This window comes from Crocuta crocuta, unplaced genomic scaffold (genome assembly GCF_008692635.1).
Source record: "Crocuta crocuta isolate KB4526 unplaced genomic scaffold, BGI_CrCroc_1.0 scaffold25, whole genome shotgun sequence".
NCBI lineage: Eukaryota > Metazoa > Chordata > Mammalia > Carnivora > Hyaenidae > Crocuta > Crocuta crocuta.
This window is the reverse complement of record NW_027532015.1, coordinates 11,412,568-11,484,656: the sequence shown is the minus strand read 5'-3', so window position 1 is coordinate 11,484,656 and position 72,089 is coordinate 11,412,568.

Here is a 72,089-nt window from a genome sequence, read left to right as displayed (position 1 = left end):
AAAAGTGAAATGGATATATCTATAAAACAAGTTGCCAAAAACATGAGAATAAGTAGGCAATTAGAGTAGTTTGCTAGAGGACAAATACTGATCTGGGACATCAAAATGTTATAAATACATAGAAAATTTCCCTCATTCATCTTATTTAAAAAAAAGAATAACATCTCCTAAAGCTTCAAAAACACCTCCTCAGAAGGAAATATGAAGAAGAGAGTAAGAAAAATATAGCATTAACACTGTTTAACCAGTACTACAATGAAACTATTGCCCATTCAATTGCCCAGACAAGACATAAGAATTTTATGTACAACGCAGTTAATTTATATTCTGGCTTACTTTCAAGCAGCACAGGAATCTTGCCATAGCTCAGTCCCTGGCTAGACACCGATTCTTAAACCCTTCTATATTTTCACATGGCAAACCGGATTGAGTAGCAGCAGGATTGTTTAGGTAAAGATGAGGTATGGCGAAGTAATAGCAGGACAGAGACATGGTAATGGATATGCTATTCAAGTGGCCTAAGTAAAACAAGTCTTTAACTCAACAAATATCTATTAGTTTCTTTTAGATATACAACAGTGTGCTAAGCCTGGTGATTTACAAAAGTGAATCAGAGGCAGGCCCTGCCCTTAAGGCTCTTAGACTGCCGTGGAGGAAATAATTCACAGGCATAAATAGTTAAGAGGAAAGAAATTTCTGTCCGAGAAATGATCTCTTTGGTAGAACAGATTCATTCTTTATGTTAAAGACATTCAAATCTATATTTCTTATCCTGTGTTCTCAACTGACCATGAGTTTGGTCCTATACTGCCAAATGTGATCTTAGCACTTTCAACTTTATGTACGAAAATGACCCTTTTATCTTTCCCCCCATTCCCACATATTTAGCTTTAGATAAATATTTAGAATTTTTGTTTAATGTCCTTGTCCTCACCAAAAGTGATCATGCTCCCTTTTCAGATCTCCGTAATTAAAAGATTCTATGCATCCATTTTTCTTCACCTGTCCTCTTTATCAATTTCTCTGCTTAGGCTTATATCTATCTTTGCCCAGATATCTTTATGGTCCTTTAAACGTTCTTTCTATTTTAAGTCTTTTCAATTTCCAGTCTATGAAACCAACAAAGGAATATTAACTGACATTTTCAGCACACCTTATCAAACTCAAAAACACTTTGTAGTTCTTTTATTCTTATTGGGCAAATTCTAGAAAGTCCTCTGGATTTAGAGGCTACATCATCCGGCCCCCTCTCCTTTTACCTTTCACTTTCCCTAATCTTTCTCTCTAGTGTATTCGAGCCATTCCCACTTTCTGCTGAGAAAAATATTATTCTATATTATTCCCATGTTCCTGTTGACCCTGGTATCAGTCATGGTCCTGGCAAGCAGTTGCATATTCTACTGGGTATATTGGAGTCAGCCTAGTTATTGGATTAAATACTAAAGTGAGTGTAAGGAATCCAACAATCCAACCCTCCGACTGTCACGGCTCTGAACATGCCTATATCTGAAAGAGTAAGGGAGAGGAACAGTTACTGGAACCTGGAATGATAGCTTCTTCGGGGAGCCTGCTTAATAAGAACTGTGGGACCTTATAGATTTATGGTACTTTCTGCTTCTAGCCCTATTCCAGAGCATTATAATTTTTGTAGAGTGTGTTGCTCTGTATTTTCACTCAAACTTCACCAGAATCATAGCGAGGTTATTGAATTAGGGTAATGCTGACTCAATAACCTTTCTTTCCTTAGTACTTTAAGAAGTACTTTTTTTTTTTTTTTGCATTTAACTTCTCTGAACCCTCACCAATTTCTCTTGGGTTTTCCTGAATATATTAAGATGTTTAAAACAAGATATCCTTCTCCATTCTTCTACTTATTTCCTACTGGTAACTTTAAATGGCCAAGCCCAGCCAGAAATCAGAGATAAACAGGGAATCCAAGCAGTTTATACACGTTAGCTATTGGGACACAGTTCAAGGTGGAGCATGAATCTGAAGGAGAATATAGAAGATAATCTGACACCGTTCCATCTTGTTCAATGACCTCTCTCCTATTTAGCAAAGCCTTATCACATGTGATTTTGGCATAGAGAACCTGTATCCACAAGTATCCAAATGCCAGGGTAATCATTTTTTATATATCTACATATTTTATTTTTTCACTAATTCTTATTTGGATTTGTATTATTGATCAGGGGCACAATTAGAGAACCGTAGAATCTGCAACTGAGGCACTGGAAACCTGGAGGTCTTCATTGGAAAGGTAAGGGAATTGTTGAATATGATTAAGCAGTGGAGAGTCTATGTATCTTCACCTTTTTCCTACATTTGGAGAGAAGATCACTTATGTTTATAATTACTACTAAAGAATTAGCCAGTGAAGTATATTACAGAAGGGACTACTATTCAGCAACGACTTTAGTTAGTTTCCATACATGTTAAGCAGGGTGGGAGGCAGCCTCTTGAATAAACACATTTGGTAATGGGCTCTAAATGGGAGGAATGAGAATAATTGGCTCACCAGTTTTGTGATCTTTGAACTTTACAAAAAATGATTTTTCTATTAATTACTTGAAGGCAAGGAAAAGATCGGTAGAAAGGTAGAGATGTACAACACAAGCATCATGGACATTTTCCGGTGGGTAGCTAGTGTACATTCTCTCTTTCCTTTTGATAAACGTTTATCTCTATTTTTGTGGGGATTTGTCCTCCCTAACACAGTCCATATATTTCAGGGGAAGTTGAACTCCTCTTTAGCCATAGAACTAAAGCTTCATTGGCTTAAGGCAATCATCACATGTCTTCCTCTGGCCAGAGTGATTGATGTAGGGCCTTTGTTCCAAATGCACCCAAGGAATTGAAGGGTGACCTTTCCTAAGATTTCTGGAAAAGATGCTTTTTAAAATTCTTATAGAACTTTGTTATTCTTCTCTATATGACATTAAGGTGGAAGAGGAAAGACCTGAGAGCTACCAGGAGCCAATTCTAGGCCATGATGATGGGATGTTGCTGCGAATGGAGCCCGCACTGAGGAGGCAGAACTAAGGAGAGAGAGGACTCTGGTCATAGCATCTGACTGCCAAAGCAAGTTTCTTTAAAAGGAGAAAAGGAACGTTGTGGTCACATGAACCAACACATTTCCTTTAGAGTGTGACCTATTTTGACTTGAGTTTTTTGTTTTGTTTGTTCATTTTTTTTTGTTTTGTATTTTTGTTTTTAAGGCAACTAAAAGATTATATGCACATATAAAAGAGTACAACAATAATAAGGACTTAATTTTTTAGTGACTTCCTCCCTCCATTTGGTCTGCTGTTTATTTAATGTGACTTTTTAAAGTTCCTGTGAACTAATTAATCATGCTCTGCCTTTTAAAATAATGATAATAGGTAGCAGGTTTTAAATATAAGAACCATTTTGATTTTGCCCAAATCTTATATTAATATTTCACATATCCACAAACATTTGTAAATACCAATGATCTCTATTACACATTAACTGGAACAGACTGTGCCTGTGCAGAGTACATGAAGTTAGCACTGGTTATGATATATATGTATATATATATATCTATATATACATATATAGATAGATATATAGATAGATATAACATATAGATATAGATATATATCATATATATAGTGAAAACAGTGAAAGGTAGAGACAAGCACTAAGAAAGTTAGTCGAAGTTAATACAAATTGTGTTAGCTAAGTAGAACATTTATAAGCCTTTCATAACAAACACTTGGTACTGTTGTCCATGTATTAATACCTTTACATTTTAAGAATCACTCATATTTCTTCAGCTAAAGGATGATACCTTCTTTAAAAAGGAGATACATGAGAGAGAGCATTTACTAATGTCTGTTGCTATGTGGAATCCATCAGTTTTCACTGGGTTCTCTATTCCTTTGAAAGCTGGACAACTCAAAAAATAAAAACTCTCAGTAAAAACAAAACCAATAGGATTTACAGAAAAAAGCCCAACTCATTCGTGTACACTAATTAAGCTTTTTTACATATTACCGTAAGCCACAATCAAGATGTATTCGATTCATAATTTGAGAAGTGAATATTGTTAGGATGAATAATAATCAGCAAATCTCATTTGCTGACATAAAACACTGAAAAAAATTCATTTCTTCCAAATAGCTGAACAGTTTTATATCCGCCATGACAAATTTAATAACAGAAATCTTTTAACAAATTCATGTAAGTTTATTAACTTAAAAATGTATAATAAAAATTTTAGTTCACAACAAAGATCACTTTAATTTATTCAACTTAATTGGGATTGCTAAATATAATAATATATATTGCTCCAACAACCAACAATTAGGGAAAACTATTTCTGAATGTTTGGTCAATTACTTGCTAATCTGCAAAGTTCAGTAATACAGTTTCCTGCCACAGTAAATTGAGGTTTCAATGTAAAATAGATGATGCATTCTTTTGGAAATTCCTTTTACAACACAATTAACCTCTTCACCTTTTAGAAAACACATTGTTAGCATATTGGGATGCTGTTTAATTTGACGTGCTTTATATGGTTGTGATCAGTGCCAAATCACACTTTGTATTTCTCTAAAATTTATTTCACATTTTTTGTTAGTTAAGCTTTCAGCTACTAATTACACTATATTTCAGTTTTTATACAATCCTTTGATCCATTATATAATATTAATGTGATAGCATTAACTGCAGAGTGTTTTGGTGTGGAATCAACATTATCAGATGTTAGAGGGCTGTTTAAAGAAAAAACAAAACAAAATAAAAAGTCACTTGGAATAACTATAAGACTTATCTTGGATGAAATTCCCATTACCAAAGATACACCAGGCTATTTCTCTTGTAGAAAATGTTTCACTCAAAAAGTAATAAAAATGTTTCACAAGTACATATGAATAATGAATAAAGAAAATCATAAGTAGGCAGAAAAACATTAATACAATAGTAAGCTAATGCTTTGAGAAGGGGTTTATTTTACAGCTTTAACGGTAAACTGTATTATTTTAGAGCTTATATTAAAATTGGAAGTGCTCTTACAAGTGATTCACTGCCAGCCTCTACCCACACATCAGTTTCTATTATAACAATGCTGTTGAGTGGAAGGCCGGCTTGTGCTTGAACACCTCCAGGGAGAGGAAATTCATTACCTTGCAGGGCAGCTCATTACCTTAGCTTTGGCGTATTCTTTTACAATCTAGTTAGCTGCATACATATATGTCATCTTTCTTTGATTGTAAGCTAAAGATAGAGACTAAATCTTATTCAGATTGTTATCCTATTATAATATCGAGCATGGGGCTATCCATATGAAAGGTGCACAATTAGTATGTGTGATGTAATGATGAGCTAAGGATGGATGTCTAGACCATGTAGCTTTACAAAAAAGTCCTAGTTTTGATTTCTTTTAAAGAATCTCAAAAACTATTGTTCGCGATGATCAGGCATACATATGATTTAAAAAAATAGATAACTAACATGTGTTTTTATTTTTCGCTACTGCCCATGTGATTTTATTTCATGGATTCTCCTCATGTTGATTATCCTTTTGCTGATGCTTATATTAAACGCATCTGAAATAGATGGATTGTATCACACAAACTTTATTTTATCATGCTTAGGAGAAAAACACTAACTGAGATGCTGGTCATAAAAATTCATTGTTTCAGCAGCTGTTTGGTTGTAAAATTATTGTATAAAAGCTTATAAATATGTACCGTGCAATCATTTAGGGAAGAAATGACACTTTATAGCTTTTATCATTTTTAAACCTGATTTTCAATAAAAACAAAATAATTTTTGATAAACCCCTCTTATAAGTTTGCTTCAGAATCACGCTGAATCATCATAGTAAAGTAAGGGAAAAGGAATAAAATATGGCCCAGTCTAAGGACTGGGTTTTGAACACTAATCTAGTTCATTTTGATATATGACCTTGGAAGATCATTTAGCTCTGCAAAGATTCAGTTTTCATATGTATAAAATAATGAAAAAGTACATGTCCTGATATTTCAAAAGTGAGTAGTAGTATCAAATAACATATTATGCTGAAAGTACTTTATAAAATGGAAAATCCTATGTAAGTATGAGGTGTGGTAATCACAGGGCTTTACAACCCCATCCCCTACCACCACATTTGAGGGCTATAAGAAGATTGACAGACAGGTTCTGGGTATTATACTTTTGGATACTGCCCTGGCACTGCCAGATTTTGTTGACTAATGCTCAAGTGATAAATTTGCCAGCAGAAATAAATAAGGAAGGCACAGTAAATCTAAAACAGGTAATAAATCAAATATGGGATCTTTCTGGAGTAGAACTAACTAAGTTTTGCAAGGGCCATACATACATCAAAATCCACATTATTATTTTTTTAAAAAATCAAGGATAACAAATCACAGTAAAATAATTCTTTTATTTTGCCAAAAAAATTTTTTCAGGGGCTCAAATATTCATGAAGTATACGTATTTTAAAAGGCTACAAAATCCCTACCTCACACAACTTACAGAACTTCACTCAAAATGAATTAATAGCCTAAATGTAAGAGCTAAACTCATAAAACTCTTAACAGAAAACATAAGGGTAAGTCATCATGACCTTGGTTTAGGCAATGCCTTCTATATATGAGAATAAAAGCACAAGCACAAAAGAAAAACAAATAGGTAAATTGTACTTCATTAAAATTCAAATCTTTGGGGCATCAAAGAACAGTATTGAGAAAGTGAAAAGAAAACCCTCAAAACAAAAAGGACAGAATATTAAGTATCTGATATTCAGAATATATAAAAACTCTTAGAACTCAACAACAAAAAGACAAAAGTTCAATTAGGATGGGGACAAAGAACTTGAATAGTCATTTCTCTAAAGATATACCGATGACAAACAATTCTTAAAATCATTAAGGCAACAGAATTTAAAACTACAATGTCTGAAATTAATATTGTTGTATGTCAATGATACCTCAAAAAAAAATAAAACCAACACTAAAGCACCTGTGATATATCACTTCATACCCACTATAGCTATAATAATAAAAATAGTATTTTATATTATCAATATATTTTACTAATAATATATAATATAGGATAGTTATAATGAATAATAATAACCAATGAATGACAAGTATTGGCATGGAAGTGGAAACACTGAAACCCTCATATATTACATTGCTGGTAGGTATGTGAAAGAGAGTAGTCATTGTGGAAAACAATTGGATATTTCCTTTAAGGAAATAAGTAAAAGGTAGAATTACCGTATGATCCAGCAATTCCACTCTTAGACGCATACTCCTAATAACTGAAAAGAGGTGTTCAAGCAACCATTGCATATGAATGTTCATAGCATCGATGTCCATAATAGCTCAAAAGTAGAAACATCTCAAATGTCCATCAACAGAGATATAAAACGTAGCATATACAGATGATGGGATATTATTTAGCCATACAAACGGCTACATGCTACAACATGGAGGAACCTTGAAAACTTTATGCCAGACATAAAAGAAGCCAGACATAGGAGGTCACATAGTATATGAATTCATTTATGTGAAATATCCAAAGGAGTTAAACTGGTAGAAACAAGAAGCAGATTAGTGCTTGCTAGGGGGGTAAAGTAAGGAATAATGTAAAATGGCTGATTAATGGATGTTTGTTTTGGTTTTGGGATTTTGTGGGGAGAATGATGCAATGGTTTTGAAAGTTTATTTAGTAGTTGTACATCATCACTGCACTAAATCTCACTCTGTTGTAAGCTTTAAAAAGGTTAATTTTACGTTGTGTGGATTTCACTTCAATAAAAAGAAAATCATTTTACTTTTAATTTTCAATCTGGTAAAATGAAAAGTACAAAAATGCATCATTTCCTAGGCAACTCATTTTCTATGGTTACTAAATCTAGCTTTCAATTTTGGTTTGAATAAAAAAAAATTGTGTTCAACACACATGTACGAACCTCAATAAAAATTAAAGGACCCTTTTATACATGTTATGATATGCTGATAAAAATTCTTACTGAGTTTCTGGGGTGTTTAGACTGTCATGGGGATATAGCTTTGAACCCTAGAGATGACCTGCTGTTCAGAGCTCATTTCCCATTACTTTTCAATTCTTTCTTCCTGTTTTTTCCAGGGGGAGATGACTTTCAGGAATTTGAGGAAGTTGTAAGAAATGCAACTTAACCATGACATACTTCATATTCAGAGATAGAAGAGGGCAGAGGCCAGGATATTGAAGGAAAGAAAGGAGTTATTAAAAAAAAAAAAAGCTAAAGCAACATTTTTAAAGTAAATGCCTGTATTTGGCATAGCTTGTTAATATGAAAGAAAGAAACCCAATAAATATATCACAAATATTTTATAATTTTATCTTCATAAAAAGCTAACATTTTATGTACAAACTACAAACATTCCTTTAAAATTATTCTGTATCAGGGTGCTTGGGTGGCTCCGTTGGTCAAGCCTCCAGCTTTGGCTCAGGTCATGATCTCATGGTTGGTGGGTTTCAACCTCTCACTGGGCTCTCTGCTGTCAGCGCAGAGCCTGCTTTAGATCCTCTGTCTCCATCTCTCTCTGCCCTCTTCCCCTACATGGGTGCGCGCGCACACACACACACACACACACACACACACATCCTCTCTCTCTCTCTCTGTCGCTCAAAAAATAAGTAAACATTTAAAAAAAGATTCTGTATCTAGTTTTTTATAGGTTGACAGATGTTAACAATATTCTTGAATTAAAATACCATATCATTGGAGTGATAGTAAAATGAAGTCAAAACATGCCTTATATGATAGTAGAGTACTTTGCTTTTGCAATTCTTTTAGAAAAGAAACTTATCCCGTCATGTGATAAATGATACTCTAAATCAAATTCTTCATTTTATTTCTACCAACATTTATGTCAGGAGTGTAGTAAGAATTCTGAAATATACTGGGGTGCCTGGGTGACTCAGGTGACTCAGTTAAGCTTCCGATTTCGGCTCAGGTCATGTTCACACGGTTCATGGGTTCGAGCCCAGCATCGGTCTCCGTGCTGACAGCTAGCTCAGAGTCTGGAGCCTGCTTCAGATTTTGTATCTCTCTCTCTCTCTGACCCTCCCTTGCTCACACTGATTCTCTCTCTCAGAAATAAACAAAATATTTTAAAAAAGAAAAAAAACAATTCTGAAATATACTGTTTTAAACCAGGTACCCAATAAAAGTGCATTTCAGATTTTTACTGTAGTAATATACTTATCAGTAAAATATTTAGGAAAATGGTGATCTCAAATTTTAAATAACATAATTTATAAATGAATCTATAATTAATTGAACAACATATTAAGTTAATTAAGTAAATACATAGTGCCACTAATCAAGCTGACCTATTTGATTGGACCAAATGGTGTTACAATTTTGTAAGTCAAAAACAAATGCCAGTAATTACATATATTTATTTTAATATTATTTAGTCTCTGAAATTGCTTATAAATAAGGATCACAGGCCTACATCTTTTCTGTTTTGGTTACTCATATGAAAATATCAAATAATAAATGAATCTACAATGTTTTTAATATCTATATGTATACTGGGTTATATTTATCAGAACCGAGGATAAAGGTGGCACAGACTGGGGACGCCTGGGTGGCTTAGTCGGTTAAGGGTCCGACTTTCGCTTAGGTCATGATCTCGCGGTTCGTGGGTTCGAGCCCCGTGTCGGGCTCTGTGCTGACTGCCAGCTAAGAGCCTGGAGCCTATTTCAGTCTGTGACTCCCTCTCTCTCTGACCCTCCCCTGCTCACACTGTGTCTCTCTCTCTCTCTCTCTCCTAGAAATAAATAAAACATTAAAAAAATTAAAAAAAAAAAAAGGTGGCACAGACTGAGCCCACACTAATCTAAACCAAATATAAAGAAACAAAGGGATTCTTCGACTCAAATGCTATTAGCCTGTTGATTTAATTCTCAGGCCAGCTCTCTACATCTGACCAGCAGCTACAAATCTGTAAACAAAAGGTCAATTAATATAAGAACAAGTAAAAATAAGATATTTTTTTCTAATTTCATTAATTAATCTCAGAATTAATTAATGAAATTATTAACTAACTAGTAATTAATTCATTGCCTGGTGTGGGTCACATTTCTTATGCCTAAATCAGGGGAAGGAAGCCTTTTTATTGGCCCTCCTAGAGCAGGTACTGATCACTGCAGATAGGCAGCAAGGCCCTGTCTGGCCCTGTCAGGGAGGAGGGAAAATCCCCCCACCCCCCCAATATAGCTTGCTATTGTTGGAAGAGGTGAGAATAAAGGCAGGAAGATATGAGCAAGAGAGGTCCAGCTATCACACTTAGATTAACATCGTTTCAAGATTTCATCTTTAGGATAAAGGATGGCAAGCAAAGCATAAAAGAGTGTTATAACTTTGAAGGAGCTCCTTTAGTATACTCATAGCCTGTGCAGAAAGTGACTTTCTAATAACATTTTTATAATAATTTTAATTTTGGAAGAATTATAGATTCACAAGGAATTGGAAAGAGTCCAGAGAAGTCCCATGTATCCTTAACCCAGTTTTCCCCAGTGGTTACAATTTATTACATACTTATCAGACAATACAAAAATTAAGAATTTGTTGGGGCGCCTGGGTGGCTTAGTCGGTTAAGCGTCCGACTTTCGCTTAGGTCATGATCTCGCGGTTCGTGGGTTCGAGCCCCGCGTCGGGCCCTGTGCTGTGCTGACTGCCAGCCCGGAGCCTGGAGCCTGTTTCAGTCTGTGACTCCCTCTCTCTCTGACCCTCCCCTGCTCACGCTGTCTCTCTCTCTCTCTCTCCTAGAAATAAATAAAAATATTTAAAAAAAAAATTAAGAATTTGACATGAACACAATGTGTGTATATAGTTCTGAGTCACTTTGTTATATGTGTGGCTTTGTGTAACAGCTACCTTAATGAGACACAGAACTGATTTCCTTCTACAGAAATCTCTCCCAGGCTACCCCTTTATAGTCATACCTGTTACTGCCCACCAAATCCTCAACCCCAGGCAATAACTAATCTGTGCTCCAGCTCTACAATTTTGTCAATTTGAGAGTGTTATAGAGCTGGAAACATATAGTGTGTGACCTTGTAAAATTGTTTGTTCTCACCGAGCATAATGCCCTAAGAGCTAAGCATGCTGTGTGTATCCTTAGTTTATTCTTTTTTATTGCTGGTTAGCAATATTCCAGGTGTGGATATACCATAGTCTGTTTAAACATTCAGCTACTGAAGAATATTTTCGTTATTTCCAGTTTGGGACTATTACCAATAAAGCTTCTATGAGCACCTATGTTCTGGTTTTTCAGGTGACACAAGTTTTCATCCCTTTGAGATGAATGTAGATGAATGTCATTTTTGGATTGCATGGTATGGGTATTTTTTCTTTCGCAGGGAACTACCACATTATTTTCCAGAACGGCTCTATTAGTTTACAGTCCCATCAGCCATGAATAAGAGATCAATTTCTCTACCTCCGCGCTGGCACTTTATGCTACAACTTCAAAAATTTTAGCCATTCTGATAGGTGTGTTGTGATATTTCATTTGTCCTTTTAATTTGACTCTTCTTTTTCTTTAAATTTTTATTTATTTCTAGGAGAGAGAGAGAGAAAGAGAGAGAGAGAGAGAGCACGAGCAGGGGAGGGGCAGAGAGAGAGGGAGTGACAGACTCTGAAACAGGCTCCAGGCTCTGAGCTGGCAGTCAGTACAGGGCCCGACGCGGGGCTCGAACCCACGAACCGCGAGATCATGACCTAAGTGAAAGTCGGACGCTTAACCGACTAAGCCACCCAAGCGCCCCTTAATTTGAATTTTCTTAACGGCTAGTGATATTGATCATTTATTAAAAGTTTATTTGTTGTCTGTATATCTTTTCGGGTGAACTATCTATTTTCTTTTTGCCCGTTTCTAACTGGATTATTGTTTTAATGTGGAATTTTGAGAGTTCCTCATATATTATAGTTATGGGTGATTCATCACATATATGGTTTGCAAACATTTTCTCTCAGTCTATATAGCTTGGTCTTCTAATCTTCTTAATAAGGTCTTTTGGAGGGCAAACATTTTTAATTTTGACGAAGTCCCACTTATTGATTATTTCTTTTTATAGACTATGCTTTTGGTGTCATGTCGCAGATCTGTTTGCCAGGCTCTAAACCGCAAACTAAACCCCAAACCTGACATAAAAAATCAGCTCAAAATGGTCATAGATTTCAATGTAAAGTGTAAAATTTTCATTTTAGAAGATAACACGTAAGATTTGTTCTTTTATGTAAAATTGCTATGTTTCCTTTTTAATTTTGGGTCACTTTGAAAAATGCAAGTATGCCAGGAAATATTTAGAATTTCTCTGTGTAAACTAAAAGGGAGAAATTATTAATGGTAAAATATTTTAGATTCCTATCAAAGTAAGTCATAATCCTTGTTTATCCTATTCCCTTCCTGACATTTATTAGGACATTTCAGCAATAGCTGGTGAGTTATTCCCTGATTCTTTTTTTTTTTTTTTTTTTAGTTATTCCCTGATTCTAAAAGGCATTGACACAGACCCTGAAGTGGTCACAGGCACATCCATTATAATGATATAAAAATCATGTTAAACAGAATGTGCCACACGCAGTGATTGTTACCTCTGAACTAAAGATTCTGACTGAGATTGAAAGTTACTGACATAGGAAACTCCTTTCGGGTTGCAGGGTGTTCCTTGGAGTTCCTGGTGGGAAGCTACATTTGTGTTCTGTTTGGAGGCAGCACTGAGGGTTTTACAATAGGAGCACTTTCTATATTGAGGCTGCACCGTATTTGTCATAATACTGTCAGGCCAAATTGAGAGTGGCTGAAAGGAAATGGTCTTTCCTTCCTCCTCAAGCTGTATTTATAATTTCCTATTCATTTTTAGTTTGGCTACCTTAGTGTGGAAATTTTCTTCTGCCTGGACAATAAAATAAGTAAAATCTACTTCTCACCAGCAGCTAGATAAAGCAGAGAGCACCCGTTAAAATAACAGAAAGCACTGGGATCTGAATAAGGCAACGTCTTTTGCAAGCACACAAATATGAAGGTGTTGGATGAGCATTGATCTGGAAATTGATTCTATGATTCTCTTTTAACAGAGTATGTGTAATCCATAAAAGCTATACATTATTATAAACTAAATATCCCCTTACCTTTTGGCAGTTTTGCGGGGGTGGGGGGGGAAGTACACGTTGATGGTGTTCCAAAGTTTAGTTTTAAATAACATGATGTGATTAAATGTAGAAGAATTTGGTAACTGACAGGAGACTGGAGTTAACTGTACTCACTAGGGACTGGCCTTAAGTTCTCCAGACTACCATATTGACAGAAAATCTCAATGAATCATTCAGAAAACCCAGGAAGGGCTGGAGTGTGTGTGAATTGTTGCCAGGCTATCCTGGGAGGCCATTTTTGTTGTAAAATGGGATAGTGGCTTTAGATTGTAGTGTTGAGGAGGGATGAAGAGAGGAGTTACCATCTATTACTGCTGCCAGCTTCCTAGAGATGCCTGGGAGACCTGTTTTGGGTTACTGTGGGTACCTTCTGGGACAATAGTGACAACTATCACCACCCAATTTATTAAATCCCAATAGGAATGTTTCCATCATCTCTTTGCTAAGGATTGTTTAGATGTAACATTTTCCAGAAGTACTGGAAAATTTACTTATGTGCCAAAAATAAGAGTGAAATTGACTAGAAGCAGAAAGTCCCTGTCCAAGCTGAGGAAATGCAAAAAGTAAACAAACGGTATAAATAGAGAAAGAATGTAAGTCTGTGGTTAGCAGTGACGTCTGGATGTCCAGTTTAAAGTTTTGTGCTTTATTCCCAACCTTTACTTACACACTGAAAAAGATTACAGCTATATAAATATCCAACAGTCTTTTGTTAGATGAGCATTTCATAAATATGTCATTCTGAAATGTTTTTAGATTTGACTCTTGAAAATGAGGGTCTATCAAAAGCAACTCATTTTAATTTTCCCTTCTAAATTCATGTTGGAGATAATAACATATACTCATTAACCTAAACACGCCTTTTACTGTATGTTATAGATTTCTCCAGCCCTAAAGCATGTTGGTTGATAGTCTTAGTTACCATTTGAAAGTCTGATGCTTACTGATTTTTGTGATTGTTGTTTAATTTATTTGAATTTTGTTTTTGGCCTTAAATCTTTAGGATACTTGTTTTTAAATGCAAATATTCAGAATCTAACAAACAAGAAATATTTTCAGGTTCCTCCTTGCCTGTTTTTTGAGTTGAGATTGTCCCAGGTACTGGTTATCTTGACCTTTAATGTATTTATGAAGATTAAAAAGTAAAAATTATAGTCAATGCCCTATAATTTATACATTGATCGTGCACTATTTTGAAAGTACAACAATTAACTATGGAAATACACAAAGATATGGGTATTTTCTTTCTAATACTTTAAAGCAATAGGTTAGTACTACTGCAGACTTAGATTCATGTTTTCATAATAAGGATATCACTTGAGATGTAAATGAGTTCATTCCCTTCACATTCTGTATTTGAAATTTTATGATACTGACTCCATTTTAAAATACAGCTTATATAAGGTTGTAGTACATATATTCCACAGAAAATCCTTATGATTTTATAACATCTAATGGAAATTATTAGACAATCATGGTTTCTATGCAGTGATTTAAGGCCTAAGAATGAGATAGGTATTAAATCTCCTGCACAGTTTTGACCATCATCTGCTATTTTGAGATATGTTTCCTACAAAGAAAAAAACTCCTGAAAGTCATTGTTACTCAAAAATTTGTTTTTTCTTGCCTTACTATACATTATAAAATCATACTAGCCTTTTCTCTCTTCCTTTCTCTATTGCTGCTACTTGTTAACTATTTTACAATTTTTTTTAAGTAAGCACTATGCCCAACATGGGGCTTGAACTCATGACCCTGAGATCAAGGATCTCATGCTCTACTGACTGGGTCAGCTAAGCTCCCCTAAAACTAATTATTTTAATAAAATCTTATATTGTTATTGACCAGAACGGATCTTAGATACTATTTTGACCAGTCTCTATGTCTTACATATGAGGAAACTGAAATCTGAAAGTATTATTCTGTAGGGGAAGGAAAATATCTTTATCCACCTATCCTTCAGGTTTTCAGTTGGAGTCTGTGTGCCAAAAGACAAATTAAGAAAAGTATGCACATTTATTTAATGCAAATTTTACCTGACATGGGAGATCTGTAAGGAAATGAAGGTGGAAAGATAGAGTTAATCTGAGTGTCTTTATACCAGGTTTGATGAATGTAGTAGAAAAATGTGGCAGAACAAAAAGGGATATGAGCTAAGTGTAGTAAACTGAGGGAAAGTTAGCAAAGCCTGTTCATTCAAATTTCTCTTTTCTTTTGAGATAAGGATGATCCTTTCTTCTGGGAGTAGAGAGCGCCCTTCTCACATGAAGATCTTAAGAACTGCTTCAAAAAAAATCCTTCCTGTACCTGATAATTCTCAAATTTCTTCAGATTAAAGTAATCAATATGCCCAGACACCATATTTGGGGGTAGTATGTCCTGGACCCCATTAGTGCCCCTTATGTCTTTCCCACAGAAGGTGGTGACAAAGGAAAGGTCATCTGCTGAAACAGGGATACTTTTTATTACTAACCATGCCATTTATTTAAAAAATCTTCTTGGTCTTCCTCGTTTTTTAAATTTCTTTCTGACAATTTCCAGGAATTTCATGGCAGAAAAAATTTTAAATGACATACATGGTTCTGTTCTAATTATGTAAAATACAATGTATTGAGTCTTCAGTAATGAGTATTTATAAATTAAATTGAGAAATTTCCATTTTAGGACTTTTTTTTTCAAGTAATTTTTACCACCACCCCCACCCCCTCTGTGGGGCTAGAACTCAGGACTCTTAGATCAAGAGTATTATGCTTTAATGACTGAGCCAGTCAGATGCCCCACATTTCAGTTTTCTTAAAAATTATTTTATCAGGCTAGTGACTTGATTTGTGCTTATTGGTGATGTATGCTTTCTATGACAAAACTAACATAATCTTCAAAACATAATTTTGACAAAATTTATCACTGAGTACTGTTGTTTTATTCTTCAGAATGTCTTGGATTCTCTATCTTTTAATCTTCTATAACCTTAATCTCTGTCATGTCATCAAGAGCATGGCTTATTGGGAAAAGATTATAATTCTTGAAGTTGAAAAATAAAAACCCAGAGTCTATCTTTCTAGATGTATGACCTTTGAAATTTACTTACATCTTCTGGTCACTAGATTTTTTATTTCTAAAATGAGGACTATCCTATATAGGCTAGTCCTATACTCCTCTGTCAAGTCAGACCATCACAGAGGTCCAAAGAGGAACAATATTATTTTGGCTAGTTGTAGGATAGCTTTCATTGAACCTCACCTTGGTCTAATGTCAGTGCCTCAATTTGAAATGCTGATTACACCAGTGCCCTCCGGGATGGACTCATTTACTTGAGGGATGCCAAGATCATTGCCCTTTCTACCAATTGGTACTTTCCTCATGGGGACTAAAGGAAAAAATTGTCTCTGTTCTTAGGAACAGCAATGTTTACGATTGTCTTCCACTGCTGTCCTTGGTTATATGATCCCATCTTACCAACTCTGTAACTTACGAAACATAACTTTTCTTTATTCTCTTTTTTGATTATTACCATCATCATTATTATATGCATTAGCTTTAGGAAAAGCAAGTTTACAGTCCAAATTCTTACAAATTATTTTATAGAATTCATTAGTATGTTAAACTTTCCTCTGACTTCACCTCATTCTTTCCTTTCTTATTTCCATCACTTACTTTTTTATCTCATCAGAATCCATGCAGTTTTATAAAGAGCCCTAATTAATTTTTAGAATAGACATTTGAATAAATGGTATTTATTTTTCAAAATGTATGTCACTGAGAAAGTGATTTGATATACATTTTTGGTCTACATAGAGCTACTCTCATAGATAAAATCAAATCTTGTAAAGTTTTCAAGGAACTAAAGAATCTTTAGAAAACAGAGGTAAAAGGGGGTGTCAGTAAATGTGTAAAAGTGATGATGATACTAATGATAATAGACTAAGAAGAGGAAGACAATGAAGGAAAATGAAGAAAAGGGTAGAAAAGGAAAAGAAAGCAGAACTTAGCATGTACTGAGTGCTGTGCAAAAAACCAAAGTTTCCATCTACTTGAATTTGACTCAGGGCAAAAACTACTTCTAGAGAAATTAAGTAACTTTCTTCATATTAGACAACTTTTAAGTTATAAAAATTAAACTTTTCAACTTTGCTACCAAAACTTTTGTTATTGTTGTTGTTAAACTTTTCTGTATTTATTTTGAGAGAGAGAACGTATGAGCAGGTGAGGGGCAGAGAGAGAGGGAGAGAGAGAATCCCAAGCAGGCTCCACACTGTTAGCACAGGGCCAGATGTGGGGCTTGAACTCATGAACCATGAGATTATGACCTGAGCTGAAAAAGACACTTAACCAACTGAGCCACCCAGGTGTCCCCAAAACTTTTTTTTAAATCAAAGGCAACATGAATTCGAATTTTATTTTCTGCTTTCCCTTCATTCTACTTCACTAATCTCACAAATAACTTTGGATTCAACTGAGATCTCTTGTATAATCCGTGCTACTATATCCTGAGAGAAGTTAATTCTGTCCTAAAATGACATCTGAAGCCAATATTTAAACCCAATCCTATGTCATTGCCAAGTTTCCTGTGCTAATGATCTTGAGCTTCAATAACAGCTGGCATATAGATGAATTGCAAGGTAATTTGGAAGCTATATGAACATATCACACAGCTTATATCACATATATATTTTTTCTATCAACCCTGGATTGAAATGTCACCTATTTTAAGAATTCCCAGCAAAGCATAACGAAAAACGTGAATACATATACCATGGCCAAAGGAAAATTCAGAGTAAAAATTAAGGTTGACAGAATGTCGTTATCACATAAATTAGACTGGACATGGAAATTAATCTTTGGAATTTAGAAAACTATAATTATCATTTCTTTGTATTTTCATTCATTTCCTTTTAAAAAGGAAATATAGGAAGAAAACTAGTTATCAGCATTTTATGGTTAATTAATTAAGAGATTCAATGGTGTGAAATTATTTCATACAATTCTGAAATAACTAATTTAATTCTAACCTTGACTATGGCATACTAAATAAATAATTTTTATTATAATACTGATTTCTTTCCAAAATATACAATAGCCTCCATGTATTTATGTTATTTAAAATTTAAAAAGAAAACATCAAATTTGACACATTCTGGTGTGGTTTATTTTTCTGTTTTGTTTTGAGATTTTTTTTGAGAGTGAGAAAGAGAGAGCATGAGTGGTGGGATTCATGCTCAATGGGGAGCCCTAGGTGGGGTTCAATCTCACAACTGTGAGATCATGACCTGAGCCAAAATATGCTTGTTTTTTGGTTGTGTTTTCCTTTACATCCTCTTCATAACTACTTTTTAACATCTGAGCCTTCATAAAACCCTGGGTATTACTCAACCATTATGTTTACCTCACTGCCTACAATTGTGGCTTTAATCACTTAGTGATTTTCCATCACTTAGTTGAAAATAGTTTGAAGGCACTTACCAGAACTTTATTTAGCTTCATTTGTCTGGCAACTTAATCTGGTACATAGTAGCTACTTAATACATGATAGTGGATGGATGGATGGATAGGTAAATAGATTAATGAGAGCAAAAATCTTCTTCCACAGGTGGGAGTCAGGGTAAAGTGTACAAGAATAAAGTCTAGGGGTGCCTGGGTGGTTCGGTCAGTAAAGTGTCCGGCTTTGGTTCAGGTCATGTATAATCTTGCAGTTCTTGAGTTTGAACCACATGTTAGGCTCTGTGCTGATAGTCCAGAGCCTGGAGCCTGGTCCAGGTTCTGTCTCCCTTTCTGTCTGCTCCATCCCCACTTGTGCTCTCTCTCTCTCTCTCTCTCAATCAAAAATAAATAAACATTAAAATTTTTTTAAAAAAGGATAGAGTCTAGACAAGTGAATTCTAGAGCAGTACACATACAAGTTTTTTTTAGTAAGTCAATTTGTATAGAATCAGAGACACCAGAGAACACTCTTCCTAAACGGAAGAAAACAAGTGCTCTGAGGTCAAGTGGTTGCTAACCTCCAAATATCCACCAGAAGCTCAAAGCAGGAGGTCCTGATTCTGAGATCACCTTTCCTCATTCAGCTGTGTGTGTGTGTGTGTACATGTGTGTGCATTTGTGTTTGTGTCCGTGTATTTTATAACCACTTCTGAAGCAAACATGAACAAAATGAGGCTTCAGTGTAGCCACTGGCCACACCTAGAAGATACAGAAAAGCCCACAGTGATTAGTTTCAGTGCAATTGAATCTTGTTCTTTCTTTTATTTAGAGGACAAGAGTCTTGGAAGGTAGGGTATAATTTGCTTCCCATTTGAGAAACTGCTTAAAACCTAGATGTATAATCTCAAAACAAATTAAGTTATAAATTTATCAGACATAGTCTTGGTTCAGTGTTCTCAAGAACAGAGAAGAATGAGGTGGGTCAGAGGGTTAAGTTCTTCTCACACAGGCTGTGAGTGATATCACAGCTTGTGTCCTCTTTATTTGTAATGGAAATTAGACCCAGTAAGGGGCATCTTACCTTTTAAGCCATGACATTTTTGAAATTATACATTCTAGGCAGGCTGGATAATATTTTAAACAAAACACCATTGAAAATCCAGTTCATCAGAGTCACTGCACATACTCAATTGCTGATTTTTATATTGCAGTATTTTTGGCTCTAAAATCATGATGAAATAACACCAAAAGCAAATGGGCCATATTATGCACAAATTGTTTCCTAAATCTAAATTGCTAAATTGAAGCTTTTTTCCAGCTGTGTCAGAACAAAAATATATTCAGCTACAAATATATAGAATTGGGATATTTTGAAGGTGCAAAATATGCGTGGGGTGCCATTATAAAACTGATTGAAAAAAGATATCCTTTCTTTAAATTCTGTGTTTTAAATAGAGAAAATTTATATTTCTGAACAAATCCTTTCCACATTAACATTTCCTAGGACATGTGTCCCATTTGGTCCATAAAATCTGAAAATGAGATTATGAAATAATAAATCTGCTCATCTCATAAGGAGGGTTGGAAGGCTTGATTGTAACATTAAAACTGGATGTCTGTAACAGAGAACACCTTACGTTCTACAGGACGCACAATGACTCAAAAATGTAAAATTATAACCTAGATCCTTAAGGTTCATGGAAAGGTTATTCTTGCAAATTTACTTTAGAATTCTGGTACTGTAAAAGCTAAAAAGAAGTTACAAATTTTAATTCTGTGCTTCAAATTTAAATGCCTAGAAAATAAATAATGCAGTTTCCTTCAGAGAGGGTCCACCACTGTTTTGTTCCAGTCAATTTGTAATGTGTAAGAACAGGGAGCCCGTTGCCATATATATTAAATATATATATTTAAAATTTTTTAATTAACTTATTTATTTTGAGACAGAGGGCAAAAGCTTGAGCAGGGAAGGGGTAGAGTGATGGGGAGAGAAAGAATCCCAAACAGGCTCTGCCATTGTTTATGCAGAACCCGGTATGGCGCTTGAACTCACAAAAACCATGAGATCATGACCTGAGCTGAAATCAAGAGTCAGCCACTCAACCCACTGAGCCACTCAGCCACCCCAATAGATTTTATTTTTAAGAAAAGTTCAAAATCCAGATTTTAAATGAATTTTTCCCATTTTTAAATAGCTGTGTGCACCAAACAGCTGTCATCAATGAGTTACATGTGACTTTTGAGTCACCCATTTGCCATTTATGCTTCAAAAATGACTTTTTTCAGGTGGTAACATAACTAAACCACCCCATGAAGAGCATTACCTTTTGCTTCTGAACTTCTGCCCCTTTCCTCGAGGCTCACTCTAACTCCCCTTAGCCACCTCCACCCTAACTTATTTGAAAGTTAGAAGAAGTTTTGATTCTCCTAGTAAACATCTCGCCTTCTGAAGCTTATTGTATTATCTCCGTCTGCATTCCTTCAGAACATTTTTTATCTCATCTATTTGGTAGGAATTATATAGCACTGTGTGACATCTATTTGAGGATCATTTTGTGCTGCCCATCAATATGTACTTTTTTTAACTTGAGATAAAATTCATGGTGGTTTTTTAAACATTCATTTATTTATTTTTTAATTTTTATTTATTTCTAGGGGAGAGAGAGAGAGAGAGAGACAGCGTGAGTAGGGGAGGGTCAGAGAGAGAGGGAGTCACAGACTGAAACAGGCTCCAGGCTCTGAGCTGGCAGTCAGCACAGAGCCCGATGCAGGGCTCGAACCGACGAACCGCAAGATCATCACCTAAGAGAAAGTCGGACGCTTAACCGACTAAGCCACCCAGGCGCCCCAACATTCATTTATTTTTGAGAGACAGAGAGAGACAGAGTAGGAGCCCGGAAAGGGAAGGGCAGAGAGAGAAGGAGACCCACAATCGGAAGCAGGTTCCAGGCTCCAAGCTGTCAGCACAGAGCACAATGTGGGGCTTGAACCCACAAACTGTGGAGATCATGACTTGAGCCAAAGTCGGACATTCAACCGACTGAGCCACTCAGGTGCCCCTCATGGTGGCTTTTAGTACATTTACAATATTGTAACACATCATCACGATCTAATTCCAGAATATTGATATTGCCCCAAAGGAAAATCTTTACCTCTCAAGCAGTAGCTATTCATTTTCCCCTCTCTCCAGCCCCTAACAACCATTAAATAGGTCCTCCTTGATCCTTGCTATCTTACTCCTTGGCAACCATGAGATGACTGTCTCTCTGGATTTGTCTACTTATGAATATATCATATAAATGGAATTAAGCAAAATGTAACCTTTGTGTCTGCCTTATTTCACATAACATATGACTTCGATATCCATCTATGTTGTGGCATATATCGTTGTTTTATTCCTTTTTATGATTAAGATTCTATTGTATGGATATACCACATTTGTTTATCCATCCATCAGCTGACGGACATCTGAATTATTACCATTGTTGGACATATTTTGAATGGTGCTACTTTGAACATTTGTGCACAAGTTTTTGCTAGAACATCGATTTTTAATTCTTTTGGATATACATCTGGGAGAGGAATTGCTGTATTTTATGGGAACACTGTTGTTAACTTTTGAAGAACAGTCCAGAGGCACCTGGGTAGCTCAGTCAGTTGTGCGTCCGACTTCAGCTCAGGTCATGATCTCACAGTCCCTGGATTCAAGCCCTGCATCAGGCTCTGTGCTGACAGCTCAGAGCCTGGAGCCTGCTCCAGATCCTGTGTGTGTCTCTCTCTCTGACCCTCCCCTGCTCATGCTGCCTCTCTCTCTCTCTCCCCCTCTCTCTCTCTCTCAGAAAGAAATAAAAAACATTTAAAAAAATATGAAGAACAGTCCAATCTTTTCCACAGTGGCAGCACTTTTTTCTATTCTTTATTTTTCTATTCTATTCTTACCAGCAATATGCGAGAGTTCGTTGCTCCACATGTTAGCCAACACTTGTTATATTGTTTCTTTTTTTAAAATTTTTGTATTTTTATTATAGCCGTTTAGTTACTGTGAAGTGATATCTTGTTGTGGTTTTAATTTGCACTTCTCTAATGATTGATGCTATTTTACACATTTTCAAGTGCTTATTGGACATTTAAGTATATCTTTTTTGAGGAAATGCCTGTTCAAGTCTTTTGCCAATTTTTAAATTGGACTGTTTGCCTTTTTGTTGTTGTTGACCTTTAAGCGTGACTTATATATTCTGGAGAGACCCTTAAGGATGTTGGATTTTGTCAGGCAATTTTGAGCATCAAGTGTCATATCATGCAGTTTTTTTTCATTCTGTTAGTGTAATATATTATTAATTGATTTTACATGTTGAATAACCCTTGAAATTCTTGGATAAATCTCACTTTTTCTGATTAACTCTACCAAACATTTAAAAAACTTAACACAAATTTTTCCCAAACTCTTACAAAATAATAGGAGAGAATCACTTTCTAACTTGTTTTATGAAGCTAACTTTAGCATGACGCCAAAACCAGACAAAGGCATCACAAGAAAAGGAAAACATAAAGCATTATCTTTGTAAGAATAGACACAAAAGTTTCAACAAAATACTATCAAACTGAACCAAGCAGCATCTGAAGGGATTATACACTGTGGCCAAATGAGATTTGTCCAAGAATTTCAAGGGTGATTTAACATATAAAATCAATTGATAATACACTACACTAATTTATGGGCATACAAGTGCTTATAAAGTTCTTTTATAATCTTTTTATCTAAGACCAGAAATAATATTCTCATTTTAGTTTTTTTTTGATTTCCATTTTCATTTCTAATTTAAGTAGTTTGAATAATCTGTCTTTTTCTTGGTCTACAAGAATTTTGCAAGGGACCAACTTTTGGTTTCGCTTATTCTATTTTTTTTTATTTATTTTTTAAATCTTCATTCTTATCTTTCTCATTTCTTTCCTTCTTCTAGCTTTGGACTTAGTTTGCCCTTCTTTTCTAGTTCCTTTATGTGTAAAATTAGGCTAGTGACTTTAGATGGTTCTTTTTTAAATGTCTGATTTATAGGTACAAATTCTCTCTGAGAACTGCTGTATCTGCATCTTATCAGTTTCATTATTTTGGGATTTCGTTTCCACTTGTCTCAAAGTACTATCAAAATTTTCTTGTAATTTCTTCATTGAACTACTAGTTATTTAAACCATGTTGTCCAATTTCCATAATATTTTTCATGTTTGCTTCTATTATTGGTTTGTAGTTTCATTCCATTGCAGTTGGAGAAAATATATCTTTTATTTAACTATTTAAAAATTTATGGAGACTTGTTCAATGGGCTAGAATATAGTTTATCTTGGGGAATCTTCCATGTTCTCTTCAGATAAATATGTATTCTGTAGTACATGTGTCTATTAGGTCTAATTGCATCAAGGTGTTATTCAAATACTCAAATACTTTTATTTTCTGTCTAGTTGTTCTATTTATTATTAAAAGTGAGATATTAAAGTCTAAAACTATTGTTGTAGAATTATTTCTCTCTTTACTTCTGTCAGTTTTTGCTTTAAAGATTTTGGGGCCCTGTTGTTTGTTGTGTAATGCTTTGTAGTCAGCCAGAGATTTGACTGAGATTCTCTTAAGTACTAAAACCAAAAAACAAAGGAGAAAAAGATAAAGGAGGGGAAAAAAAACCACACAACCACCTCTCCTTGACTTTTCAGATGGACTCTGTGTTGGGGTTTTGGGGCACTCCAAGGCTTGCCAGGTAGTTTTGTTTTTGTTTGTTTGTTTGTTTGTTTGTTTTTGAGAGAGGAGAAGAGCATGAGCAAAGGAGGGACAGAGAACAGAGAGGGAGAGAAAGAGAATACCAAGCCGACTTTGTGCTGTCAGCACAGAGCCTCATGTGGTGCTCAAGCTCACAAATTGGGCTCTAACTCACAAACCGTGAGATCATGACCTGAGCCAAAATCAATAGTTGGATGCTTAACCGACTGAGCTACCCAGGTGCCCCACTTGCCAAGGAATTTATAACACTGCTGTAGCCTTCACTTCCTGACTTCCTGCCACACAGAGCCTGAAGTTCAGCCAGAGGTGAAAACTTAGGTTTCTCTCAGATGTTTTCTGAGCCTGCATTCAGACTTAGGCATTTTCATGGCCTTCTATATACTTGAGACTATGTGGGAGGTTTTCAAAGCCTTTCCTCCTTATGTTTCTCCTTCCCCAGCCTCGTTATTCCCAATCTTCTTGGGTTCTTGTTTATCTCAAATATTCTAATTTAGTCCAAGTGGCCATGGCTGATATATTTACCTTTATAGGCTTTCAACAAACACTGCTGGGGATGCTGTCACAATCCTGGGGAAACTCTGAGGCAGATGAAACACAGCAAGCCCTTGAGATGATCCTTCCGAGATCCACTCGACAGGCCGAAACACACAGCCACAGTTCTTGAAGAACATGGCGTATATTGATCCCTCGGGTACCAGCAACCTGCACCCGTAATACAGGTTTTGCCATCTCAAGGCTGCTACACTGAGTTGTGCAGATGGCAGACACATAAGTGAAAATGCCCCAGAGCTCTCTTACCAAAATCCAACAGTTTTTCTCTTCATTACATATTCCCCTGCCTGTTGTGTTTTATTTGATCCCCAAACTCCAAAAACAGTTAATTCTGATAGTTTTTGCCAGCTTATATCTTGCTTTTGCAATGGGACAAAGTTTTGAAATTTCTACTTTCTTTTTCTGATGTCACTCTAGCTTGCTTTTTAATACTGATTTTAAGTTATAGACAGAAGGGACACTTCTTGTGGCCTAGACTTTTATTTTATACTATTTTTCATGATATTTGACTCTAAAGCCTAAAATGTTACATATAGTAAATGTTGAAAAATAACACTGAAGTTATTAATGCATGCATGCATTAATAAATCAATCAGTATACCCCCAAAAAGATTTTTATTACCTACTTTGGCAACTTATTCTGTAGTGTAAAAATCCCAAATAGAGGATAAGTTTTCTTATACTTTAAAATAAATTTGTTATGGTAGCATTAATTTTCCTTTGCTCAACTGTTAGTGAAGATAGAGAAAATATGCTCATTATATTTTTCATATTATCTTTCTTAGTGTACACTGAGTAGTTCTTTAATTTAATTTTCCCATAATCTTATCAACTCTAAAATAAACAATCTTTCAGCCCTTCCTCATTGGTTTTATTTTCTGCCTAAATTATCCAGATAAGGACTGGAAAATAGAGACCTATCTCATTTGGCCAAGTTAACAGTCTTCAATTCACTTGGGAGTTGAGCAATCATGTTGCAATGAACTTTACTTTAGAATTTTTTAATTGAGTGTGATAATATAAAATAGTAACAGGAATATTACCCTTGGGAATAATGTTTCTTCCATAGTACTAGTGGCTGGCCATAGATGTTTAATGGTTGATGCATTTGGGTTAGGGTTATCCCTAGCACCGGTGAAATCAAATCCAGAGTTGAGAATGATAAACTTAAAATGATACACTCTGAAAGACAATTTCTCCATTTTTATATCCAACAAGCAAATATCTGTAGAGATAGTGTATTTAAAATACTAAAAGTGGTGTTATTGAATGTCCTCCATTTATTTTTATGGAAATATTTCAAATGTACTTTTTATGTACTAGGTAAATTCCTAGATGCTTTCTAGCAATAGGTTACTAGCAAACAAATGCTAACACCTTAAGTTAGACCTAGTGTTTGCATTTTAGTTAAGGAAATTAAGAATCAGAACTTCTAAGGGACTTTTGCAGAGTGAGGTGGTCATAGGCATGCACTATTCTAATCACCCTGTAAGAGACATCCTGCCTCAAGTGATCATCTCTGATTGCAGCAAGCTGAGGATATGGTCTCCTCAGAGAGCTTCAATCAACGTCCAAGTATAGTTGGGCAAGATATTGTTGTTTCTGTTGAAAGCAGTCTTTAAACCCCTTTGGGCTTCAGACTTTCTTATATCTACACCATAACCTGAGTCTCTTCCTTCCCATTTGTTCCCCCTTTCTTCCACAGGGGTCAAAACCAACACCACAGTCGGAGGGCTTTTTCTGCTCACTTCTGCTTTCTCTTCTGTTAGCTTTCACACACATTACCTAAAATAAATCTTTTGTGCTGCAAATTTTGTTTTGGCATTTTCTTTCCAAAGAATCCAAACTGGAACAAGAGAAAAATGATTTATTGGAAGAGAACAAGAGTTACTTATTGACTTGGAGCGGTTGCTTTGGTAGAGGTTATTATAGTATACCTGGATTTTTCATTCTATTTCTCTTACTTAGCAATTTTGTATTTTTGTGTAACAATACTGCTTTTGTAAAATGAGGGCAATCATATTTGTCTTGAAGAATTGTTGTACAACTTTTTAAAATTGTTTTCTTTTATTTGAGTAGAGTTAACACACAAAGCTACATTACTTTTAGGTGTACACCTTAGTAACTTGACAAGTTTATACATTATGCTATGTTCACCACAAGTGTAGCTATCATATGTCCTATTATATTGCTATTACAATATAATTGACTGTATTCCTTACGCTATGCCTTTTAATCCCATAACTTGTTCATTCCCTTACTGGAAGCCAGTATCTTCCACTCTCCTTCACCCAATTTGCCCAACCTACCACCCCCTGCCCTTTGCCTGTCGGTTTTTTCACTGTATTTATAAGTCTGATTCTGCTTTTTTGTTTATTTATTATTATTTTAGATTCCACTTATGGGACCTGTTGTAAATCTCTTGAATGATGTAGTAAAACTTGGCTCTAAGTAGGCTCTGAAAAATGGTAGCTATTGGTCTTAGTGTTGTTAATAAGCAAAATTATTGTATCATATCATATATATTAAGAAATAGGTGTAGATAATAATATATCTCATATGAAGTATTGGTTCTGGTATGAAAAGTCAAACATACTCCCCCGAACTGTGACCTTTCCATGCTCCATGCCTCTTCTTGGCATCATTGTAATTGATGATACAGGTTTTCGATTTCTTAATATTCAGTAGCTTTTTTCAAATAAGACATTGAGTTGATGTTGTCAATAAATATTTGAATTGATGATATACTGTCATGGCATACAGTTATCTGCATAGTAATTGATAGTACCTGCCTCAATCAGTGTATGGCTCTACATGTCTGTAAACAGCACCCATATGCATTCTCTACTCAGTTACTTTCTAAAGGGATTAGTCAGAGGTCACGTGACTTAAGAGCAAATTATTTAGACCTAAAGTGAGAAAATCTGGTGTCAACTTTGAGTCGTCTCACCAACTATGACTGGGGACAATCATTAACAAACATAATTTTAGTTTCCTTATTTAAACAATGAAGGAATTAGGGCAATTTATTTCTAAAGCGTCATTAAGTTATGAAATCTAAAAACTCACCATAATCAGTTCTTTAGAATTTACACTTCAAGTTTACAAGTTATACCTTAATATTCCTAGATTTTCATTATTATATGGTTGGTTTTAAAATGTACATTGAGGATGGATTTTTTAGAAAAAAGGAAAGCAGTCAAATGGATGGCCATTTATTAATAGTTTCATAAATTAAGGGAGAAGATTAATCATTAAATTTTGTAATTTGACCTTATTTATAAAAGATTACTATAACAGTAATAAAGGTTAGAATTTTAATAACCTTCACCAGAAAATATGAATGTTAAAATACCTTTTCCATCGCCCCTTTCCTGAAAGAAAAAAAAAAGGGGAGAACATGCACAAATTTACCATGCTAAAGATGTTGAGACAATGAGAGATACAACAGTAAGGATGACATTTCCATTGTTCCTCTAAGATGGAAACTATGCTAGAGTTTCTAGACTATGAAGTTTTCATTATCATAAAGAGCATGTTTAAGGTTCATGTGTGATAATGTCATCCAAAACAATATAGGTTCAGGCTCTTATCCAAACTGAAGGAATCACATTTGGCTTCTAGATCAATGTTATGTTTGACATTAAAAGACCAGAGTTAACATCGATAGATAAGAGTAGGTCACTGGTAATTAAGGATGGAAATGCCACCATCTACAACAATTGAAACCTCACTTCAAATTATCTGAATTCAATTAGAAAAGCCAGAGGGGGTAGGTATAAAAACACTTGCCTAAAGACAATTTTAAGTGGTGTGGTGCAATTCAATACAGTGGTTAGTCATTCAGTGTCCATTGTGAACCAGCAGCACTATGCCAGGCTCTGCAGACCCAAACATGAATAAAATATGGCCCCTCCCATTAAGGAAGAATGATTTATTAGAAGACATGAAGCTTAGTACAGGAATACTGAAGGGCAAGTGATGTAAGTTGCTGTTTCTTCTGGCATAAATAAGACAAAGTAAGAGTGCTCAATTTGAGCAAAAGCAATAAATGCCCAGAGAGAAAGGTAGAGAGACAGAAATAATAACATATCAATAATATCAGACAAACGCAACTGTATCTGCTCATCTAAGGGCTTATTCTGTGTGACGGTGATGGTTTTGCATCTTGCTTGGCACTTAAAAATTTCACAGCACCAACACTGAATCATCTTAGGATGAAAGAAGCAATAATATAATAACATAGATTCCATCCCCACTCCCGTAATGTTTCTTTCTGTTTTTCAGTCTCTTCTCCATCTCTCTCCCTCAATCATACACACACACACACACACACACACACTCACTCACTTACACTCACACTGCCTAAGTGGCACTGATACCTGATGACTTATCACTGTGGTGGTAAAAATCAATGGAGAGCTATATTTGGAGGATCACTATTTCCAATGAGAACGCTGGTTAAATAGAATGCTATTCTTGCCAACATTTTTAGCATATCTGGGGTAATGAGGAAGCCCTTGCACTGAAATAAAATGAGAATAAAGACTAGCCAACACTATTTGATGCTCAAATTGTAAATTTGACTTACACATCACGGGATATATTTGGATAATAAGATAATAAACCTCTCTATCCTTCATAAATCCTACTGGTTTAAAGACAATTAATAGAGTGACAGAAATATGACGTTGTCGAATATCCTTTAAATACTACTTTCCCTTGCCGCCTGGAAAGACATGTAAAAAAAAGTCTTTAGGTAGATGCCAAGGGTGCCGAGATCCGGTGTGTCACATTTTCATGCGTGTGAGTTAATAGCAGCTGTTCCTTCCAGGTGGTGTCGTTGGTTTCCTGGGAAGGGAAGGATATGGCTTGGTAATAAGTGATCACTGATAGTCACTGAGTGCTCACTATATGCCAGGCCCTGGGTTGGGTGCTTCGCTTTGCCTTATCCCATTTTGTTCTCATAACAGCACAGTGAAGTAAATACTGTTATTATTCCCAGTTTACACACAAGGCAGCTGAGACTATCAACCCATTTTCAGGTTATTCTGATTCCATAACATGCCTCTCTGGTTTTATAGCTCTCAGTTGTAATACCATTAGGGTGCTACAATTATGTATACGATGACTTCTTATAAAGTACTTCACTTATTTGAAAATACTGCTTATTTCAAGGTTCATACATGTGTCCACTTTGTGGCTTTACTCAGTGGTTATGGGAAGGATGTGTTTTCCAAGCAGAATCGACCTCTTTGTTCTGTGCCAATCATCCCCTACAACGTATGGGTAATTAGATGCCAATAAGTGTACAGCCTTTTAAATTTCTTAATGCCTATTTTAAAATATCATCTGTTGACGTGACTCTAAATATTTTCTGCTTTAGTATGGCACAATTGCACGTGGGTTCCTTGACAATTGTACCATTTAAATATAGTTCCCTATTTTTCTAGTCCTTTGTGGATAGCCTTTCCAAAGGTAAAATTTGAAAGCACAGATCAACCCAAATAAAAAATATTTGAAAGGCAAATAATAATGATGCTGCTAAATGCTGTTCCCCTACTATTTTGTGTTACTGTACTAAATCCCACCTGCAAAGACTGGGAATCAATTATTTAATGCAGAACATTTAAATCTAGTATTAGAATCTGGATGAGGATAAAACAAAATTCCGAATATGTTTCCCACATAGATCTCAGTACCATTACAATATGTGGGATGTTTTCCAATCCAGCCATTAGACTGTGGATCTTTTTATGTGTCTGTGTACAGATCTCTATGGGTACCTAAAAAAAATATGTTCTTGCTAGCAATCTGTGCCTGCTGTTTACCCACAACTTTGTAGCATGCATGATCTTTGCAAATAATTTAAGTTGTCTGTATCCCAGTTTTCTTTATCTATAAAGTGAGAAGCTGGGTCAGATGACCCATGAGATTCATGCCAGAACGAAAACATATTGATTCTGTAGCCAAGGATGATACTTTACTGGAACTACTATGCAGTTTAAACCAACTGCTATCAAATTGAAAGTATTTGTTTATTTTTCCATTTTCTGTAAAGATACTTTCACAATATTCGAACAATCATTACCCTCTCTATTAATAGGAAATACCCTTTTTCTTGTACTTTGCAATTTTGAGCACAAATTTTTAGTCAGAGATTTGTGGTTGATTGGATGTGATTATGAGATACAGTTCAAGAGAATGAGGAGTGAACACATGGAGGAGGCAGAGCGGAGAAGTAGAGTGTTTGATGGCGATAATGAACAATGAAACAAGACAAGTAACTTCCTTCTTTGGGACATTCTCTTCTGCTGGAAATATAGATCTCTATATGTGTACAGATGGTTGCTTAGGTTTTCTATTATTTGAAGGTGTATGCACTTTTTTTTTTTTTTACAAATAGTTTATCGTCAAGTTGGTTTCGTATAACACCCAGTGCTCATCCCCACAAGTGCCCTCCTGAATGCACTTCTAAGTAATCAAAGCTTAGAGTTACCACACTTTAGGATCAGATGAACTTTAAAAACTATGAAATTTAAGTGCTAATCAACACGGAGATATAATGTTATTATTTCAGCCTTTTAATATTTTTGGGGGGATTGAGGAGATGTTTTTACAACTTGTTACACTTTCATGCACTTATTTTTATTATTTTTATTTTTCTCTTAGTGGTAAAAATTATGACAAGTACATTTCTGCATTTAGAATTTAATGGTAACCTTTTTCCATGGACAGGCCTTTTATGGTATTTGATACTTACTTTCAATTCCCTCCAGTTTTTTTTTTTCTGTGTGCAGATTATGACAAATAGTAATCCAAATTAGTAATTTGGTGTGAGCATTTCTTTCCAAGCATAAAATATTTCAAGCAGATTCCACTCCTGGATTATCAAATCAAAGTGCTTCAAACAAAACAGAAGCACAGAGTACTGACAACTTCCAAGTCTAGAGGACTTGACTCCTAGAGGATAATAACATTTGATCTGATTCCCATCTTGTCTTTTGAGAATAAAATATTTGTCATCTGGGATACTTTTGAGATACCAGGTGCAGTGATTAGTATTTAAAATTAAACCAGTAACTGATTTATTTGGTCAAAATTCTAGAATGGGCTTATATACATCTTTAGCCATCATAATGTTTTTATAGGAAAATTTAAACCACCTTATTTTAGAAATAAACATTTTACATTTGACACATGCTTTTGAAACCAACTTAAGAATATAAAGGGCCCTCTGGAATGGATTCTAGGCCAACCTCATCCAATCTTCCTAGCCCTTCTATATATAGGTATGTCCAGTGTACATACATGTATCGGTTAAATAAACATCCAGTGATAGAAAATCTCTTCATCAGGTCTACTCATTCTATTTTCTTACATAATCCAACTCATGCAGAATGCTTATTGTTGATCTGATATCTGTCTCCTAATTATTTTCATTGATGCTATTATTCAATCCATATTTCACCATTTTGTTTACCCAGTGTCTTGAATCTGTCAAATACTTTATTGGGACAAAAATATATTACATAAATATTGCATTTCAGCAATGTAAAGTCTAGTCTCTTTTCAGAATGTGTGAATATGGTTAGTCTGCCATTACTTGAGTCAAATAAACACAGGCTGTCTTTCTGGTGATTGTTATTCATTTTTTTCTATACTCATAAATCATCTCTTTAAGTTGACTGCCTAGTTTCTTGCTGGAGATCAATGTCAAACAAGAACATGTCAAGTATACAGAATATTTTGGAACATATCGCATAGTTATCCAGTCTATAAGTTCCATAAAAACCTGTGGGATATGTGAAAAAATAAAAAGAAGAGTCTCTATTGTTTACAAAATGAATGACTCATTGCTTTCAAAACAGCTTACAGTAAGGATTTACCAATTTTGTCAAATTTACAAAAAGGAAGACACTTCTTTAGTTGACTGAACAATATTTCAGAATTAGTAAAAAAAACATACTTCATATTTAAATATATGTAGAATAACTTACTTGGTTTAGATAATATTAAAATCAATTCCATATCATTGATTTTCACCAAATACTTATATTTAGTTTTGCCCATCAAGTGTATCCACAGGCAATAGTTGCAACTGATGAAAGAATATAATCCCAACATGAATGTCAGCTGATGTTTTCATTTACATGAAAGAGCAACATGGAAATAAAACGTTGAGTAATTACCTTTGCCTTTGTTTTTAACAAAATTTATTTAATAGTAAGTTTATAAAATTTAATGTTTAGTAATGATTTACAAAAACAAAAAGAAATGTTTGCAATATTTCTGAAAATTTATCAATGGGTTCTTGCAGTCTATAAGTTAGTCACACACATTGCAAGATGGGGTTTAATAAGAGCATTGCAGCTAGGTATTCTTAAATGTTTTTCTGTTCTCAAGAATGAACAGGAGCTGGGACGCCTGGGTGGCTCAGTCAGCTAAGTGTCCGACTTCAGCTCAGGTCANCTCTCTATTGGAAATAAATAAAAAATTAAAAAAAACAAAACAAAAAAAAAAACAAAAAAAACAGGAGCTCCTGGGGGAAACAGTGTGGTGCCCTGTTAGGGATGCGAACTCTGAAGCTATGACCTGTTTCTGCTACTTTACCATCTGGGTTTCCATGAGCACGTTTCTTTGTTTCTTAGTGTTTCAGTCTCCTCAACCTTAAAATGAATATACTTATAATAACTTAGTAATAATAACAATTATTCCCATCTTATGTATAGAATGAGGTAACATATAAATCCTTGAGACAAGATCTAGAACATAGTAAATGTTCAGTACACATTAACTATTTTATAATTGGATTTTAAGGCAGAATATAATATGATCAGGTTTACATTTTAAAAGCTCACTCTATTGTAAGGAATATTAAACTATGTGGCGGGGGGTGCCTGGTGGCTCAGCTGGTTGAGCATCTGACCCTTGATTTCATTTCAGGTCATGATCCCAGGGTGGTAAGATTGAGCCCTGAGTTGGACTCTGTACTGAGTATGGAGCGTGCTTGAGATTCTCTCTCTCTCTCTCCTCTTTGCCCTTCTCCCCTGAATGCACTTTCTCCCTCTCTCCCTTTCTCTCTGAAATAAAAAAAACCCCAAACAAACAAAAAAAAAAATCCACTGGGTGAAAATGGTAGTTAAATCCCTGCTGTGTGTCCCTATGGAGGCACCGAGTGATGGTTCTTGGATTGAATTTGTTGGAATAAGGACACAGATAGATGGACAGATTTTGAGAGACGTTTAAAAGACAAATGTCAAAGAAAACTCCAGCATTTTTGAATTAGGCAATTGGAGGATTTCCTCTTCCCTGAGGAAAAGAATGTTGGAAGGTAATCAGTTTTTTTAAATTTATTTACTTTGAAACAGAGAGAGAGCAAGTGGGGGGAGGGGCAGAGGGATAGGGAGAGAGAATATTTAAGCAGGCTACTTGCTCAGTGCTGAGCCCCACACGGGGCTCAAACTCATGACTGTGAGTTCATGACCTGAGCCAAAATCAAGTGTCAGATGCTTACTTGAATGAACCACTCAGGTGCCCCAGCAGGGAATCAGTTTTAGGCCAGGAGTCAGATCAATAGTTTAGTTTTGGAATTATAAGTTTGAGATTCAATTAAGAATTTTAGATGTGAAGTAGGTGATGGGGATACATAGAGTCTGAAGATGTTGGGTTGTAGACATACATTTTGAAGTTAGTGGTATAAAGACGGAGTTAAAATCTCACAAGAGGACAATATCCTTCAGCAGTTCAGAATATACAGCAGAAAGATGAGATATCTTGTCTGAGGAACATCTGTGTTCAAAAGTTGTAAGGAAGAAGTGCCAGAGAAAGAGTTATTTTAAAGGCAGAATTTAGTATTCCTATTTTAGTGATATGAAAACTGAGGTTCACTTCTACGTTTCAAAGTGAGTTTCATGTCATATAGTCCATAACCAATAGTGGATATTCAACTCAGTTTCATCCTGCTCAAAGGCTTTAGATTCATACACCACACCTTACTGAGTCTCTTGCTATGAACTGCAACTTTTTGATTAAATTAGATGTGTTCAGTTATTAGTTATACTCAGTATTTGGTAGATTCTTCTTCCATTCCCTTTCTGCACTAAAAGATCTGTCATTGTGTAGTACACCTGTATTTCTTATTATGCAATGAGAAAGAGAGATACAAAGGAGGAGAGACTGAGAGGAAAAAGAGAGAGAGAGAGAGAGACAGGTAAGAAACAAGATACTTCTCTTTTCCTAGGGAAGCAATTTATTTATTGTCTAGAAGAGTAATGGTTCTTTAAAAATCTCCAATGCTTTCTGAGAGGCTGTTTTGTTTCCGATAACTCAAAGAGGAAAGATAACCTGCTTAGATACAACAAATGGTGCCAAATGAGGAAGGGAATAAAGCACATCCTTAACTACCAAATGTTCAAATACAATCTGACCTTACTATACATGTTTCAAAGGGAAGCAAAGGAAAGGGGAGATGAGGTTAGAACTGAGTGTCTGGAGAAGGTTGAGGGAGGCGTTCATTTACTCCAACTTATGTTATGCATACAAGTCAGTAATCAGAGCTTCACTTTCAAAGATGCTTGAACTCAAGCCAGAATTCAAAATGAAATTACATAAAATCGTGTCTCAGGAACCACAAAAAATCCAATAATAGGTCAATAAAGTGCGTATTTTTCAAGTACTGTGTGGGAGGTGTGTATTACAAATCTTTTCACTGAAGAATGGGGAAAGCAACTAAATGTTAAAGCTCCAGTTCAAAATAGCTCACACAGAAGTGAATAAACAAAGCACCCAGATGAATATAAAATGCTTCAATTTTATAAGTACTGCACAACTGAAAAAGGCATTAATTGCCCATTCTAACCCAAAGGCCCCCAACAGTTATTGTCTTTTTACAGTAGGTGGAAAAAAACCCCAACAACCCCGGAATACTTTGTATTCAGCTCAAGAGATACTCATCTGGTGATGTTCCTAACGTGAAATACAGGGAGCATTTTTGCTTGGTACAAAGGTGTATTTCAGACAATATGGAGAAGTTATGGTGACTAAAAACGGATGACTAATAAATTTAATCCTGGACTCTGTTATTCAACATGTGTATGAGATTTGTCATTTAAGGAGATTTAATTGGTGTCAATATATTCATCACTTGCCTGTTAGACTCGTATTAACCCCACTTTTAAAAGGACTCTGTATTTCCACATCTTTTAAAGAAGGAAACTGAGGCAGAAAGTGAAGTGACAGTTTAAAATTCACCAGGAGAAGCACTCTCCCTTTGGTGGAGGGTTCATTCATTTGAAGTGAATTACCTATTCTCAGGAGCCCCATGGTGGTCCTCGTCAGGGTAATTTATTTCCAAGAAGGCAGTGCCTTGCTTTTAAGAGGAAACATTTTTACTTATTGTATTGTGGAATTGTGTCTGTTACTAATATAATAAGAAATATATATCCTGACTGCACTAACATTAAGTCAAATGCTGTGTTCTGTTTTTCCTTACCAGATGTTTTATAGCATGTAACTGTGTTAAGGAAGATTGATAAACCTAATAAACTTACATATAAACCTATCAGTAAAGGATTATAGAGAGGAAATCCAACTTCACTTTGGAGTACTTGTAAGGTTTTGACCATAGGTTTTACTCTACTTTAGCTTTTTTCCATTTACAAGAGAACCATTTTTATCCCAGGTCTCACAGCACTTAGGTTTACATGAAGAAAGAAATACATGCAACACTTTTAACCAAATTCTGACACTAACTCAGCTCTAATGAAGGTATTCTGTGCCTCAGATATTTTGCATCTTTAAAATGGAAGTACAATGTGGTCATAAGGTGTTAATCAGTTTTATTGAATCTGATTTAATTCCTCTGGAAGTAGAATTTAGTTTCTAGAAACTTCAATGTATTATTAAAGAAGGAAGAGGCTTAGATAATTTTCCTATGTAGCTATGACATTAGTTTAACTGCTGGGAAATGAAGACATGAGCTACAAGGTGAATATATAATAAAAGTATAAAAAAGTATATATTTCCAACATATAAATAATATAGCAAAGAGCTATATACTAAATACATTAAAATCATTTATGTGTTGACACAGTAAAAACCACCTCTAAGATTTTGATGACAGTCTTTCTAGAACTCTACCAGTGGCATGCTTAAGTAAACTTAACAAAGTCGTAGAACACAGATTGTCTTATATAAACATTTTGTACATATCTTTTAGTTTTCTATCTTGTCCTTATGATTTGTGGTAATGCTTTATAGATTCTTAATATAAATCCATGTTGGATGTATATTTAGATCATTTACACTTAATTTATTGATTTACTTAGGTTTATATCTAAAATTTTACTACATGTTTCCTATTTAACTAGGGGCTGTCTATTTCTTTTCCTTTCCTTTGTTGTTTTTTCTGTATTAATGAAATGTTTATTGTTATTGTTTAAATTTTTCTCTACTAAGCTGTTAGTATAAAATTCTTCACTATTCTTTCAGTTTACTGAAATTTTTACACTAAATATTTTTACTCAAGATGCACACTTGGTTCATTATCACCTAATATAAATAAGTTGTACAAATTCCATTTATCCTCATCTCCTCTTTAGTGTTTTTATTTTCAAGAATTTTATTATAGATATATTTAAAACTCTAAACAGCATACTTACTTAATTTTATATGATCTTAACTTTTATTTTATGCTGTTTTTATTCATTTTTTCCTGCTTCTCTGTCTTTTCTTCTGGTATCATTTCTTTCTGACTAAATAATTCCCCTTGGTTTTATTTATTTATTTTTAGTGTTTTATTAAAATTTTTTTCTTTTTTTTTTTTTAAAAATTATTATAATCCAAGTTAGTTGACATACAGTAAAATAATGTTTTCAGGATAGAATTTAGTGATTCATCACTTACATGTAACATCCAGTGCTCCTCCAAGCAAGCACCCTCCTTAATGCCCATTACCTATTTCGGCCATCCCCCCTCCCACCTCTCCTTCAGCAACCCTCAGTTTGTTCTCTGTCCCCTTGGTGCCTTTCATTATTTAAAAAATTTTTTTCATGTTCATTCATTTTTTGAGAGACAGAGAGAGAAAGAACGTAAATAGGGAAGGGGCAGAGAGGGAGACACAAAATCTGAAGAAGACTCCAGGCTCTGAGCTGTCAGCACAGAGCCCAATGCGGGGCTCAAATCCACAAACTGCGAGATTATGACCTGAGCTGAAGTCAGATGCTTAACCAGCTAAGCCACCCAGCCTCCCCTCCCTTAGCGTTTTTTAAATACCGGTCTATTGGTAGTTTCCTTCAGTTTTTGTTTATTTGAAAATATCTCTAATTTGTCTTCATACTTCACAGAAATAATTACAGTGTAGAAGGTGATGAGGGGACATTTACTTGTGTTCAGCACTTTAAAGATACCACATATTGTCTACTGGTTGCTACGTTTTTATAAGATTTCAGCTATCTCTCAGATTGTTACTCCTGAATGTTATGTTTATTTCTTTTTAAAAAAATATTTTATGGTTTTTTGTGCAATTGTGAATGGGATCAGTTTCTTGATTTCTCTTTCTGTTGTTTCATTGTTGGTGGGAATGTAAACTGGTGCAGCCCCTCTGGAAAAGAGTGTGGAGGTTCCTCAAAAAATTAACACTAGAACTCCCCTATGACCCAGCAATAGCACTGCTAGGAATTTACCCAAGGGATACAGAAGTGCTGATGCATACGGGCACATGTACCCCAATGTTCATAGCAGCACTCTCAACAATAGTAAAATCATGGAAAGAGCCTAAGTGTTCATCAACAGACGAATGGATCAAGAAGATGTGGTTTATCTATATGATGGAATACTACATGACAATGAAAAAGAATGAAATCTGGCCATGTGTAGCAACATGGATGGACATTGAAGGTGTTAAGCTGAGCAGAAAAGGACAGTTACCATATGTTTGCATGTATAGGAGGATTAGGAAGAACTTGATGGGAAACCGTGGGGGAAGAGAAGGGGGGAAAGAAGGGGGAGAGGGAGGGAGGCAAACCATGAGAGACTCTTGAATGTTGAGAACAAGCTGAGGACAGATGGGTATGGGGGGAGGGGAAGGGGGGGGATGGGCATGGAGGAGGGCACTTGTGGGGATGAGCACTGGGTGTTATATGGAAACCAACTTGACAATAAACTATTAAAAACTATTAAAAAAGGAAAAAACAGAGACCCTAAGCAGTCTCTGTGCTGACAGGCTGGCAGCAGAGAGCCCAATGTGGGGCTAAAACTCATGATCCTTGTGATCATGACCTGAGCTGAAGTCAGATGCTCAACCGACTGATCCATCAAGGCATCCCGAATGTTATGTCTATTTTACCTTTGGTTGTTTTTAACATGTTCCTTCTTTCTCTCTCTCTCTCTCTGTTTCTCTCCTTTTTCATTTCATTATTTTTTTTAATGTGTTTTTTTTTTTATTTACTTCTAGGAGAGAGAGAGAGACAGTGTGAGCAGGGGAGGGTCAGAGAGAGAGGGAGTCACAGACTCTGAAACAGGTTCCAGGCTCTGAGCTGGCAGTCAGCACAGAGCCCGACGCGGGGCTCGAACCCACAAACCGCGAGATCATGACCCAAGTGAAAGTCAGACGCTTAACCGAATAAGCCACCCAGGCGCCCCTCATTTCATTATTTTGACTATGATGTGCTTAAGTGTATTATTTAATTTGCATTGGTTATTATACATCTTCCTGTGTGTGTGCACATATTTGTGTCCAGTGATTTAATATCATTAGTTAGTATTTTTAAGACTCATTATCTTTTCAAATAGTCCTATTGCCCAATTCTCTCTCTCTGTCTAGAACTCCACTTAAAGGTAATTCAGCCCTTTTATATTCCATTTGTCTCTATTTTTTTTTACTCTTCTCTGTGTCAGCATGAATATTTTCTTTTGACCAGTTGACTAATTCTCTCTCTTAGATTATTTTGCTATTAAAAGAATCTACTCATTTTTCCATTTCACGTATTATATTTTCATTTCTGTAAGTTCCATTTTATTATATTTTTTAGATTCTAACTCATGAAATTCTCAATATTTTACCCTGTTTTATCTGTATTTTCTTCAACCAATGAATCATAATTATATCCTTGGTGGTTAGATCTGGATCATCTGTAGATCTGCTTTATTTTTGGTTTGTTTGTTTAATTATTCTGTACTTTCTTTGGACATGAATTTTAAAACTTCATTTATTATAACTGAACTCCAGACACTGCATAAAATTTTTTTGTAGAGACCTCACATGATATTACTTTACCTTAAGGAGTTTTGCATTTTTATTTTCCAAGCAGGTAGAGTAGGGGGCTAACCATCTCAACCTAATCAGGGAGTAAGTTGTAAGAGGCTAACCGTATTTCTTTGTCACTTTTCGAGGTTATTTCTTCTGGAACTTCAAGTTACAGCAGTTATGACTATGAGACATCTCCTCAGTGGTTTTTTGCTTTTTACTATGAAAGACTGTCATCAGTGAAGCTCAGGACTATAAAGAATTGTGGTTTAAGTGTTGAGCTTCCGGTCTTGCTCAGTTTCATAATTCAGTAAATGTCCCATGGGGAAAATTGGTCCTGTGTTTGATGCCTTCATATCTACAGTTTTTCACTCTAGTAGCATCCCTCTCCTTTGGCAAAACCCAGATTCTTATCCACTGGCTACATTCAAGATTAGCCAAGGCTCCAGGAATAATGTCACAGAGGGTGAAAATACTGCTTCCAAAGAATAACTTCTGCTACACAATAAATTGCCCCAAACTTAGCAGCTTAAACCAACATGCATTTGTTGTCTCATAGTTTCTATGGGTGAGGAGTTCGGGTCCATCAGCTTCACTTGGTCCACTGCTCAGGGTTCCACAAGATTAGGGTCTTGCTGGCAGCAGGGCTGTGTTCTGTGTTCTGTTCTTGAGCTCAGGGTCCTTTTGCTGATTATTGGGAGAACTCAGTGCCCCAGGATCAGCAGCGTCCAATGGCAAACACCTTCTGCCTGCACCTTCTCTGGGAATTTTGTGAGAGGATGCCTCCAGCAAGCCACTCCACACCAAACAACTTTTCCTGCACCACAGAGGGAGATTTTTGCTAAGGCAGATGGCAGATTTGAGTGAGTCTCTTTAGTATAGTTTCTTAGTGATTTTTCTGTCATTCAGGTCCCTTGGCCAGACTCTCTTCAACAAGTTCTGGAGCTCATTTATGGATGTGGGGGCCTCTTCTCTGCACACACTATCATAGCCCCAGGGGTGCTGGCTGATTCTTGTATCTACTGTTGCTTTATTGTCTAAAGTTATCTACGCTCCTTAGTAGCCAGGACCCTGTTACAGTTAATAATTCTTAACATGAAACGTTCACTGTTTAAATTATTATGTGGTGTCTATCTCCTTCTTGGACTGTGGCCAATACATTTTGTGTTTGTTTCTAATGACTGTTCTTCTGCCACTGCCGAATATCACCACATAGTCTATGATACTTATTCCTTGTAGTGAAGAAAGAGTTAAAGCAACTCTAGAATTTGCATAATACTCATTGAAGAGTAATGTGAGCCACTGAACAAATAAAAGAAGAAAGTGAGAATTAGAGATAGAATCTGAGAGAAAAGACTTCATTTTTTTAAAATCATAAAACTTAAAGTAGAAAAGACAACCAGATCATCTGTGAGGGCAAAAAGATGATGCAAGATAAAGATAAATCAAGAGGAGATGACTAGACTCTATTTAAATTTGCATTTTTAGCAGAGTGGTTAGGGTAAACTAAACAAACAAACAAACCTAAAACAAATCTAAAACTCTCCCATGGAAGTAATGTAACATACAGGACAAATAAGCATATTTTGAAAAAATTCCATGACAAAAACGTAAGGAAATCAACCTGCCCAAACAAAACAAAGCAGATGAGGTTGTGGGTTAGCGCTGAGGGCCTCCTTCGGGCCCCGTGTGATTTGAGCTGAGGTGAATAGACAGTTCTAAGGGAGTCACACAAAAGTGGGACTTACGCATTTGGCAGTGCCTGGTAAAGCTAAAGACGCATACACTCAATGATTCAGCAAATCTACGCCTACATATTTACCCTAGAGAATCTCTGCACATTTTTACCAGGAGACCCTTACAAAATTATTCATGTCAGCAAATTCATAAAGGTCAAAGGTGAAATGCCTTAAATGTCCACCAAATAAATGAATAGGTCAGTAAATTGTGTTATATTTGTGCAAGGCAATACTACTCAACCATGAAAAATATATTAGAGCTATATACAATGACATCAATTTATCTGATAAACAATTTTTTCTTTTGTTTAATAAAAAGAACAAGTTGGGAACAGTACAATTTAAAAGTAAGGGCATGTTATTGAAGTAGACCATTTATTTTGGTTAGTAGCTTTAATCCATTTAATAAAATAATCCAGGGATGCTAATCTTAGCTACTTATTTTCCTTAAATTGAGTTTATCCTATATGGAGGTAAGGTGCAGAGTAATCATATTGATTCCTTTATTTACATAATAATAGCTGACCCCCTCAAATGTGTTTTTAAAGATGCATTTCTAGTTGTAGAATTTGTCAATAAGATCTGAGCTCTTTACAGAAGAATAAGAGATGAATAATAAAAAAGCTACTGATAACATTAGAATCATCTTTTTAAAAAAATTTTTAATGTTTTATTTGTTTCTGAGAGAGAGAGAAACAGCGTGAGCAGGGGAGGGTCAGAGAGAGAGGGAGACACAGAATCTGAAGCAGGCTCCAGGCTCTAAGCTAACTGTCAGCACAGAGCCTAATGCAGGGCTCGAACCCACAAACTGTGTGATCATGACCTGAGCTGAAGTTGGACGCTTAACCGACTGAGCCACCCAGGTGCCCCTAGAATCATCTTTATTTATTTGGAGCCTCTGGGTTTGGCTAAGTTGGTTAAGTCTGACTCTTGACTTCAGCTCAGGTCATGATCTTACTATGAGTACAAACCCCATGTCAGGCTCTGTGCTCACAACGCAGAGCCTGCTTGATATTCTCTCTCTCTCTCTCTCTCTCTCTCTCTCTCTGTTTCTCTCTCTCTCTGCCCCTTACATTCACACATACTCTCTCTCTCAAAATAAGTAAACTTAAAAAAAGGAAGCATCTTTATTGCTCTGATTTGTAGAATTCTAACACAGTGCAATCATTTTCACTGTTTGAACCTCTTAGGACTACTTAAATATCATAGGTACATAGCAGTCAACAATTTGGCTTTTTAAAATGGTGTTTAAAAACATTTATTACTATTATCTTCAAATAATTTGATTATATCATCATTTGTTTAATAAAATGCATAATGATTAACATGGTGGTTGTATGAGTGTGTTTGTGTGTGTGTGTGTGTGTCTGTGTCTGTGTGTACATGCATGTGTATACTTGGGGAGAGACTAGAAAAGCAAGAAAAAAGAATACTAAAATAAAAGCTGCAGTATTCTAAATATAAGACTTCTAATAGTTGATGAGAATAATGGATAATTTGAGGAATTTGACCTTGAACTAATAAATCATGTTTTACTTAAAAGTGGGAAAAATTAATTTTATTTTCACAGATGTTCACTGATAAAAGAAAATGATATATCAGAATATAAATATGGTCACAATTAAAATTTTATATCCTATCTGTTGACTTTTGAGCTTAGATTGTTGGCTTGATAACCTCAAAATATTTTATTATTTTCTATTTTGTAATACTTAAATTTGCTCGGCATTTTTTCAAATTAATCATTTCATTTAATTATAATATGAACCATGCTTCAGGCGGGGATTGCAAAATAGTTTAACTGATGAGAAAGAGAGACGGAAATGCAGAGAGACACAGGCTCAGAATAGTATATTCCGGAAAAGTATATTTTGCCCAAGACCAGAGTTTAGGAGCTCAAGCCAAGACTTTTTGGCTATTAGTCCTTTAGTTCTTTGCCTAAGAGTAGAATGGCATGATATTTTTTCAAGACTCATGTAAAAACAGTGTTTCAAGGTCAAACTCGAGGGGGAAGACTGGAAGGGAGAGGCCATTGGGAGTGCTGTTAAAGAATTCTAGATGGAGGTAACAAAAGAGTGAATTTAAATGGTAGCTGTGGAAATGGATCCTGCTTCCAGCTTCTTAACTGTGTCCTATGTCCTTTAACACATTTTCTGTGAGAACTAGTTTGATTGAGAGTCTTTACAATCCTTTTAAAGGTCTCTCTGGTGTTTTTTACAATGAGCTGAATGCGTTTGGATAATCTCTCTGATTTATCTAAGCTTAGTAAAATGTTCAATAAAAGTGGACTATTTGAATTCAGAGAAAGAGCACAGACTGCTGCTAGATTTTTGGAATGTTGTCTAATTTCTACATATAAAAGGATAACAAATTAAACATTCAAGGAAAAGAATATTCTCTATGGGTTTCATCCTTGCATAAAACACTGAAGTTTGAGGTTTGGCCAGAGAGCTTTTGTCTGTTTGCAGTCTCCCCTGCCTCAACTCCACATTTTTTCCTGTTGCCTTGGTTTATTTACACAGGGGCAAGTCAGGCTGTAGTTAGGTGAATATTTCCTTGTGGGTTATAATGTTTATTTGTGTACGGTAGAGTGGAAAGGACACTAATCAAGAACTCACAAAACCTGTATTCTAGGCCAGGCTCTGTAACTTCTTTAAGTAAAATTGTCAAATGACTTAGGTTAAATGAGTCATCTTTTTTCCTTCAGTTTCCTCAAAATAGAGATTATAAATTATTTTATTCATTTTTTTTCTTAGAGATATAAATGCATAATATCATCAAGTAAGTAAACACACAGAAATGAATTAAATGTTCATTTAATTCTGGTTTCTCTTCAGATCGTATAAGTCTTATGCCTTTTAAAAAGTTTTTATTTTAAAACGTGTGTATATCACATCTTCTTTATCTATTCATCAATCAATGTACACTTGGGCTCTTTCCATAATTGTGTCATTGTTGATAATGTTGATATAAACATTGGGTGCATGTATTCTCTTTGAATTAGAGTTTTTGTATTCTTTGGGTGAATACTGAGTAGTGTGTGCTAGATCATAGGGTAGTTTTATTTTTAACTTTTTGAGGAACTTCCATACTGTTTCCAGAGTGGCTGCACCAGTTTGCATCCCACCAACAGTACAAAAAGGTTTCCCTTAACAGGTACATTTTCTGAATTACTTTGCAGCCAGGTTATTGCATGGCATTTGGGAACTTTTCACATTCAAGTCCATTAGACAACTGAAAGCTAGAGGTGAGCACTGTGACATTGTGTGATGGCAGCTACATCTATTTTATTACTCAAGGTTCTCCAGGGTAACAAAACCAAGAACAAACATTTTATATATATTTGGCTCTCATAGTAGTGTAGTCTGGCAAGTCTGAAATCTGTAGGGTAAGTCAGTAGACTGGAAATCATGTAAGAGTTGACGTTGCAATATCAAGTCCAAAATCTGCAGAAGTGGGCAACAGACAGGAAGCTCAAGCAGAATTTCTATATTGTAGAGTTTTCTTTTAAGTTTATTTATTTATTTTGAAAGAGAGAAAGATAGCAGGAAATGGGCAGTGAGAGAGAGAGGGAGAGAGAGAATCCCAAGAAGCCTCTGCACTGATGGTGAGCAACATGAGGCTCAGTCTCACAAATCTTCAAAACCCTTAAAGCTGAATTCAAGAGTTAGATGCTTAACTGACTGAGCCACCCAGGTGTCCATCTACATTGTAGTCTTGAGACAGAATTTCATTTTATTTAGGGAGCTTTTTTTGCTTCTATGACCTTAAATTGATGAAATGAGGCTCATCCACATTATAGAGGGTAGTTGGCCTTTTTCAAATCAACTGACTGTAAATGTTAATCACATCTAAAAAATACCATCTAGAATAGTGTGTAATCAAGTAGGCACCTTACCCTAGCCAACTTGGCACATAAATAAACACACTTGAGTAGAAAATATTTGTAGCAGCTTTGTTAGCATTTCTACTGTCCAAACTTAGGACTTAGAGGTACAGATGTGAAACAGTGGATCACAGAACTAGTGGGGGGGGGAGGTTCAGTACTCTGATTGTGTAGAAACCCAGTTGATTTTTCTGGGCATCTAAGATATTTTTGACTTCTTAATAACCCCTAGAAAGTTTAAGTTAAGTCAAAAGTGCCTACCATTGTAGGGCTCCTGGTTGGCCCAGTCAATGGAGTATATGACTCTTGATCTTAAGGTCATGAGTTCAAGTCCCACAATCGGCATAGAGATTACTTTAAAACACTTTTTTAAAAATTAAAATAAAAGGGTGCAAACTACTGTCTTGTTAAAAACAAAACAAAACAAACAAAGGCCTTAAAATGGAGTCACTTATGTTAAGGCCCCATGTCAGCAAACCAAAACTTAATACCCAACCAAACTGCAGTTTTAATCACCCAAGGAATGTAAAGTTTAATCAATCAACATGGAATTTCCTGGCCAGTACCAAGAAATTTATTGATAGACTCCTTCCATTTCTCTGAGAAGGGCAACCTTGCCTAGAAATTGCATTTTTTGCAAATAATTTCTTTTTTTCCCTCACTCTCTCTCTCTGCCTTTAAAAACCTTTCCTTTTTTACAGCTCAGTGAAGCTTCTTTCTATTTGCTAGATTCTGCTGGATTTATGCATTCTTTAATAAAGCCAATTACATCTTAAATTTTATTTAGTTCAGATTTTTGTTGTTTAATAGTCTGCAACTAAGTACCCTAACCAAAATAGAATTTCTTTCAAATGACATAATTCAAAGATATGGACCCTAGAATTGGTTTTCTAACCTAGACTGAGTTTGAAACAGACAGAATTCAGTTAATATTAGAGGATCATTTACTGGTATTCCATGATGGGCAAGGTCACATAGTTACTTAAATTATCTCCTTCAACATTTTGAATGAATTTCCTTATAAAGCTAAGGCTTTAGCAGACTGAATGGATATTCTGACAGGTCATTTTTAGAGGGAAGAAGAAGGCAAATATCGTGACATGATTTGGTGGTTTTCTTTAAAGTGTATTTATTTATTTTGAGAGTGAGAGAGAGAAAGAGCACATAAATGAGGAAGGGAAGAGAGAGAAGGCGAGAGAGAGAATCCCAAACAGGTTCTGTCAGTGCTGAATCCATAGTGGGACTCCAACCCACAAACTGTGAGATCAGTACTTGAACCCAAACCAAGAACCAGATATTTAACTAATTGAGCCTCCCAGTTGCCCCAAGTTGGCTGTTTCTAAGTGCAGTAAGGATCTTATGGAAATAAATATAACTGTCAGATAGTTTCTCACTATTGAACAACAAGAAAAAAGAAACAAGGGAGGAAGGAAGGGAGGGATGGAGCAAGGAAGGAAGAGAGAAAGGAAGAAAGGAAAAAAGGAAGAAGGAAGAGAAATAAATCTCACATTTTACCAAATTGCAACACTGATATTACCAAAAGTAAGGTGCAGAATTTAATATTGAGATTGATAAATTACAATGATTGGTTGACTGAATTCACATCCTTGCAAAACTTAATGCTCCAGTTGGGAAGGATCTGCAAAAATCTGTTGAGTAGAAGTTCAAATGGATTCTGAGGCAAAAGACAGAGAAGCATAATACTGATGAATTTATTTTTATAGGATGCTTACCAAAGATTCTTTACCCCATGTGCTAGGAAGAGCAGCTGAGAGGGATTCTGTTTGCTTAATTAGTTAACCTATATTAAGTCTCAGAAGAGGCTTGAACTAAATTAAATGTAAATAACAAAATCTCCTTATGGAAGGATGCAGAGGAAAGAATGGAATAACTTAGAGAAATAGGAATTTATTATGTGCATCCCACCCATCTACCTTCAAATACAGTCCTCATGATATCTCCAAGGCCTTTGGGAGAGCACCAATATCTTTGAAAAGTACTGTAGCAGTTGCCCTCTGTAACCTGGGATGAGGGTAGGAAATGCTGCCACTGGAGTGGATTTTCTTATTCCACAGTGGAAGAGGCTAAATATCAGTATTCTGGTGCCAGACAAGATGGCATGGTTATAATGATGGGCAGCAGAGAAAGAATGGTAATCAAAATACTTTAGTCCATGTAGGTCTTTGTTGACCTTTAATTTATCATGGAGTCTTTGGTACCAAAATAAATGGGCACCCCCCCCCCGACATCTTACCTGATTTCTATAAGTGTCTTCCTCACTTAAAATAGAGAAATAAGAGAAAAGAAAAGAAAAAAGACAAGACAAGAAAAAGGGAAAGGAAAGGAAACGACTTTAGGTCTATCAAGAAACAGAAGCCTGAATTGAGCCACAGAATAGTCTATTTTACATATACTCAATTTCAAGGACTGAGTAAGTTTAGACATGTAGGGCTGCTTAACAAATTGCAAATCCATATCAGTTTGAGGAAGATGTTTAAGACATTACAGATGTTTAATAAGATCTCTTCCTATCCTCCTTCGAAAGAACTTACAACCATTTAATAAAATAATTGTGCAGTGGGAAAATGATATAACTTGAATGTTTTTGATTGCTGGAAGCTGGGAGCAGTTACTGCTAATTTCGGGATACTAAGAAAGTAATTTTTCTCTTATTCAGGGAGAGCTAATGATTCAAGTAAAGTTTAGTCTTTGCTTACATGATGCAGGACTCTTGATCTATCTTTCCCATTTCAAGTCACCTGCTTGGTTTTTTGGAGACAGCTTGGTCTTAGAGAACAGTGGTAGAATATTGCAAAAATTACACATGTAAACTTATGTACTATATGACTCTTTAATGAAACAAATAAGTATCATCATGCACTTTGGCACTTGATATACAGTTATTGATTTGGCCACCTTACTATTCCAATAAATCAAGAATACTGGAAAGAATTTATTTCACCTGACTGGGAAAATGCTAAGTCTTCAGCATCTAACTTTAGATAGATGTCATTTTTCTAACTCTGAGCCATAATTTTATCTGTGGAGAGCCTCATCATTCCAATGTCTCCCAGAACATAAAATCAGTCCTTTTCATTGATGACACATGTGAATAGAATCTAGAGAGTAAGAAATAGCAGGTACTTAGATGCTTTGATTAGACACATGCATGAAGGAATAAAGGAGATATACACCAAGGAAAATCAAAGTCTCAAAAGCTTAGGAAATTTTCCAAGGATACAGTAGTCTGGAGCATATTGAAAATTTGTTTTCAAAGTAAAACCACTATATTTTGTTCTGTCTAGTGTTTGAAAAGTAAGTTAGTTTGGATTTCAGAGGCAACATGTATGATATTTAGTATTTGTGTAATTTCAACCTATTTATTGGATAATTAGGCTATCAGCTTTTAATTGGGCCTAAACACAGAAAAAGGATTTCTAGTTTATTCAGGCTGTTGTATAAGCAGTTTTGACACTTAGCCCTTATGACTCAACAGATTCAGTGATGCTTGAGATGTCTGACAGATTGGGATGTTGAAAGGAAGTAGTAATGAGCTCCAATAAGAGAATTGTAGCTCAGCTCTTAGGTTTTGAAGCAAAGCTAGGATGTGTACTATAGCATTGTGAGAAATAACTATTGTCTGTGTTAGATATTCTAAGGTTATTCATAAAACACCAAGTCATCATGTGACCTGAGCTTCTCATTGTGGTCTGTGTGATTTAATCTACAGAAGTTGCTTTTTGGGCAAACCTAGAAGTGATATATATGGGAACAAACTCAAGAAGATACTGAAGGTGTTAGAAGGGTTAAGAACAGGTGCTCATCTTCTCCATGTGCTGACTCCAGCTGCATTAACATCTTCTTCTCAACCTCTACTGAGAGCTTCAGGGAACACCCGATGTCAAATAACTGAAAGTAATGACTTTGAAACCTGGTTGTAGAGAGTTGTGAATGGTATTCTGGAACCAATTCAGAGTAAGAGTAGAACACTGTAGAAATACAATTCATGATTGTCCCTGAAAGATAGAGTATAAAGAAGTCCTTCCAGTAGGCAACACTTTGAGTACAGATGGTTTTTCCACTTTGATTAGGAGTGATGAACAGGGTGTGGCACCATTTAAATTCATGAGCTGTAGCTAGTGTTTGGTCAGATAATCAGGGATTTGGAGGAATATTTTTGGAATAATAATGACAAGGTTTGAAGGAAAATTATGTAAATGGGTCCCAAATTTGAAATATCTGTGCCCCATGTGAATGATCAGTAGATGGCCCTGTCTGTAGAGAAATCTTTCAGTAATCTGTTGAAAGATTAGTTGCACTTTTTTTGTCAGGTAGTTATTTCTGGACTCTCCCAGTTTTTTATTCTATGCAATCATGAACAAAATGCCATGATATCCAGGACAACATATCGAGGTAGGCTTATAAACATGAGGTTCCCCTCTTCATGGGTGTTATTTATGTTACTGCTCTTGAGTGTCTAACCTGCCAGAAGAAGGGACATACACAGCACAGCTAATATAGCATAACAGATTGGAAAAGCCAACTAAAAATTTGGAAGAAGTTCAGTTACGTTAGATGCTTCCATTCCAAAAGTACAATGATTTGTCCTCATTGAAATTGACATATTCCTAGTATTGCTTTTTTCTTTCTTCCTTACTTGTCTCTGCCAGCAATATTATTCATGGACTTATTTCTTTTCTCTTTTTTTGTCACCAAAAACAAAATAAAACAAAACATAACTTCTGACCAAGGAATTCATTTTACCACAAAAGAAGGAAATTGTTAAATCCTCATGGGATTAATTTTAACTTTTAAAAAACTGTATTCTATCACAAAGTTACCAATTGCTTTATAGAAAATAAAATGTTTATTTAAGAGTAAGTAAGGAGCCAGATGGGAAACAATGCATTAAAGTGTTTTATGCTGTCCTATAGAGTGCAGAACAGATTCTTAACCAGCAAACAATATATGGTAGTATTTTCCCACAATAGAATGCATGGGTCTCGAAATTAACAAATGGAAGAAAGAGTGGTACTTTCACTATGGCACTAAACTGTCCCACTCCTCAAATGTTTGCTTCCTATTCCTGTGACTTAATACAGTGCTAATTATAAAGTTTCAGAAGACAAGGAATGAATACTTCTAACAATGGATGCATTGTTGCAATTGAATGCAGTTGAGAAAATCAACTAGCCAATTTTTGCCTTTCACACCACCAGATGGCTGGACCAACAGGCAAAAAGTCTTGATTTAGTTAGCAAGTGATGCTTCCTGAGAGCAAGTGGCAAATGCGTAGTAGTACTGGAAAGAAGTTATAAATACAAACCATACCCTTGTGAAAAATTCCAAAAATTAAAGTCATAGTAGGTATCTATAATTTCTTCTTTACTCAGTTATACATATACTTAGGTGTATGCATATTTTTCCAAACCTATTTCCTTATTATATTATATAGATTATGTGGACAAAAATTAAATATAATTTAGCACAGAGTCTAGAGGATAGCAAGTTGAGATCAAGACTGAACAGTGGACAGAAAAAAAAATAACAACCTAGCATGGATGTGGTATGTAGTGAGACTATGTATGGATCTACACTTTTTTTTGAGAGGTAAGACTTTCCACAGATATTTCATTTCTATGATGAATAGTTATGATCTATTAGGCAGGTTCACATGGTTTTTGTAAGAGTAGTTAATTTGCTTAAAATATGGGAAGATGGATACGTTTGGGAGTGAATAAGCAAAGATTTGTTTTGTGGTAGGTATTGCAGATTGGCAGTGGGTTTTTATTATAACAATTTCAAGAAAGCAGTGGTGGTTACTTAATGTCTGTGTTGTTACTGTTGTATAGCCTCCAAACTCATTTCCTTGGGCTCTTCAGAAATTCCACTAGTTCCCTAATTCCCTGTACTAAATTCCATTTTGCAAGTATGCATTCTAAGAATTGAAGCTTAGAAGGCTAATTGACTGATTCGACCATTTATTGATTCATAGAAGAAATAATTATTGCACTATGATGAAATTGCTGAGTAGAAAATTTCCTTTTTTTCAGAAGTACAAAATGAGATTGAAATTTGGGAGAACAGAAGGTAAGGAAGAATTATTGTTTTGTAAGGAAAAAAAGAGATCTCCAGAATTCTGCTCCCCAAATCACCACCCCCCACTTCTTTTTTTTTTAATATTTAAATGTTTTATTTATTTCTAGGAGAGAGAGAGAGAGAGACAGCGTGAGCAGGGGAGGGTTAGAGAGAGAGGGAGTCACAGACTGAAACAGGCTCCAGGCTCCAAGCTGGCAGTCAGCACAGAGCCCGACGCGGGGCTCGAACCCATGAACCGCGAAATCATGACCTAAGCGAAAGTCGGACGCTTAACCGACTAAGCCACCCAGGCGCCCCATCATCCCCCACTTCTTAAATCTTCTTCATTCCCTGTCTATCTGAACTAGAAAACTATGGGGATTTATATGGATCAGAAGACTGTATCAGGGTTCTGAGTTATTGAACTGGAGTTGGTGCTAGTTGTTTGGAGAGAGGAGGGAGATACTTACTTCTACCAAAACTCAGGAAAGAGTATGCGGGATGATCATTTGTAAATGTTATGTGTTTATGCATGAAGGTAAGATTAGTTACCTAATCTCAAGCTCTAGTTGTGCATGTAGCATACCTGATGGAATATTCTGAGCCCACATAAGCACTGGAAAGATAAAATGGAACACTGGAGAGAGAGGAAGTAAGAAAGAAGAAGTCAGAAAAGGAGCAGCAAGCCCTTCTCTGCCTTTGCACTGCCATTTGGCATGACAAAGATTCATAAGTTTCTCTGTGGAAAATCATTGGCTAGGCTGCTCTTACCCCACCCATGAAATTCAGTACCAGGTCCAATGGGAGTGTGCAAGAGATCAAGTCAGAAGAAAAAACTCCTACCTGCAAGTGAGCTAAGCAATGGAGAAGGCCTCCCAGATTGCCCTTTAAGAAGGATATCTTCGGCAAGCTGAAGATAGCTGAGAAGCAACAAGAGCTGACAAAGAATTGCAATTTTATCTCCTTGTTAAGTAAGTAATATTTGACATTTTCATCTCAAAATCAAAATCTGACATCCCCGTCAGAGTGTGCGAGGAGACGAGTCTGTGAGACACGCGCCTGGACAGCCTGGCCCCACGGCCAAGGTGCACCGGCCGCTCCGGNTTAAGAGACAGAGAGAGACAGAGCATAAGCAGGGGAGAGGTAGAGAGAGAGAGGGAGACACAGAATCCAAAACAGGCTCCAGGCTCCCAGCAGTCAGCACAGAGCCCAACGCGGGCTCAGACCCACAAACTGTGAGATCATGGCTTGAGCCAGTCAGACGCTTAACTAACCGAACCACCCAGGCACCCCATGTCCATGTTTTTTAAAGAAAAACCTTCTCAGACTCCTAAATTAAAAAAAAAAAAATCACATTCTGTTGATTTCTCTTCCTCTCCTTTATCTCTTTAGTCATTTGATTTCTTTCCTATCCTTTTTGACTTCATCTAGCCATTCAAAAATCCTGACTTTTCTATTTTTAAACTACTTATTTGTGTTCCTACATTACCATTCCAAAAGAAGTAGCTTGATAGACAGTATATAGATCCTGAACATTTTCTTTTTTAAGAATTACACATAATTATATCAGTATTTTGAACTTTCTATAAGTTATGTAGCATTTAAAAAATATTGGTTTCCAATTGTTCAATGCTACCATAGAGAAAAGTACATTGATTTCTATCCTGTGACATTTGCTAAGCTGATTGAGTTCTAAGAGCTGTTTTGTCTGTGTTTGGGGACTTTGTACAAAGACAAATATTTCACTTGAGAATAAGAATGGTTTCTTTGCTTGCTTCTTTTTCCTCCCTATGGGAATGTCTTTCATTTATTTTCCTTGTCTTATTGCACTGGCTATACCTTTCAGTACATTACTGAGTAGATACAATGAGAATGAACATCTGAATAGAGTTCCAAATGTTATGCATATTCAACTTTTACTGTAAAATATGACATTATTGTAAATTTTGTAGATGTTCTTTTTCAGATTGAGAAAGTTTTTTTCTATTCCTAGAAAAAAATTAAATAAAATGTAAGTATTGAATTTTGTCATATGTGTTTTTTACATGTATTGACTTAATCATGGGGTTTTTCTTGTGTAGTTTATTAATATGGTAAATGTTATTGGTTGATTTTCAAATGATGAACCAGCTTTATATTACCAAGATAAACCTTAATAGCTCGAAATATATATTTGTTTTACGTACCTCTTAGTTTAATTTACTATTATTTTTGTAAAACATTTTTTCCTCTATAAAGTTTTGTTTTCTTATAATGTTTTTGTCTGGTTTACTATCAAGTTAATTGGCCTTACAAATGAATTGGGATGTTTTCACTATTATTTTCTAGAAGGGATTTTGTGGAACTAGTGGTCATTTTAACTTTAAATGTTTGGCAGAACTTATGAGTGATATAATCTGGGACTGGAGTTTTATTTATTTTTATGAAGACTATCAACTATGAATTCAATTTGTCTTATCTATCTCTTTATGTAGCGGTCTTACTATTTAGGTTATCTACTTCTTTTAGCAGAAGTTTTGATAGCTTGTATTTTTTAACAAATTGGTCTATTCCATTTAGGTTATTGAATTTATATGAATAGAGTTGTCTATATTATTTCTTTATTATCTTTTGAATGTCTAATGGCTCAGTAGTGTTATCTCCTCTTTCTATTTTTTAATGGTAAATTATTCTTTGTTTTCTCTTCTTGGTCAGCCTGGCTGAAGGCTTAACAATTTTATTGCTCTTTTCAAAGAACTACCTCTTCATTTCATTATTTTCCCTATTATCATTATGTTTTCAAATGTATTGATTTCTCCTTTTATTTTTATAAACCCTTACCTTCTGGTGTTTGGTGTTAGTTTAGTTTGCTCTTCTTTATTAAGTTTCTAAAGGTCGAACTTTGTTCATTTGAAACTGTCTTTCTATTCCAATAAAGCAATAACGAGTATTTATTTCCTCCTTAGGCTTTTCTTTAGGCTTTAAAACTTTTTTATGTCCCTCAAATTTTGACGGTATATTTTAATTTTTGTTCACTGAAAAATATTTTCTAATTTCCCTTGAGTCTTCTTTATTTATAAATTATTTAGTAGTATGATTAAGTTCCAATACTTGAATAAATTTCTAGTTTAATTCACTTATGGTTGAAAACATACTTTGAATAATTTCTAGCATGTTAAGTTTCATAAGTCTTGCTTTGTAACTTCAAATATAGGCTAAGTTGGTGAATATTTCATGTACATGTAGAAAGAATTCACTCTTAGGTGAAGTGCTCTATATGGTATTGATCAAATATTCTATATTTTTACTAATTTCTTTCTACTTCTTTTATCAGTTATTGAGAGAGGTGTGATCGAATCTATAATTTAAGCTTTGTTTGTGTCTATTTATTTATTCCTTCTTACTTTTTTGTTTTATGTATTTTTTATGTATTTAGAAGATCTGTTATTGTGTGAAAACATACAAGATTGCCATGTCTTCTTGAAAACTTGACAATTGACCGTTACCCTTTATCCTCATGTAATATCTTTATTCCTAATCATAGTGTTTTGATGCTATTGTTCTGAGATATGTTTTGTCTTCAGTTTTTCTTTTATAAATTGCATTTGAATGGTATATCTTTTTCCATCTTTTTAGTTTTAACTTTTGTTCACCATTATGTCTAGTGGTTTCTTATAGGCAGCATATTATTGGATCTAGTTTTCTGTCTTCTCTGATCTAAAACATGTCTTATAATCAGTGTGTTGAAATCATTTACATTTATTGTAATTATATGTGATTAGATTTATATATACCTCATTAGTATTTATTAGCCTTCCCTTTGTCCCTCTACTATATTTATTTCTTTTTTTTCTTTTCTTGCCTTCTTTGTTTTTTAAATGTTGATTTGTTGATTTTGAGAGAGAGTTCTGGGGGAGGGACAGAGAGAGAGGAGGAGAGAGAATCTCAAGCAGGGATTCTCCCAACATGGAGCTCAGTCTCACAGTTTGTGAGATTATGACTTGAGACAAAATCAAGAGTTGAATATTTAACCTTTACTGAGCCATCCATGGGTCCTGTTTTCCTCTCTTGTTTTCAATCATTTGAATAATTTAAACTCAATTCACTGACATTGTGTGTGTGTGTATGTGTGGTTTCTCTAGATATTAAAAAGCATATTACTTGATAATCTCTTCTTTCCTTAGAGTAGCTAAACATGCCATGTAGTAGAAATAAAGCACTTATGTCAATATGTATTTCCACTGATAAATAAGAACTTTGTTTAAAGTTTTATCATTTTGAATCTTATACAAATATTTTTACAAGTACTTTGGTGTATATATTTTAAATAAATTATAAATTCAGTGGTATTGAACCTTTATGGGAATAATTTCTTACATTTAATTTTTAAGTTAAATAAGTTTAAAATTCTATTAAATTACACAACTAGACAATTGTTCATTGCATGCTTATATCATACCCATAATAGTGATATTTATGTGATTACTACTATATTTTGCTTGTGTCATTAGAGATGTAGATTCAATTATTTGAGGAATATGGCTTTAATTTTTATAAAACTGGAGAAACACACAAAAACACTTCAAGAAAAAATAAAGAGAAAGAAGTAAATTTAGACACTGTATTTTTTTTTTGAAAAATCAAGCTCATGTTACAATTCACCCATACCCAGAGAGATTATTTTTTTCCTGTTTGCATATAGAGAACTAGAACTTCTCACTTGGAGAGTAGAAACATTGTTAGTGATCAATGGGTAGAAAAATAAGCACCCAAATCAAATAGTGAATGTTGAACCCAGAGATATCAAATAGCAAAAATAGTCTAGGAATGCCAGATCAACATATAAAGTAAGTTAAATCTGGGAAATGTAAAAACCCCAAGAATAATATTTTTAGTAATGTTATAGACACATAACTACAATGTTAACATGATGATGATGATGATATAACAGAACTAAAATGGAATTTTATATTTTGTATTTCTTATTAACTTATTGAGAAGCACAATAAAGCATTATTAGGATTTAAGATTTATATTTAAGTAAAATATTTATAAAACAAGTAAAAAGGTCAGATTTGAAAAGATGCTATGGAACAAGAAGCTCCACTCACCTTGATACCCTTCTATTCCAATAATCTGACCCTATCTGTGTAAAGATTTGTATGTAAAAAAGCACTAGATAATAAATAATGGCTTACATTCATTAAAGATATGCTAACAAGATTTTGTCATAAAAACAGGTTTTGTAATTTATAAAAATGATCTTTAGGTTTAACATGTTTCCAAATACTTTTTTAAAGGTTTGTATTTAAATTCTAGCTGGGTGACATACAGTGTAATATTAGTTACAGGTGTAAAATGTAGTGATTCAACACTTCCATACAATACGTGGTCTGGTAGAACTTACATTTATGTATGTATGTATTTATGTCTTTCAAGTTTGTATTTGAATTTTAGTTAGTTAACATACAGTGTAATAACAGTTTCAGGTATAGACTTTAGTGATTCATCACTTATATATAACACCCAGTGCTCATCACAAGTAGGGCTTACTGCTTTTAAATCATTGCTAAGAATAAACCCATAGTAACCAAAGATAATTGGTTCTTTCTACCAATCTATTTATTTCAGTTATATGTGTGATTTTACTTTCAAGAACCTGTCAGATGTTAATTGGAATGATCACTTATGTTTCTGAGACCAGAAACTTTATGACTTACATAAAATACTCAGAAAAAGAAATAATACAACACACAAAGAAACTGCCATTGAAGCTAGACATCTCTTCCTTTCTAGCAGTTTCTCTCTGAAGAGAAGTTTTCTGTTTAATGAACAAACTGACAAAGACTATAGAGTATACTTGTTTCTCCTATTTTCCCTTATTCTATGCAAGTTATCCTTTGTTCACTGAATTGCTACTAACAAGTTGGCACTAGGGAGAATTAACTTCTTGGTAATGCTTCTCTTCCTCTTTCCTTCATAAAACAATAAAGACACGCATTGCTGACAGAATGATTTCAGATAGAGCTAGGAGTATACTGATAATTCTAGGTAGGCAGAAACGCAAGCATCGAGGTTCAACTCTAGTTTGGTACTGGAAAAGGGTCTTCCATGAGCCCTGAGCTTACCACCTCATTCTTGGTAAGTACATCAGGAAAGCGAAAACCTGACCATGCTCTTTTCCTGAATCATTTCTCGGGATTGTGTTTGCAGTGAGCAATCCTTTGGGATGGGGAGACATCTTTCTCCAGGCACAGAACAGCTTTCCTTCCATTTATTTTATTTTATTTTTTTAATGTTTACTTATTTTTGAGAGAGACAGAGTGCAAATGGAGGAGGGGCAGAGAGCAAGAGGGAGACACAGAATCTGAAGCAGGTTCCAGGCTCTGAGATCTCAGCACAGAGCCCGACATGGGGCTCCAACCCACAAACTGTGATATCATGACCTGAGCCAAAGTCGGATGCTTAACCAACTAAGCTACCCAGGCGTCCCTCCTTCCATTTATTAAAAAAGGAATAAGGCCTCCCTAATTAGTGATTCTCTCTTACAATGAAACCCACTGCAGGTAAAGATATCTTTTATGGACTTTGCAATGAATAGAACTGTGTCCTTCCAGAATTCAACTGTTGAAGTTCTAATCCTTAATATGACAATATCTGGAGATCAGGTCTTTAGAAGGTAATTAAAGATAAATGAAGTCATAAAGTTGGGGACCTAACCTGATAGAATTGTGGGAGAGATTACTCTTTCTCTGCACCTTATAAGGACACAGGGAGAAGGATAGCCAGGAAGAGAGCTCTAACTAGATATTGACCATGCAGTATCTTCATCTTGGATTTCTCAGCCATCTAAAGTATGAGAAAAGAAGTTTCTGGTGTTTAAACCACAAAACCTGTGAAATTTTATTATAACAGTGTGAACAAACTAATACAGGCCCTTTATGTCGGTCCTGTGGAATTTGAGCATGAGAATATGGGGAACTGTCCAAGAAAAAAAATGAAGTTATTTTGTTTCTGCTGTGATTAATAAAATCCTTTGTTTCTTATCGAGAAATCTCATGTATTTCCCCAATACCCTTAAATAATAACAAGTTGACTTGTTAGCTTGCAAGTCAGATAAAACCTTGGACCCTACATACTGCTTTAATTTAGGATGCCCCCCCAAAAATCAGCTGCTAGTAAGTGCCAGCAATGATGATGATGACGAGGATAGTGATGGTAGAACCTTCCTGTCCCAGCAGCTATGACTGTTGTCACTATGATCGTATACGAGATACCCTGTTCATCAATTGTTACATAGTGTCCCAATTAATCTTAACAACAACCCTGCAAAGTAGCTAACATTAAATAAAGGACTTAACTGATCTGATTTCTGTCTTTTTAATAGATTATTCTGACTACTATGTGAACAATTGAGCAGCTATTGAAATAGTCCATAAAATGTAATAGAAATTCCAACTTGTGCTAGGGTATGATAGATATTGAATTGTATCCTTATTAATGGTGTCAGAAAACTCAATATACTCAATTATTTTATTGTTCAAGGTTTCAAAATTTATTGTTTTTTTTTTTTGTTTGTTTGTTTACTTAGATTAATCTCATACAAATCAAATAAAGTTAAGGTCCTGCCAATGGTATATCCAAGTCTTAAACTGGCAATTTGAGTGCAGTTATAGTCATCTACATTCACTTTGTTCACTGGAATCTGAAGGCTCAGCAAGCCTTTTTAGGGTGATCCACACTGAATGCTAATCAGGTGGATTCCGGTAAGTAGAATATTTATGTAGTTTCATCCTTTTAAAAAATGTTTCCAGGGGCATCTGGGTGGCTCAGTCAGTTAAGAGTCCAACTTTGGCTCACGTCCTGATCTCATGGTTCGTGGGTTCAAGCCTATATTGGGCTCTGTGCTGAAAGCTCAAAGACTGGAGCCTGCTTCAGATTCCATGCTTCGCTCTTTCTGCCTTTCCCCTGCTTGTGCTCTGTCTCTCTTTCAAAAATAAATAAACATTTAAAAAAGTAAAGAAAAATGTTTTGAAATGGAATTTATTTTTCATTTCCAAAATGTATGTGTACTGGGGTATTAGCTTACATTATATTTATGTGAGGAAATGTGTTAATTTCCAGTCTTTCTCAAGGAATCACAGCTATGGCCAAACCCTGCCCCTTCCTCTCAGACTGACTCGATTTTTCCCTCTTGTCATATTGTTCTCATACAAGCTGTGGAGAATGAATGAGTGTCTGGTTTTCAGTTTCCCACACTTTCTCAGATTAAAGGGTTATGCTAAATTCTATTTATAAATGGTTGTTTTCTATTCTCCTCGTGTGACCAGGGGAAGGCAGTAATAGGTACTTATAAAGTCACCTGCCCAAGAGGGCGTTGACCACCTCTTGTAAATTATTTCCTTTGGCATTCTAGAAGCACCTCTTCCCTTACCTCCTTGTTTACTGCCCCCCTGGAGTACTTCATAGTTTAATACACAAGTGTAAGTCTCTTTAAATCAGCCACCTGCTCCGTATGACTCCTACACAAATTTTATAAGGAACATTTAGTCTCTGTCGTGGTTTTTTTGTAATTGCTTTTTGGGAGATGTATTAGCAGTATTACAAGATATCTGTAGGAAAGTTGAGCAAGAACAGAGAGTAGCACAACTATTCATTCTATTTTTGTTCTGAAACATGTCACCAAAAGCTGATAAATACTGAGCAAACCTAATGTTTTAAGTGAAAGAAAATGGTTTCTTGAAAGTTGTGCCAATTTCTAGGAGAAAATTACTTACTGATTACATTTTACATTTACATGTACATAGTGGGAATTAAATTTTTTAGAAAATTTTTATTAAAAATTACTCTGTTAAATAAATTATTTAGAAAAAATAGTTAAAACTAATTTTCCCAAAAATAATGTTCCTTTACTTATATTTTATGTATTTTATTATTTTTTAAACTGTTAAGGACATTTTTCATGTATCTCTACCATCTATAGCTTAAAAGTTTCCACTCACTTTGATTATTTATTAGTTATGGATTGAATTATTATGATCTGATAAGCAAATCCAATTTAATTCCTTGCTCTGGTGTTCTTTATGTTTTTCTCCTTTGTGGAGGCCGATCTAAAAACCAGTTATGAAGTTTTTATTCCTATGTGGTCTATCTCTGTGCTCTGATCATCTGCATTAAAAGATCAACAGGATATGGCCCCGGGACTGTCAACTCTACTACTTCATTAACATCGTTTCAAAATGGGAGAATAGTAATAATATTGCCTAGCTAATAGGTTTACTGGGAAAACTAATTAGTTAATACTTGCAAAGACAATTTGAATAGTCTAATTTTTTTCCCCAAGAAATGCACACATCATAAAGGAAATGCAAACATTCCTTCAGACCACAAGCCATGCCATATTTAAAAAGCTAAGATATTCAATCTAAAAGTTATCTGTCAGAATTTTTTCTTTAATGAATAATTCAACATTTAATCCATTAATATTAACCTTTTCATTTTAAATATAGCCTAATGTCAAATATATATCAAAAAAAAAAAAAACCCTTAGAGTTAGTATGCCCTTTGACCAGAATTTTTGCTCCTAGAAATTTATTCTAGGGAAATCATAATGAGTATATGCAAAGTTTAATGACAAGAATATAGATTGAAACTGAATTTAAAGTAGTGAAAAATAAACAAATGAAATGTTCAACAATAGGGAAAGCTAAATAAATTATAGTCATAGGTGTAAATACTGTACAATCATAGGAAATATTTCATTACAAAAATTCATTTAACATATTATTAATAAAATACTTATTAAGAATTTGACTATATTAAATTAAGTCTTAAATTCTGTTTAGGAACAATTAGAGGTGAGTTTGTTAATTTATGTATTAATTTTAGGGAAAAATGAATAAAATCTATTTGTACTTAATCTTACAGTATATATGTGCAAGCATTCACACACGCATAAACATCTCTGTGTTTAGATATAAGTATGTGTTTATGAGCATTTACTTGAAATGTGATGAACCCATTCATAAGCTTTGTGTTTTTTATGGTTTTCCATATATTTAAAAGAAATTCTGCCACCAACATTTGTTAAATTTAGAATCAGAATAGTTGTTATGAAGATATATGAAGGCTGGTAACAAGTTATTTTTCTACTATATCAAGCCTTTAAGTATGAAAACCTTTAGTTTACTCATTACCCAAATGGTCAGAGATCACTAATTTGTCTCGAATACAGGATTTTCATAAATAATTCTTTCAGGAATTTGTGAGTTTATTTTATTGATTGTGGAATCAATAGATCATTTCTAATGAATCTGGCATGTTTAATGAATAAAGGTTTGATCTAAATACTACATCTAAAGTAGTGAGACATTTATATTCCAGTGGACAGGATCACTTAAACCCTGATTAGTTAACAGACTGTATTCATGAGAACAGTGTATTGATTTCAATGGCTTTATTGATTTTCAGTCTGTTGAACCTAGGCACCTTGCAAATTTATGGGCTGGCTTCATTGACTGTGCTTTGATGTAATATATAGTTGTTTTTAGAAAGTGCTATAAAAAGTTTCTGGCATCTGACCTTCCCTATACAAGATCATTAACCTGTAATTTTTTCCTATTTTCAAAGGTCTTTCATAGAAGAATAACAAAATCATTAATTTTAAGTTCTATTATGTATAAAAGGGAAAGCGAAAAGCTAGGTATTATTGAAAAAATGAAATCCATTTAAAATAAATTTTTCATAAGACTTTAGTTTATTTGAAATATAACTTTCTAGACAAGGGACTTGACGAAGAGAACTTAAGTCAGCCCTTACATTCCATGCTGTTATCATACTCCATTGGGTTACTTGGCCCAAACCTGCAAAATATTAGAACATGCGTTACAGTGTACAGTCACATTTCCCATTGTGTCTTACATAATTATTTCAACTGTCTCAAATAAAATTAGTTGAGTTTCTTATAGAGTTTGATCCTGAATCTTTTGATATTGTGAATTCAGTTTAAATATTTCACATAGTTCAATACTAGAAAAACTAATTCTACTTTTATTATATAGTATATTGTGAATCATACAAAGTCTTTAAAAATTGAAAAAATGTTTCTTGCATGAGTCATGCCATTATCAAAGATGTCTATAGTGATTAATGAGATTATTTAAATTCCCTTTTGGGTTTCACTTAACCTTTCTGTCAAAGGTGTGTAAATAAAGTTGAAATTTATTTATTTGTTCTTAGTGACCTTAAATATAGATATATCCACTGAAATTTAACCTATGGTTTCTTAACAATGCTCTATATCTACTTTCATTCATGACATCAAACACTGGGTATCTCAGCAATATTTTATTTTATTTTTTTTAAATGTTTTTATTTATTTGTGAAGGAAGAGAGAGAGCGTGAGCAGAGGAGGATCAGAGAGAGAGGGAGATACAGAATCTGAAGCAAGCTCCAGGCTCTGAGCCAGCTGTCAGCACAGAGCCTGGCACGAGGCTCGAACCCACAAACTGTGAGATCATGACCTGGGCTGAAGTTGACCACTTAACCAACTGAGCCACCCGGGCGCCCCAGCAATATTTTATTTTTTATCATCTGAATGCATGTCTATTCATTTCATGTCTTTAATGCCACCCAGTAAAAATTTCTTCCCTGTATGTTCTTATCCAACTAGTTAATACAAGTGTTATACTAGACAGTAATGTGGTTTGTTGATAGATTTCCTTTTCTAGATTGACATGGATCCATGAATCAATTCAATCATGAAATAAAGATAGACAGATGACATAATGATAAATATAGAACAAATAAACAAACTTCTATTGACAGTGTAACATATGCCAGAATTTTGCTCTACGATTAGCTGAACAACTAAGTAATTAATTGTTGAATTTAACTACTTGGGTTAGAATTATTTATTTGTCAGTTACTAGTTATTTGGTTTTGATAAATGATTTAAATTTTCTGTGATTTGTTCCCCAACTATAAAATGTTTAACTGAGGCCCTTGAGTGACATAGTCAGTTAAGCAATTGAGATAGCCTGCCTAAGATTCTCTCTTTTTATCTCTCCTTCTTCCCCTCTCCCTGCTTGCAGTCTCTCTCTCTAAAACATAAAAATAATAATAATGCATGGGTCAAAGGCTACATTTCAATAGGAATTTTAAAATATGTTTAACTCAATGAAAAGTCAAAATTCGTGGGATACAACCAGACCGTCCTTAGAATGAAAGTCTATGCCCACAAATGTGTAACCTATATGAAATGGACCAATCCCTTGAAAAATATAATCCACCAAATTCAAACAAGGAGAAATAGATAACCTGAAAGGCCCACATCTATCAAAGGAATCAAATAATTTTTAATAACCTTCCACAGAAGAAATGACCAGGCTCATGTGGTTTGACTTGTGAGGTCTATCAAAAATTTTAAAAAAAATAATACTTATTTTCTATAATCTCTTCTAGAAAATATAGGAGGGAAGAGTTTCTAACTTATTCAAGGAAGCCAGCGTTATTCTAATAATAAAACCAAATAACACCACTTGCACACTTTTTAGGAAAAAATAACTCAAAATGGAACACCGAACTATATATAAGATGCAAAAGTACAGAAACTTGGAGGATAATAAAGGACAAGTTTTAACTGATTTTTTCATTTAATGCTGCCTTTTTAGGTACAACAGCAAAATAACTACCCATGAAAGAAACAGTTTAAAAGTTAGTATTCAATAAAAATAAAAACTGTTCTGTGAAGGACACTCTTACGAAAATGAAAGACAAAACAGACTGGAAGAACATATTTGCAATAAGCACATCTGATAAATGACTGGTACTAAAATATACAAAGAACTCTTAAAACTCAACAATAAGAAAATAAACAATTTAGTTAAAAATTGAGTAAGAGTTCTGAATTGACACTTCTCCAAAGAAGATGTACAGATCACAATGTACAAAGCATATAAAAAGGTGCTCCACATCATGTCATCAGGGAAATGCTAATTCAAAAAACCATGTTTAGATATCACTAAACATCTATTAGAATGGCCATAATCCCCTAAAATTGACAATACCAAATGTTGGTAATATTGCATAGCAACGGAAACTCTCATTCACTCCTGCTGGGAATGGAAAATGGCACAGCCACTTTTGAAAGCAGTTTCATAGTTACTTGCAAAGTTACACATAGTCTGATCATTTGATTCAGCAATTGCACTCAGATATTTACCCAAAGGAGTTGAAAACTTTCAGTCCATGCAGAAACCCCACACAAATGTTTATAGTGGTTTTGCTTGTAATTGCCAAAAATCTAGAAGCAACAACAACATTGTTCCTTAATAGTTGAATGGATAAAACAAACTGATTTTTCTGCACCACGCAATCGTATTCAGTGACAAGAAAAAAATACCTACCAAACTATGAAAAAATTTGAGGAAGCATCAATATATATTGTTACGTGAAAGAAGTAAGTCTGAAATGTCACCTACTGTGTGATTCTGATTATATGTCATTCTGTAAAAGGCAAAACTTTAGAAACATTTAAAATTATGTGCTTGAGGCTTCAGAAAGAAAGCGAGGATGAAAACGTGGAACATGGGATTTTTTAACCTGGTGAAAGAATTCTGTATGATACTGTGACATTGGATATAAAACATAAGCTTGTCAAAACTAATAGAATAGCACTGCACAAAAAGTGTAATCTCATGTGAACTGTGGACTATAGTTAATTTTAAAATTTACATATAATTAGGGGTGCCCAGGTGGCTCAGTTGGTTAAGTGTCCGACTCTTGGTTTCTGCTCAGGTCATGATCTCCTGGTTTGTGAGTTTGAGCCCCATGTGAGATTCTCTTTTTCTTTCTCTTTCTGTCCTGGCCCCACTCATGCTCGTGCTCTCTCTCTCTCTCTCAGAATAAATAAAAAAACACTTAAGAAAAAATTTCATATAATTAAAGTTTAAATGGAAAACTACATATAATAATTTACATAAAAGTATGTTTGTATGTACATGTGCCCACTTTAAAAATGATTAATGTACATATAGTTATTATAATCTTAAAGAGAGTGGGGCTATTTTTTGTGCTCTTAATATTTGTTTACTTCTTTTTTCTTGTTATTTTTTAATTTTTATTGGCACAAAATTGGCTAACTTTACTAAACTACCAAAATAAATGCTAATTTAATGATATTCAGTAAAATATACTGGGCATAGAGTCTGAATCCGTTAATAGTTTATGCATTGTGTTAATAGGCACCTAACAGTGACTCTGTTCAAAATGTATGTTGCTTCTGCAACATTTTCCTTCTCCTTGAAGATAAATTTCATTCTATTAATAAGTGGGCTTGCTCCTAAGATCATGACTTTAAAAGAGAATCAAAAAACATTATTTTATATTTTCTCAGTTTGATATATTTATATTTCCTGTGAATAGTCCTCATTTCATTTTTATGTAACAGTTCAGTTGAGATTAATAAAATAATTTATCTTTTAGTCATTATTCAATAGCATATTTTCAGGTTACAAGCTCTTCTGGCATGTTCTGAGTTTCAGGAGGTGAAATATTTCTGCATAATTTTTATGACTGGTAAGAAAGTGACTTGTTCTGAGAGAGTCAACACTGCCATATTTGTTCTATGCCACTGTTCTTATAAATTAGTAGCTTTGTGCTATTTTTACTCGACAAAGCATCTTCTGTTTCTTACATATAGGGTAAAATCCAGATAAAGAAATCTTTGGTTTCAGCATTATTTAATTCCTAACAACAGTCAGATCAAATAGTTTCATGTGCAGGTGTATTTGTTTTTGATATTTTCATTACCCCTGAGGGAGGGGCACAAGCAAAGTCTTATAACATTTCCACAGTGTGTTATTTATACTCCCACTGGGTACCATTCTTCCTATTTTACCTTAGTCAACTATTTTCTAACACATTTAGATAGTTTTATGATTATATTTTTACATGATTTAGTACCTCTTTTTAACTGAATAAGGGCCAATTTTAATGCTGATATTGAGGAAGAACCAAATATTCCTTTATTTCTATTTTTTTAATTTTTTATGTTTTGGCTAACCAAAGCACATATGTTAGCCATTTAATGTAGCTGTTATGTTGTAGTTATTATGATATCTCTTAATGAATACAATAATTAATTATTTTAGGATAGGGTATTACCATTGTTATGCTGGTAAATATTTAACAACCAATTCTCTTTTTCTAAAGTTCATTTATTTATTTTGAGAGAGAGAAAGCAGGAGCAGGAGAGGGGTAGAGAGAGATGGAGAGAGAATCCCAAGCACCTTTTGCATGGTCAGCACAGAGCTGGATGTGGGGTTCAAACTTGTGAACTCTGAGATCAAGACCTGCACTGAAGTTGGATGCTTAACGACTGAGCCACCCAGCTGTCACTAATAACCAGCTCTCTAAAAGAAAAAAAATGGCTTGATTTATAGTATGTTTTTTTCCAAGATATTCCCATTTTCACCTATTTTGAGATAACAATGACATCAAGAGGTCTTCACAATTCTGAACATTTAACAATCGTCACTCCCAGGCTAGTTCCTGCACACCCTGGGGGTACCTATGCTTTAAATATAATATGAATGTTGGGAAGTGTTAGACTATCCCTTATTTCAGCATATCTCCTTTTCGAAGGAGCCATTTCCCAATTGGGCAAGGATCTTTCTGATCGTCTGATTTTATGCTACTCAAACTAGCCAAGCTCTTTCCTGTTTTCTCTTTTATTTATGCATTCTAAAAAAATCAGTCAGATAGGTTAATTATAGCTTTCTCTTATATAAGGAGTTTGCTTGTTTGTTTTCCAAAAGCATGAGTTCAAATAGAATCTTCATATATTAATATGTATTTTGGTCCATGAAACAATTGCAAGGGAGTTACAGTAAAATCTTGGATTGTGAGTAACTTGGTCTGTGAGTGTTCGGCAAGACAAGCAAACATTTCTAATAAGTTTTAACTTCATAAACTAGTGATGTCTTGCAATACAAGTAGTACATGATGCCAAATGTCACACGATCACAACTGAGCCAGTGGTTCTTGAAATTTGCTTTGATATACAAAGTACTTTAGATTACAAGCATGTTTCTAGAATGAATTATACTTGCAATACTGTAATATATTGTTATAAATATTATTTTATTTTTTAAATAAAAATTTATAGGACATTATAGGACTATGGGATAATTACAGGACTAAAGATATGTTGGAACAAATGAAGAAGTTTGAATTTTTATGTTATTATACTTTACTATTACCCCTTAAGATTAAATATGATTATGTCCACATTAGTCTTCTTCCTTTGAAATATAACCAATAGTGATTATATTAACTTTGCACATTTTTAGAATTTTGTCTTTTTGCTAGGCCTTTTAGGGTTAGAATCATTTGTCAGACTACAGGTCTTAGAGATGCATGGCTAATTTTTTTCATGCTCCATGAGGCAGAACAAAACTAATGGTTGACTGGGAATGGAAGGGATAGTAGCTGGACACTGAGTTCACTGACAGGATCTTCAAGGAATAGACTAAAACAATTCCTGGCTGGCTTTGCTTAGGGAGCTGAATGCTTGTACCAGCACAGCCATCTTTATACTAATCTTGACTAAGAACATGACCTCAGTCTGTCACCTTCTATCTGACATTTATCTTCTATTTCAATTTTTGTATTCCTAAGACAATGGTGTTGAAATGTCCATTTAAAAATAACATACGTGTTTTTTTTTTTATGTTTCATTTATTTCAGAGAGAGAGAGGAGAGAGAGACAGTGTGAGCAGGGAAGGGTCAGAGAGAGAGGGGGACACAGAATCTGAAACAGGCTCCAGGCTCTGAGCTAGCTGTCAGCACAGAGCCTGACGCGGGGCCCGAACCCACAACCGTGAAATCGTGACCCGACCCGAAGCCGGACACTCAACCTGCTGAGCCACCCAGGCACCCCCGTATAGGTTTTTAAAAAAAAAGAAACCCAAAATAATTTGGAGATGTCCCTGTTGGTTTCTGAGGTCCTCACCTTCAGTTCTGGGTCTGGGTTGTTTCTATCAGTCCTTTTATTCTGAACAGTATTTCTACTGTATGGTATAAATCTACTCACATGTAACTCTGAACTACAACAGTGAAACAGCCATATGGAGAATGGACAAATAAATGCTGTGTTCCTAAATATAGTATTTAACCAAAATCTCTTAATAAAGTTTCTATGAACTCTTAGGATAACAGACAGTACAGCACAGTGATAATATGAGCAATGGGAAGATATGTCCACACAGATGCGTAATAGCAACCCAGAAGCTTGTAAAACTCTTTTTGGTATTGTTTTTGTTTTTGAGGTTTAGTGGAAAACATTCATTGACTACAGTGACCAAGGCAAAACAGCAAAGTAATAGGTTCAAATATAAGAAACAATACTCAGGTTAAACAGTTGGAGAAAAAAATGGTAGATCTTTTCAAATACTAGAAAGACATTTATGGGAATATCTAGATTGGACACTTTTAAATTAAGTTTGAGGATCACAACCCTTTTCCCCTCCCTTCAAGCTTAGGAAGATGCTAGCTTTGAGTTCTCCTTGGGGAATTCAAAAGAGAAAATTTTCTTGACTTTCTCTTGAACCCATGTTCTTATACCAATGTTAGAATAACATAGCAGCTGCTCTCTCAAATCATTCGAATCCCAGGAGAAGTGGTTATACTCGAAGATTGTAGCTAACTCAGCTGCTCTGGGGTTAGAGTACTTTCCTCTTCTTCCTACTTCTGCACCAACTTTTTAAAATATTGTGCTGGAAGAAAGCTTAGGGAGGATCTCCAGTTAGGTTGAGAATCACATTCCTTCATGGTTTGGGGTTAACAGAGCTTAAAAGACCCTTTCCTGTAAGAGTAAAGGAATTATTTGTCACACATGATGTTTTTGTTTGTGTAGAAGGATCTACAGCTCTTGGCTTCTCCCAGGGAAAGAAAGTGACTTACCTTATTAACGAGTTTAAGGGATAAACAGCACATGAGTAAGTCAGCCTTTTTCTTCCTTCCTTCAGCTCAAGGTATATGGCTACATATGCATATAGCTTCTGTGCTGCTCCACCACACTATAATTTTAGTAAGCTTTATAAACAAAAGGAGTTAGGGAGGAATTTTATGGCATTGACTATGACTAAGAATATAGTGGGATATAATGTCTATCAAATTATGCTGTTTGTCATTAGGAAGCTCATTGGTGCAACATACACTTTTGCCATGCTTTCTAGCCTAGACTTCATTGGTAATGAATCCTATTTTGCTATTTATCTACTTTAATTCTTTTTCTCATTTAGCTAATGGTTTATACTCAGATTGGGAAACCAGAGCGTGTTATTTATGGAAACCTGAATACCTTTAGCATAGAAGTAAAATTTGGGGGACACTGAACAAATTAATTCCTAAGCCTTCACAAAACACAGAGTAGCATGCCAGGTAGATGTTACCCAACTATGTCATCAATGATTGAAGTTATAAAGGATCCTTTTATCTTGATTTAATTTAATTTCTTTGCTAATTTCCAAGGCTATTAATGTCCAGAAGTATTTGAAGTGGTCACTGAGTATGACAATTTATATCCTACACACACTATAGCTGGATCTAACTATTAGGAATAAAAAACAGGAAACATATAATATAATATATTATAATTAATATAATATAATAATTATGCCTCAATAAAAAAGTAACATCAATAAAGTTTCTACAATTATTAAAATACAACTTAGGAAATAATACAAACCACTACATATCAGTACATTTTACAATTTAAAAAAATGGAAAAATTCTTTGGAAACTAAAATTTTCCCAAACCAAAAATTGATACAATAAGAAATCAGAAATTTAATTAGTCTCATATTTTCTAAAAAAGTTGAAAGTCTTATTAAAATATTCATGCAAAGGAAATTCAATGTCCATGTGCTGTCTTCAGTGAATTCTTCCAAATGTTGAAAGAAGGAATAATACCAATCTTACACAAACTCTTCCTTAGCATATAAAATAGAGAAGACATTTCCTTACTTATTATTGATTCTGACAATATATAGAAAGCATGAAACATAATGAACAATTGGACTTTATTTCAGTAACACAAGGGTGGTTGTCTACTAGAAAAATCAGTCAAAGCAATTCAGAACAATACTAAAGAAAGGGTGAGTTCAAAGGGTTTATTAATTTGGAGATATTCAGATTATTCATAGAAAATGTACAGAACTTGCCCTCAAGTAGCTCATGGTTATTTAAGCAGATAAATTGCCATCAATATGATGATAAGGACTATTAAGAAGTGACACGAACAAAGAACTGTGGAGGCTCATATTTCCTGGAGAATACAAAGATCTTATCAGAGAACAGCATTTAAATCATGCCTCCATTTCTTTTTTTTTTTAATATTTTTATTTATTTCTAGGAGAGAGAGAGAGACAGTGTGAGCAGGGGAGGGTCAGAGAGAGAGGGAGTCACAGACTGAAACAGGCTCCAGGCTCTGAGCTGGCAGTCAGCACAGAGCCCGACGCGGGGCTCGAACCCACGAACCGCGAGATCATGACCTAAGCGAAAGTCGAACGCTTAACCGACTAAGCCACCCAGGCCCCCATGCCTCCATTTCTTTATTCAGCCAATAATTATTTACTGAGCATTTACTATGATTCAAAGCGGATGAGGTAGCAGGGAAACAAATATAATTAAGAACTAGTTTTATTGTAATTCTGTTTAACTGTAATTATCACACAGTTAATATTTGTCCTTATCCATGAAATATAGCTTTGTGAGAATAGAAATTCTTTCTAATTTATTCACTGCCACACACCAGTACCTATTGTAGTGTCTAGCACATCAAAGAAAATATTATAATAGGGTTGGAGTCCCTAAGATAGGTGTGTACAAAAAGTATGATGGGACACATAACTCAAAATTGGGGACGGACTATATGAAATATTTCATAGATGTCACAGTGACTGAAATTCTAAAGCAGGGTTAGAGATATAGAGGTTATAAGGAAAAGAAAAAGCAGTAGAAAAATTTATTCCAGGCAGACAGATCTGAGAAAGCAAAATGAAAGGGGTGAGAAACATCTTATTAGCTATACTTTGTTTTATTGTTTAATGCTAGAGTTACAATAAAATAAAAAGAAACAGGGAAAGAAGGAAAACTTCCACAATTTGTGTGTGTATGTGTATGTGTGTGTGTGTGTGTGTGTATGTGTGTGCATGTGCGTGTGAAAG